The 63537-nt window shown below is 31.0% G+C and overlaps 2 protein-coding genes across 4 annotated transcripts in view; both read right to left on the minus strand.

Moving 5' to 3' along the window:
• The window catches only part of LOC139516308 (leucine-rich repeat-containing protein 74A-like), a 15923-nt gene extending 9897 nt beyond the window's left edge, over window positions 1-6026 (minus strand). Inside the window, exons 1-2 of the mRNA XM_071306343.1 lie at window positions 5896-6026; window positions 630-1275 (exon numbers count right to left, since the gene is read on the minus strand). Coding sequence (XP_071162444.1) covers window positions 630-1128 — 499 coding nt within the window. The 5' untranslated portion in view covers window positions 1129-1275; window positions 5896-6026. The remainder of the gene's footprint in view (window positions 1-629; window positions 1276-5895) is intronic.
• An 8736-nt stretch (window positions 6027-14762) lies between these two features.
• LOC139516309 (uncharacterized) lies at window positions 14763-60449 on the minus strand. 3 transcript variants are annotated; one of them, XM_071306345.1, is made up of 18 exons: window positions 60255-60449; window positions 50663-50726; window positions 43714-43936; window positions 41272-41601; window positions 40811-40895; window positions 40211-40332; window positions 38822-38935; window positions 37258-37362; window positions 35437-35478; window positions 33190-33483; window positions 27109-27438; window positions 24962-25285; window positions 23672-23734; window positions 22710-22741; window positions 21443-21682; window positions 17956-18447; window positions 17070-17139; window positions 15869-16201 (listed from the first exon to the last, which is right to left on the minus strand). In XM_071306345.1, the coding sequence occupies exons 2-17, from the start codon at window positions 50708-50710 to the stop codon at window positions 17095-17097; spliced, it is 2889 nt and encodes a 962-aa protein (XP_071162446.1). In that variant the 5' UTR covers window positions 50711-50726; window positions 60255-60449; the 3' UTR covers window positions 15869-16201; window positions 17070-17094. The 3 variants fall into 3 exon arrangements, with proteins under 3 accessions (XP_071162447.1, XP_071162448.1, XP_071162446.1); XM_071306346.1 differs by lacking the exon at window positions 37258-37362 and having other exon boundaries at window positions 14763-16201; XM_071306347.1 differs by lacking the exons at window positions 17956-18447; window positions 37258-37362 and having other exon boundaries at window positions 14763-16201.
• Window positions 60450-63537: the final 3088 nt, after the last annotated feature.

Here is a 63537-nt window from a genome sequence, read left to right on the forward strand (position 1 = left end):
CAATCCACCATTTTCTACATATGGACGAATTTACAGCAAGTCAGGAATATGGTAGTTGTTTTTCTTTCAGTGGATGTGTTTCAGCAATTGATTTTGCCATTTTATAAAGGACTTTCCGTTTTGAATATCTCTTAGAGTTCTGTAATTCTGTTATTTTACTTTTTATTTGCAATGTTTGGGGTTTTATTTTGTTGAAAAACATCATTCTGATAAAGTATATTTCAGATAAAATTTTCTTGAAAATCGGAATACGTATGTTGATTCGATGCAAGTATTGTAAACAGACTTATTTAAGCGAGCGATTTGTTTAAGTCTTGTTTGGAATTAGATAAATTATATAAAATCGCTGATGTGTCCAACTATGATAAGGAATATTGTGGATTTGTTTATTTTCGTGGGTACCAATTTTCGTGGATAAAGGAAAACTTGCATATTCATGGATATTTAATTTCGTGGTTTTACCAAAGTCTGTATATAAGTCTAAACAAATTTGTCATCGTTGAACATTTGATTTAGTGGTTTACTTGTACCAACGAAATCAATGAACATTGGTAACCCACGAATAATCATGAATCCACAGTACATCACAAAAATGTGCTTTGTTAACTTGTTTTTACACATTTACTCACTATCAGCTTCTGTTGGATCAAAGTCTGTATCATATTCTTCGTTGGCTTTTTCATCGTCACTTTCTAAAGATGATATATTAGATTCATTGTCCTCGAACACGTCGGATCTGCCATCAGCAGCATCATCTTCTATATATTCATCTTGCAAGTGTCTTGTCAAATCAGCACCACTTAACCCACGTATTTCAAACTCATCTCCTTCAAATGTTCGTTCTTTAATTATTTCTTGCGTAAGATCTGGTAGTTTTTGTCTATATTCTGTAACATACAACGGGTCACCGATTCGGTCATCGCCAGTAATGGCTTTTAACCTGGTGAGGTCTGTTATAAGACCTGAAGTATCTTTCGATGATCTTCTTGATTTTGTTTCCGAGACACTGTCCTCGGGTTTAATGTTCATTAACTCATCCTCTTCATTTAATTCAAATTGTGCTGGAAGTTTTGACGGCGACGAAAGCCTCGGTGGTTGAACAGTCGGTCCGTCTGTTCCGACAGGCATTGGAACTATTGAGTATTACAATCTTAAAATTTATGTTTAGTTATATCTGTTTGAAAACTTCACTGAATCTGTAAAGGTATACACAAATGCTATGATACCAATATCAAAACTGAAGAATAACGTTTTAGCGTCATTTCAAAGTTGATTCTGCAATGAAAAAATTAATTCGCTGGTTGTTCCACATATCACAAATTTGAATTCAATTAGATAATTTTGGATACAATATATGAATATAGTGTACCGCTCAATTTAATCCCTCACCTATTCCTCACACAAATGAACCCCAAATATAAGCAATAATTAAGTCTATTAATCGAATGACATAAAATCCCATTTACGAAGTCGTGAATAATTTGCACTACATAAACATTAGTTTGTAATTTAAATTCTCATTGTATGGAATATTCACCAAAAAATGCATTGTGTAGATCTTTCTTCTCCGTTGAATTTAAATCAAATTTTGTAACATTTTAATTTGGTAATAATGTTGATGTCGTATTTGTATATTGAACAGGTCTGACAAAAGATAAATAATGGTTAATCAAATACCTACTTACATTGAAAAATATGAGGATGTAATTTACATTCGAACCGCGTAAATTGTACCTAGTATATAAAATACAACATACTCTTACCTATTATGTATGTTTTGTGAACACATTGTTGTCAGTATAATGGAATTTAATGCGGCTGTCATACATGTGTGAGGTTTAGCTAGCTATAAAACTAGGTTTACTCCACATCATGGCTTAAAGGGGAGACAGTCAACAAGACATTTCCGTATTGAATTTGAATATAAAAGAGGGACGAAAGATACCAGAGGGACATTCAAACTCATAGATCAAATATAAAATTACAACGCCATGGCTAAAAAAGAAAAAGACAAACAGACAAATAATAGCACACAAAACACGAACATAGAAAAATGTCAGGTGCTCCGGAAAGGTAAAAAGATCCTGCTCCATATGTGACAACCGTCGAGTTGGCTCATATAACAAACCCGGTAAAAGTATAATTTGGTAGGTCACATTCGTGAAAAGGGAACGGAATTGTAGTAATAACATAAGGAATATATAATATATACGTGTTATTATACAAAGGGAATATTCTACATACTTTTAATTTCACACATAATATTATTTAGGTTTTAATTTAATTAATCAATCGCCATATTGGAAAATAGCCCAGTGACAAAACATTTATAAAAAAATGGTATAATAAGTAAAGACTTGCGTCATACTTTATTCAGTTCTCGAGCCCGCCTTCCTCAAGTGTTTCAAATTTACCATTTGCATATGATCGACTAATAAATCTTTCAAGAGCTAAGCATAAAAATGTAATATTAAAATTCAAGTGCACTCGGATATATTATGCAAGTACTTAGAATTATCTACCAGACATACTCTTAGATACTTACCAGTAAATGGGCTATATCTGTTGATATTTGTGATAACGTTTGACTTATTTCACTTTTTGATTTCAATTGTAGTTTTAAAGTACTTTTGAAAAATTTATACTATAGTAATAGAAATCGATTTTTTTTTAACATTTTCAATAATAAGACTACCATTCAAAATTATGAGGAAGCAAAATAAAAACTTGACTTTAGATAAACCCCTAGATAATAAGCAGATAACATATGATATCGACCTTATTTGATGAGATACGGGACAGGATTATAATACTTGAAGCGTTAGGGTTTTATATGCTTCCCTTTTTTGTTGTATAGCTTATTATTCATTGGTAGTTATTTAGATGTATTTTTTTTGTTTTGTTTTATGTGATAAGATAATCAGTTCCATGTTATTTGGTTTATCTTGATTTCAAAGAATTATATTGTTGAATTCTATAGCCTTTTGATAATAGTAATGCCTTACGCTGCAGGCTATTTATTTATCCTGGCTTTGAAATTAATATTCTAATTTGAACAATCATGATGAAGAAAGTCCAGAAGAGCGCTCTAGATGTAGAAAATGTATTAAATGTTTATTCCATACTCAAACAAACAGTTGTTTTACCAATCTGATAAATTCTAATTTAGTTTAGAATATACCAACAACAACAAAAAAGAGACATAAAAACTCATCATATCTACCAGGATTCAAAGCTAGAGTTTATCTAGTATTATTTTAAAGTATAATGCACAGTAAATTTACAAAAATAACATACACAAAATAATTTATGTAAGCGCAGGAACATACGAACGGTTTTACCATTGGTCACGTTAATTTTGATATATTTAGTCGTGTGTGTACTATGATACATTTTTACTTTGCGAATCGACATAGTCATGTTGAATAATATGCACTAATGAGCAACCATATATTTAAAAACATGTTATATGAATTTGTACATGTGTAATAAAGACTCAAAATATACTAAATAAATTCATCATAGATACCAGGATTGAAATTTTGTATTTGCGCTAAGGTGATACCAAGTAAAATAATCCCATGAATATAACCTCATCATAGATACCAGGACTAAATTTAGTATATACGCCAGACGCGCGTTTCGTCTACTAAAGACTCATCAGTGACGATCGAATCCAAAAAAGTTTAAGATGCCAAATAAAGTACGAAGTTGAAGAGCATTGAGAACCAAAACTCCTAAAAGTTTTGCCAAATACAGCTAAGTTAATCTATGCCTGAAGTAGAAAAGCCTTAGTATTTCAAAAAATTCAAAAATTTGTAAACAGCGAATTTATAAATATAACCATATCAATGACAATTCATGTCAGCACAAAAAGTGCTAACTACTGGGCTTGTGATACCCTCGGGGAAATAAATCTCCACTAGCAGTGGCATCGACCCAGTGGTTGTAAATAAAAAGAATGCAGCATACGAAACGTAAAAACAGATGACAACAAAATAAGTTCAATCTAAAATTAAAAACCTTTGGCGGTAGTTTTCCTCCATACAAATAGTAAAAAGTTTTTGGATCTTGTTAAAATCTTATTCAAATTAAAGATTTTATGATTTTATTGTCCTTATTTATATGCAGTTTATAACTTATATTTTAATAACTTATTCATACTGATTCACAATATCCATATACATCGCTTGAGACGGTATTTGCTTTGTTTTGAATGTTATGACATCAAATGTTGCATATACGACTAAATGTAATTAAGTTTTACATTGTGATGGTGTTATTTAAAGTTCATTATAAATATAACAATAGTGCAAAATGAATGAATGAATTATTGAAATAATGATTTTGTTCTTAAATACCTATAACAATGTAAGATACATTAAATTTACTCTTTATGGAACATAATTTGAATTTCACAACCATTATTCTTTAGAAATATTTCTAGTTTCTGTATTGTCTGGATAATGTTAATATCAAAATAAATATAACAATCCAAACGTTCGATTCCTAAGTTATATAAATCATTACAGGAATTGTTCAACATATTCAGTATATACATGTACAGCTAAATTATTCTTCAGTTTAGCTGACTTTAGAGCCTTCTACACAAAACTTTGAATGCAGTAGTCATATATTTCATAAATATTTCAAAGCGTTGAGCATGTCTCGGGAGAACTTTTTATAAAGTGGAATGAACGTATGGTTTTCAAAATTAAGTTTAGAAGGAAAACTTTGGTTCATGAAACAAAAGAATGTATATGTTTACCAAATCAAAAGTATGTATTTAAATTGCTAAATGCAGTCGTCATGTATGTTCTTTTCAAACCCTAAAAACGAAATGACTTTTGAGGAACCCTTTCTAACACTCTCCAAGCAATATGCATGAGTTTGCATACTTCCATATGGAATAAAAAAAAAAGTCTTAGAAAAACCGAACTCCAAGGCAAATTCAACAAGAATGTGTCCATAATACACACATACCCTACTCGCACTATCATTTTCTATGTTTACTGGACCGTGCAGTTGAGGTAAAAACTCTTATTTGGCATCAAAATTAGAAAGATCATATCAGAGGAAACATGTGTACTAAGTTTCAAGTTGATTCAACTTTAACTTTATCAAAAACTACCTTGACCAAAACTTTAACCTGAAAAGGGACAGACGGACGAACGGACGGTCGATCGAATGACCGGCCGCACAGACCAGAGAACATAATGCCCCTTTACTATCGTAGGTGGGGCCTAAAAAGAGTAAGTGAATAAAAAGTGACAAAATAAAACGATATCAACCAACGAAACTATTGAAAACATACCATATTCCTGACTAAGTAGAGGCATTTTCCGAAGAAACTGGAGTTTTATTCTAGGTACTAGCAAGAAGTTTTAGCAATCCATCCATGCCTGCATGACTTTTTCTAACGCTCTCGTGTATAATTATTTGCACTTTCTTTACACATTAAATTGAGGAAATCATGCAATGATCTTCAGTTGTGTGATGATCGGTTATTAAACTATATAATTTGGTATATTCGATGTATCGTGCAATATTTTGCAAAGAAACTTGATAAGAAATTATCAATTACCCTTACTACTGTGAAAAAAGCAACAACAAACAAAGATAAGTTCGAATCTCGAATGCAAAATATTGAATTGATTACTTTTCTGTTTTTACCTGAATCTTTGGGCTTACCTTTGTTTCAGTTCGAATTAATGAATTCATTGTTTTTATTTTAGTGCATAAAGGTTCATGATAATAAACAAACGTTGACCAGAAAATTCAGTGCGTGTTATTTCAGATGAGAATAACAAATGCAATTGATAATCCTTGTCAACTCTTGTATGAAATGAAGACTTTCTACATGTTTTATTCTTACAAAACGAATATAAATTTTACCTTAACACTGTGGCAAATCTGTAATCTATCCTTTATCCAATTTTAAAATTGACTCCATTAATTGGCAGTAATCCCCATCAGATCCGTGGCCTGTGACACAGCGTCTCCATGACAGAACTAGACCTAAAGAGATAGTATCAGGGCCTCACGTGTGGTTGGATTTTTAAAGTTAAGCTTTATTGTTTAAGTCGAGCATCAGTGGGCTAATATTATTGTTTTATTTAAATGATGGTAATAAATGATAAATTGTCACCCATTTTGATTTTGAAGATATTTAAATACCGTTAGTTAAAACTTAGATGTATGATCTTTTATCTATACCTCTTATGACATTAATATGTAATGATTTTACTGTACTGATAACTTCACATACTCAAACAAACAGTATCTGTTGAAATAGACAGCTTCCAGGTTTAAATAAACCACTTACAATAGAAAGTATCAATACAGTCTATTTTGATTTTCAGAAATGGCTGTGATGGATAGTCTTTTCCTTTACATTATGATTTTTATGGTTCTTTCTTCAATGTGTCATAATTTTTCTAATTTGAATTAACAGCTGTATTATGAAAAAAATTAAAAAATAACAAAGATATTAATAATAATCAAACGGAAAGTCCTTAATTAAATGGCAAATTTAAAAGTTCAAAACACATCAAAGGATTGAATAACAACTGTTATATTCCTGAACTGGTATAGACATTTTCTTATGTAGAAAATGGTGGATTAAACCTGGTCTTAAAGCTAGCTAAACCACACACTTGTATGGCAGTCGCATAAAATTCCATTATATTGACAAAAATATGTGAATACAACAAACAGGTAGGGTTAAAATATCAAAAATAGGGATACATTGTAGGATTATGATGAAAAACGTTCATCGTAGGATGAAGATGTGGCACTACCATTATGTCAACTGCTGGTAGAATTTCGTTGCAGTTGCTGTTTCGACTATATCTGAGATATAGGCACTATGGGAATGGTGTATTGACAAAAGAGGTCACTAATAACATAAGCTCCAAAGGTAGCTTTCGTTAGATGAAGTCATATTTTTTATGTGTCTCAGCGGAGGGGAATGTGAACCGGTTAACTCTGAACCGCCGGATCACTATTTTGATCCACCGGTTACTATGGTTACCGAATCTATATAAATACGGTGCAAACATTAGTCCACCATTCTGTCTCTAATGAAGGTCCCTTTTGTACCGAAACCGGTCAGGCTATGAAACATCACCATGGCGGTGTTAATTATGTGTATTTGCATATACTATAAAAAAAAAATTATTTAAGATATATTTTTCTTTAGATTAAATTAAAAGACGAAAAGGAAGATAATCTTATTGGTTTTTTTTCATCTCAGATTCCCATTGGGCTGTCAACATCAAACAAAGTAACTGATTCGGCCAACAATTATTAAATTATAAGACTATTATCTTCTATAAGTTTTGTTTGATAAATATGTCTTTTTTTCACATGCACCAACATTGAATGTCATCATAGTGAATAAGCAATATTAGGAAGTATGTTAATTTGTGTTGAAATATCAGTATTTGCTTTGTTACATCTTAATAATATACTTTTTATAAAGATTAGACCGTTGGTTTTCCCGTTTGAATGGGTTTTTTTTAATTTTGGGGCCCTTTATAGCTGGTAGTTCGGTGTGAGCCAAGGCTCCGTGTTGAAGGCCGAACATTGACCTATAACGGTTTACTTGTATAAATTGTTATTTGGATGGAGAGTTGTCTCAGTGACACTCACACCACATCTTCCCATATCTATTTTGTAACCAGATCATTAGATGTACATTTTATTCTTTCATTTTTGAGTTTGTCTTAACTTTCCTCAAACAAAATCTTCAGAAGTAGCCTCGCTTAGAAGCGTGCATATCAGTTGACACTTACTCTGTCGATGTTCACTATCTCACTACTTTTGCAGTTCTAAATTAAAAGAGGGGCGAAAGATACCAGATGAACTGTCAAACTCATTAATCGAAAATAAACTAACAACGCCATGGTTTAAAATGAAAAAGACAAACAGACTTAATCGTACACAAGTAAACACATAGAAATCTAAAGACAGAGCAACACGATTCCCACCCAAAACTGGGGGTGATCTCAGGTGCCCCCGGAAGGGTAAGTAGATCTTTCGCCAAATCTGGCACCCGTCATGTTGCTCATGTTATTACAAACCCGGTAAATAGTCTAAGTCGGTAGGTCACACTCATGAAAAGGGAAGGGAATTGTAGTTACGGTGTAAGAAACATATCGGATATCATCTGTGAAACGGTAATTCCATAACGATCAACCAACTCGTGATGGCGTGCTTAAAATTTACGAAGGGATGATTTCAACTTCACCATTTGGAACTCTACGTTTCATAGCTTCTTTGTGAGCAGCAATCATCTATCAAGGAAATCATAATAGGAAATACAAGCGCGGGAATATCGTATCAATTGGGAGATATATACTCCGTATGCCGGCGCTGCTGGAATGTTGCTACATAGAAATGGAAAGTTCACAATAAGGAAGCTGAAATCATCTCGTTTGTCGTACCGTTTTGTTATCAACCGACCCTCATTTTACATCACTTTATCTCTAGTTCGATGGGAGACTTTAACTATCTCACTCATAAATCGGTAAATCCGCTCATTCTAACTTTGTGGATTCGAGCATCACCGATGAGTCTTTTGTAGACGAAATGTGCGTCTGGCGCAAATACAAAATTTAAATCCTGGTATCTATGATGAGTTTATCTATCAAAACGGTGGTCGCTGGTATCCATTTTTTGTTGAAGGTGTAAAGCATGGGAAGAACCACACTGATTCCATCAAGAAGTACACCAAAGATGATATAAAACAAGCTGGATTCTGTGATAGATGTTTTACGAGTTTAGAAGATTGATAAATCAGTTAGTATTTCAATGGGTATACTCGATGTGAATGAATGTCCTAATGACTTGGTAGTGTTCTGTCTATCAATTACATACGTTTGAGCGGGTGCATATTTAAATTAGTCCAGTGAATTTGGAAGTATGGTCTACTAGAAACTACAGGGTCTGCTTCAAATATACATTACCCCCTAGAAATGAACAGAAATACAATTTTAAACTAGGATATATGAAAAACATGACGATTTCAGTTTTCTGTTGTAAACGCTCATATTTCAGTAGTAATAACATAGAGTATGTATGTCTTTGCTCTTTGCAATACACGAATTTTAATTACAGGAATGTACTCTTTTTGAAAAACTCGAGCAGGGTTCTCGGAAGAACAACTGCAACATAAACTACAAAAGTTGTACAGTTGCCATCACGAGTTGCTTGACCGCGCGCCGACACGATGTGGCTTTTTCAAACTCAAAATAGGCATGATTTCGATGTGCAAAATCTTAATGACATCAGTATAAATGGGTTTTTAATAGTGTATTTAAATGACATCTGAATTCGCATAGCGTTTGCTGTTTCCATAAGTAGACGTTCAAGTATGTTTCAAGAGATTCCCTCAATGTTTTTTTTTCTCTTTTGGTTTATGTATTCAACATGGACTTACTAGTTTGAAGCATCGAGAAACTACTATCATCTTTTCTATCAAGGTTTGGTAAAACGTCTTAAGTCGATTTAAGTTATGTCACAATGACATGATTCAAATCTTATCATGATGTCCTGACAGACTTCATGTTTAAACTCAAAATGTTTTATGGTTGCTGTCTCAATCATGTATACCCCACATTCCTTTCATTTGTTTATCAATTTATACTGTATTTCTGTCACGTCGTGTCGTCTTTTAAGTGGTATTCTTAAGACTGCCACATAAGCAGGGGGTTTGGCTAGCCCTAAAACCAAGTTCAACTCACCATTTTTGCAAGTCAGGAATATTTCAGATTTTCTCAAATAATCCGTTTCTTGCGTTTTTCTAGTTTTAAGTTTTTGTTTTTGCTTTTGCAGTTCAGTGTTTCTGTTGTTTCCCTCTGATTGTTGATGTGTTTCCTTGGTTTAAGTAAACCAAATATTATTGCTAACAATTTACTCCAACAGGTTAATCAAAGAACAGGACATCAATGATTATTTACCATACAAAATAAAATATCTTTTAAAGGTAACTGTTGTCCTGTCCTGTTACTTTACAATAACATCCTACAAGGGTAAATTGCAACAGTACAATTATAAAAAGAAAAAAAGGACACAGTGTGTTCAATTTGTCAGCCATCCGATATTTGTAGTCATTAAAAACTCACTTTTAACTATTCCAAAATACCAAAGATCTTTCCCAAGCCCCATTTGACAGCTTTCATACAATCCTATTGTTTTAGAAATCTGCTTGTATAGGCTTCAGTGTATCAAAACGGTTTTGCTTACAGAGTTTGTCACTGTTGTTGCTGCACACGAATGTATCATTATGAGAAAGCGAAATCTGGTGTCTGGGAATATAGTTTCAGCTGATAATTTACCTGCATATATTTAACACTAAAAACATAATAGGAAATCAATTTTATTGAAACTATGGCTGATCTTTTACTATTATTCTTAAGAAAAATACATGTTTTATAAAACATTCCAGATTTCAATATGGTAAAGTGGTGTAATAAATACATGTTTACATAAAAGCAACAGAACATATTTCTTCACATCATAGGTACACATATTTAGTGAATTCATAGTTTTCAAAACAAAAATTATCTAATTTAAGATAGTCGCTCAACCTGTTATCTAAATGTACTAAATCATTACTTTGTCATAAGTGTAATCAAATAACAATATGTTCCATTGTTTAGTGGTAATCACATAGTCAATTTGATAACATGATCATCAACATATTCAAAACTTTACCAATGTCATAAAACAAAAAATATTTCGATGTGATAACAGCTTAACATGTAATAGTACATAATTCTGTAAATTTTGTGATCTGTTGAAATGAAACACTATCTTACAAGTTTTAATGTAGACCTAAAGAAAAGTAACTTAGTGAAAAATAGAATGTATAAATTGACATGTATCAATTCAATGCAATTTGAAAAACACTTACTGAATCTATTTTGTTCTTGATGGCTACATACTATAACATCAAAATTAACCAGACTAGATTGCATCTTGAACATATATATAGATAACTCAACTGTACAAAAGGTTTTCTCATACATGAAAATTTATGTTTTAAGGATAAGGTATGATAAGAAACATTATTTGTAATTTGAAATTGCAGAAATTCAAATAATGCCTAAATCAAATTATATTGGACAAATTCAAATATACAAGTCATCATAAATAAATATCAGAAGGATTTTGTTAAATTCTAAATTTAATTTGTTTAATAGAGAGAGCCAAATTATTGTCCTTTATATTATACCTTTTTCTTTTGGAAACTCATTCAGCTATACCTGCAAACAAATTACTAATGCCATCTAATATTTAAAAGGAATAAAAGATTCATACGTTTTTCTTTTCTTAAAATTTATTTGAAACTTAAAGACATCATTAATGGCATCACAAAATCAAAACTGACAAATTTCTCTGATATTAATTGTGGAAAAGAATGCAATACAGGCTTCTTACAAAAGGTTACCAATAATGTTTATACTGGTAATGTGGTGTCTCTAACTTTAGGTGAGACATCAATAAAGTATTCACAACCATTTAACCAGCAATTCATGGTGGACCTGGTCATGTTTCCAATAATGATCATGAGCACCACAGATTGAGGATTATAATTAATTAAGGAATTAAAAATAAACAAAATCATTTATAAAAACAATTGGCATTGATAATTAAACATTAATTAAATTAATTCTGAACTGAATTACAATAAAATTGCAAGAAAGTGAAAAAACAACAAAGATACAGAAACAATATAATAAAGCTAATAAACATAATTTTTCACATATTTTTGGTCTTATTCATATTATCATGATAATATTTGTGATATTTTATAATTTGTTGAGAATTTTTCTGCTTTGTGACATCAAAATTTCTGTAACTAAATTAAAAAAAAATTTAAAGCATTAAATGATTTCTAAAAATAAAAACAAAAACTCTGGCAATAGGCAAGGATTTCTTATTCATTTGGAAGACTGCACTGACCAATATATATGATATCTTTATGGGGAATTAAATATTGTTTATTCAGGATTTTCACAGGGGATATGGATCATATGGTCATTGTTTTATATTTCCTGACCCCAAGGCGAAGATGGTATACAGAAGAACACTGAGAGGGAGTATGAGCTCATATATCATCACTTATAGTATTCTAATGTGTGCTGATTTAAAAATAAATACAACTCTGATCAGTCCTTTTGTTCTCAGGGTGTTTACCCTCTCAAGGTAACCATCCAAATTGGAGGATTAGCCAGGATATTTCTATCCAGTATGGTAATTATGTATATGCTATTTCATTATCAATGGCCTTTTACTTTCAATTTATCAAATAAAAGTCTTCATAAATGTATTTCTAAGCATGATAAGAATTATAAATCTAAGTTATGTCTTGTCTTCTCATTATTATCAATGCCTCATATTATGTATTTGGATGCTTGTTTGCCTAATACCCAGTGGCAAATATTAGCAGGAATTAAATGCCTACAATCTATTAATTAATAAACCTTACAACCAGAAAACAGCTTTACTTACTCTTATTTATGAAATTATATGTTTACATCTTAATCTTATTCTTTCAACATATACATGATATAGAAGAACACATAACTGATTGCAACCTGTTTTTTTTTTTGTTTTTTTTTTTATTAATTTGCTACCTTATTTACTCTCTTTAAACATACAACTTTATATAAATAATAGCATAGTTATAATAATAAATACATCAAATTAAAATAATATATTTTAATGATGAAAGGGAATAAATAAATTAAAATGCCCTTCTTAAATCATTATAAGATATACAATTTACATGTATGCTTTTACGAAATACAGGCAACAAAGCATTAATTATAAGACTATAATTGTCAAATATTGAACTGTTTTCAATAATACCATATGTCATGTTTATATATTGTTATGAAAGTCAATATCACCTAAGGTTATATTTTTGCATAATATCTAAAATTTCATATTTAAATATATAAATCTGACATTCATATTATGCATTTATTTCCTTTAAAATTGCACTTCAGGAATTGATCCCGTTACTTCCTAGATTGTACTTTAGATTATACTTAACTTATGACTTGTTTGGATGAACATCCAACCCTTACATAAATATTATCACTTGTGATATAAAATACAAAGCAAAACTTTCATTTACTAGTGAAACATTTTGTGTGGAAAAAATATGAACTTTAAAAGACTAATAGTTAATAAAATTATGAAAATTGGGACAATTAACTTAATACTACATGGGTGAGGGTTTGGGACTTTTCTAGCAATATTATGCAGTCTGATTTCCGGATTTTTTTTATACACGTTTAGGGTATAGAAAAAAAGTCTGTTCTTGAACAGGGTTAATAAGTTCTTTCAAATTATTATTTTGAAGCTGAATGAAAGTTCTTATTGCAATACTCAGAAACCCAAATCATTTACATTACAAAAAACCTACCATTAGTTTCTGACGTGGTACTTGAACATACAAAAATAACTGAAAATCTTAACTCCACTGGTATCATAATTCTACTACAACATACAAAATACTAAAATTGTTCATCTTTGATGTGTTAATAATCTAACCTCTCTTCTGCACAAAATTATATGTTGTGTCTAATTTTAACCTTCAAACTCAAACATTTTCAAGAAAATTATATTTTCCTGCAGTGCTGCATTAATTCATCTTTACTAATATATATATATATAATATGCTGCTATGGTGAAATTCTAGGAATGAATATTCAAGAATTGAGCATAATCAGGTTTTCAACAACAGAAAAACAAATTGTTTTTACTCCAGGGCTATTAAGGAAGATCACTAAAACATTCTAACAAGGACATTTGAATTTACAATTCAAGGTTAGAAAGGCTATTAATAGCACTGGACGGAAACTTCAAATTCAACATCTAAACTATTTATGGTAAGTTGTTATTTGCAAAAAAAACAATTCTTTAAAATAAATTTTCTTATATTCATTGTTTCTTTTTTAACATAATTTTTTATCAATTTATATATAATATTTCATTCTAGCTATCTTTTTTTTCTGAATTGATTTATTTATTTACTTTTTTATTGCTCATTATTTCCTTTGTTGTTATAATTACATTTTCTTTTTTTAAGCATTTCAAGTATCTAAATTTCAAAAGTTTTCCTATTTTTAGAAATTTTGTCCTTAATGCATATGAGAATGCCACATTGTTAAATATGATTAAAAACAATGTAAAAAACAAAAGATAGACTCACTTTCTATATTCTACACCTTTTTTCTTAAGGTCTTTTTTTTTTAATTTTAACTAAAGTCCAACTTTTCTAATCTGTCATCTAATCTAAACAATTACTTTCCACATTGATCTGTGTCCACACTTAAAGAAAAAAACTGAAACTGTGTACAAACTTCTTTTTTTTAAATGAAAAAACCCTAAAAATCTATAAATTGTAAATTTCATACTGAAGTAAAAAAAAAAGTAAATACTACTGACTTGGTGGGACATTTCACAGTACTGTTACATTTACTATAAGGAAATGCAAAAATATACTATATGCAATACTGTTAAAATAACTATATCACGTTAGGGACTAAGTAATAGTAAACTCTAGTCATGATGAACCAATAGTCCAAAATGATTGCATTTTTTCCATTTAAGGTGGGACAATATATTTTCACCTATTTTTTTCTACATCAAAACTGTGTACTTATAATTGTGTGTTTACACACTTACAAACAGCAATTATATTTGCATAGACTACTATATTGGCACATGAATCTGTATAAATATTTTTCTCTACTGTACATAACATAGATAAATTTAATATTATTATAATATTTAAGCACTTTGAGCAATCAAGAGATCAAAATATGTTGCCTTTTAACACAAAAATTAAAAAAAAATATCATATTCATTCTTCATAAAAAAATATTAAAAAAAATATTAATCATATATTTTATCATAAGATTTTGGTGTTAAAAAGAACTGCTGAGCAATAAGAATGCACCAATATTAATAATATAATCTACAAAATTCACAAAACAATTCTAATAAGGCAATTGGATAAAAATAAAGAGATGGAGTTTCATGGCACCAATCTTATCCAAGGGCTATAGCCCTCAGATGAAATGTGGCTGAGAAATATCCTTGAATTGGAAAGACCATTCACTGATAAAGACACTTGGAAGATACAAAGGAATATTCAAACTCATAATTCAGAGAAATCATGGCAAGGGCCACATTCTGTTAATAGATTATTTTTCCTTGTCATCCCAACTATTTTTTATCAACTCATATCATATCACTTTGTGAAGAGTGAGATGGAAAATAATCATGAAAAAAATCAAAGAAAAATTAAGATAATAGCGATTATGTACATTTTACAAAATACTAGTCTAAATATAATATACAAATACACTGTACAAATGATATACTAAAGCATGATATGTGTATTTATAAGGCAACATCTAAATATTTTACTAACTATCTCTTAAACAATATTTCACATAATATTTACAAGTAACTTCATTCACATGCATTCATTTTTTTCATTTGGTGTTCTTCAGATGTGCAACCAGTAGACGTAAAAACAAAAGTATATACCAAAAGCACAGATGCATTGAGGTATTCCGTTACAATAACACAAAACCAAAATATTTCTAAATTAGAAATTTGTTTTACCTGAGTGCTAAAGTTAATGGATCAAATACAAAATAACATCATGTGAATATATACCCATATTTAAAAAAACGTTGAACTTGCATGAACACAAAAAATTTGACAAAAAATTTACATTGCCTTTTCCCATTCAATCAATTTCAATTAAGATCTTTCATATTGGGTAATTTTTTGTCCATTCTCATTAAAAGTTATATGCAATATCCTTCAGATAAACACTGCTATCAAATGAAACATTACCATTACATTTTCACATTCCATTACACAAGGTCTTGCATAAAGTGCAATTATGAATTTTGTTCTTATTTTAGTAAAATGCCAAGTCCTCACCAAGAACACTAAAAATCAGAAGTAAAATATAGATATGTGTTACATTTTACAATCCTTTCATCAAAATCTCATATAGAGTGCATTTCTATTATCAATTCTACTAACAGGAAGAAATCTAATGATGCATCTAAACAAACACACTTGAGATCTGTTATCTTTGGCAGTACCTAATCCCCAAAACAAACTAGCATTGTATCAGTCTGACATTGTACCCTGAATTCTGAAAAATAGGTGAAACAAAAGCATACTGTCAAATACATATGATTTACTGAAACAATAAAATGATTGAGATTAACTACAGATGGGTGCAGTCCTAACCTGTACATCAAGTTAACTTAATCCAGTCATTTTGGACTGGTCAAAGGTAACTTGTGACAGGATTTAGGACTGCTCTGACCAGTCCTACACTGTATGCAATATTGTTTTGTTTGTTTGTTATTTGTTGACATTTAATAAAACTTTCAGCAACCTTGACTTCATTAAAGTATAGCATAAAGCATAAAAGATTTATTTAAAGTCGATTATACATATAACAATACAACATAAGCTCTGTAGAGCTCTTATCCGACATAAGGTAGCAAGTTTTTACTGACCAAAGAAGCTGGATGATCCAAAAAATACCCCTAATACCTAGTTCCAAAGCAATTACCCCTTGCCAGTTCAGATACTGAGATGACATTATTAATCTTGGCATACCAATTTCAAGGATTTCGTGGGTAAATGTAAACCATGAATTTAAATTGTCAATAAAGTATACGTTTCTAATAGGCTGGTATGCAGACTTCAGCAAAATCACAAAATTAAATAAATATCCACAAAAATACAAATTTCCTTCTGACATCCCACGAAAAAATTGGTACAGACGAAAAATAAATGAATCCACAGTATCAGTAAAATTTAACACATCAAGTTTTAACTTACAACCTTTAAGTTGACAAGATAATGATATTCATTGATGAACTTCTTAGATGACCATTTAACCACTTCTGTGTCTAACCTCATATTCTTGGAAGATTATAATGTGGACATTGTCATAAATGTAACTTAACATCAATATATGACACATTTAAATAGATATTTGCACTTACATTTTTTCTATTAAGTAGATTACTGTCAAACTGATGATTCATTCTTTGAGGGTTGTTGATGCAATGTCCCCTGAAAAAAAATCTAATTTCTTATCAACCTTATATCAAAATGACATTGGCAAGACTGTATTGGTTGTTGTTTTAGGAGTTATCTGATTCGCAGTAATAAGTATAAAATACAAATACCTTACACAGAGTAACTTACTGATTGCGGTATTAATTGGCATACAAAAATAATACATATGTATTTGTTTTGTTATCAAAATAGAATTTAATGGTAAGAAAATCGTTTCAAGCATTGGACAAAGAGTTAAAAGAAGACCGAAATACAGAGGTGTTTTGGTAGATGTGACCAGCTTTGCTAGTGAAAAGCCCTGAAATCCTGAGAAATAATTGGCCTCAGATCCTATGACAAAGCTCGGAGAATATGCAGAGAAATCCAGGTAGAGGATTTCTAGATTTGCTTACAATAGCCAATACTGTCAATTTATACTTTTCCTAAAAATGTAAACCCTGAAGAAAATTATCATGCTGTTTACAGCTTTGTACAACAAAATCAATCAAACTGATTCCTTATAATGGGATAGCATTTTGTTAATACGGACTTCATTTTATAAGACCATGTTTAGGAAAACAAGACTTTTAAATGTTTAGCCATGTTCTATTTTTTATCCTATTAAGGACAGTATACCTTGAGCACCCAACTGATATTATAATGCTATGATGTTCCAATATTTCCAAATGTGATCTACCTACCGGTATTTAGACTTGTGAATGGGTATTTTTGAAACCATTTCCTTTAAAAAAAAAAGTTTTAGTTTTTAAAAAATTATGAAAACACTACTCTATTCTCAATTATAATAAGAAATCAAAATTACAAAATTACCTTATTTTCAAGTCTGACGTAGTGACGATTTGTATGCATGAAACCAAGGTGAATAATTTTTGTTTGTTCATTTAGTTGAAGTGGATTATATTTGGAAAAACGTTCTGGGGATTCAGTAGATAAAACTGAAATGTGCACACTAAAATGGTGACTAATGGCCCTCAATATAAGTTCATCCCCATATGTTCCTTGCTGTTTCATAGAGTTTAAATATTGTGACCATTTGTCACCATTTTTATCATTTGTTTGATCCTCTAAAAAAGATGCATATTTCTCTCCATTTGGCGTTGTGTCATTTTTCTCTAAATACTGTACAGTTTGTAATCTGAGTTCTTTTGCTTTTTGTTCTCCTATCAGAGGGTGTTCACTAATCTGATCTCCAATGTAATGGGATATTGCGTGGAATAAACAATTTCCATCTGCACGAACATTCTTAACAACATATCCATGTAAACCAGCTATTCGCTCCATTTCACTGAAACAAGAATCTTCCTACAAAAGGAAAAAGTTTTCCTTATCTTATAGCTTAACAAAATTTTTTTTAAAGTTTTATCAAATAATTTGTGTCAGATATTGAAATAAGGAATTGGTCGAAAGGGATAAAGTTTATAAGGAAAAAACTATCAAAAAGATTTTTCGTAATGACAAACGATAAAATTGAGAATGGAAATTGGAAATGTGTCAAAGAGACAACAACCCGACCAAAGAGCAGAAAACAAAATAAAAACATTGCTACAAATACACACCATATAATTTCTAGAAATTATAGCTAATACACATGCAATGTTAAAATAAACAACTAGAGGCTCCAAGGAGCCTGTAACGCTCACCTGTCAATTTTGCTCCCAAAAAATTGAAACAATGCAATGACAAAAATATCAAATATAAACCAGCTAAATGGCCAGTAATGGTTGTAATTTGCCCAGAAGTTACAAAGGAGACAATTTCTAAGGGAGAATGACAGACAACACCAGATTATGGACCAACACAGACTTTGGACAATGACAGATGACAAATGCCAGTGATGGCGAAAACTCATACTGACCCATTGTGCTAGGTGAGCTAAAATAATAATAAAATCAGGTATATGTTTGTTAATTGCATAAGATTATTAATAATAACATAATGATATAACATATTATGGTGTATAAATATCTAAAAGAATAATTTAATATACAGTAAATTCCATAATTTTTTGCAAAATTTAATTACAATGTATTATGCAACAAGAAACATGTTGCAAAAAATTTAAAAAAAACATTTTAAATTTTGATAGTTAATTTGTATTAAAAAAGTCCAACAGTTTCAATGGTAACTATACACAATAGTTTCTGAAACTTACTGTATATTAATAATGCATAATCATGCACCCAATTAAAACTAAATTATGAGCAGAGCTCTCATCATTATACCGTGCAACTTGTAAAGTCCATGAATTGGTAAAGTAAAACCCCAAAATAAATTGGATTGAAATAAATAAAAGAACAAAGTTTTAACACCCCCCAAACTATCCAAGGTCAATAAATATTTTACAAATCTTAGATTAATATAGGCTTTAGAGTGCTTTTCCATATAAATAATGCATAACTGTTTTAAAATATATGATCGGCACTGATTTAAAAACTCGTTCAAATCATTGTTGACACGAGCCAATGATGCAAATTTAATATATTTTTATATATATCTTGCAAAAATTGTACACATGAGAAACACTTTCATTGCATTTTTCCATATAATCAATATAACAAAGGGCCATGACTCTTTTGAAAAAAAATTTCCAGCCTGTAAGAGATTGCTGGTATGATACTTTGATAAAAGTTTTTAAATTATCCAGAAAAATGTATAAAGGGGAGCATCTTTAAGGACAAAGTGACAGATGCCCAATATTTTTGTGTTCCTTCAACATGTCCTACCAGGGACAAAAATAAGAGGGGAACAATCGCATTATATAATTAAGAGGGACAATTTTAATTTCAATAAATTGTTATAGGGGATAAGGAGGAGTTGCAGGTATAAAATAAAATAATAATTAAGGAATGGCCAAGTCCATTCTTTGGTAAGAAGAAAAACAAAGAAGAAGAAAAGGAAGTGCACAAAAGCATTATAGGGTAAAGATGGTGTGAAAGTTTCAACAAATTGTAATAAGGAGTTCAGGGAGTGGATGCCACCACTCCCCCTTTAAAAAAAATCTAGTAATTTTTAATATTAATTCATAAATTCATGATAATACATGTAATAAGAAGCAATAATATATAGTCAAAAATGTTTCAACAGTGCTCTAATGTAGAGATTTCTCCCCCTTACAGTTCAGCATAAACCAAAAGTGTATGTGAAAATGTCCTAAATTCTCAATCTCAAAAAGCTTAATTTAAAATGCTCTTGGAGTTTTTCACCAGATATAGAAATGATACTAAGATCAAATGAAATTACACAGGTATTTAACCTTAACTTTAAACACTGTTGAGTTATAATTTACAAATGTAACAGTACTTAAAAAGGAGAAGGTGAGCACATCACATAAAATTGTCCTAAAATATCAACTCATAAATCTTATTTCAGATGTTTTGGATTTTATTAACAGAAGATTGAAGTGAGTACATCTTTGATTTAAACTGACTATGTTTTATATAAAGATACGTTTAGAATCAAAACACTTCCAGAGTTAAAATCAGAACTAGAAAACAAGACAGAAAACTGTTTAAATAGCTAAAAAAATAGAAAATAAACATTTTTACAGTGAGAAATAGGCATTGTCAATATTTCAACCTCATCCAAATTTAAAATAAATGGCTATGTTGAGCAAGCATTATCTAAAATACTTTAAATCGGTATAAGTCAAAATACCAAGAAAAATCATGTTAGTCAAGTAAAACAAAATCCTGCATATTCACACAAATGGAGCATTTGAGCATTCTGGGAAAACAACTTTGAGCTTAAACTGGGACTGTAAAGACACTTCAACTGTTTGGTTCTAATTTCAGGACATTATTTTAAAACTGCTTAATAGTGTGAATTAATATCGACAAACTTTTGAGACACTAATCTATCTTACAAAGGTGTACCTTGTTTTAGGAGTCTTCTATTTCATTGTAATAATTTTTATCTTTAGATGTCTTTTTTACAAATGAAATCTTTTATGAAGTACAGCAACTGATATCAATAAACAGGACCACATAATTGCATATTGGCTTGTAAAATACTATGAGCTCGCTTTCAGGACCTAGGCGCTTCCTTTGATACAATATATTATTGTTACTAATTTGATTTTTTTTTGTACCCATGTTTTTTTTATTTAACTACAATTAAGATTTATGGGAATTTGTTATTCATTTCAACAATTTACCAAGGTAATCAAAACGCTTTGATGAATTATTTTGGTCAAACATTTGAAAGACTTAATCACGTTCAGACTTCTGTTGAAACATTCTTTTTTGTAATAGTTTATTAACCTACACCAAGCAGATTTATAATCAAATATGAAACATACCTCTGGATTTAGATTTTGTAGTTTTATTTTCTTTTCTTTACCCACATCAATAATATCTCTTGGTGTCTGTCTAGCATGTTGATCTTCACTACCTGAAGCATTTGATGAAGATGCCTCATTTCCAGAAGCAGAGTTTTCCGTTCTGTCGTCACCATTTTGATCTTTGTTTGATTCTGAATCATTTTCATCTGATGTACTTTCACCACTGCTAGAGTCTTTTTTAATTTCTGTGTTTTTATCCTTAAATTCAAGAAAAGAGATGAATACTACATGAACACCTTCCATTTTTCTACCAAGAGAACAAACTGAGGGGAAGGTTGAACCAACTAACACTATAGATACACAGTCATGATGTTCATCTAAGAAATGCTAAATTTTGTCCTTCCATCAATAATTACACCAGAAAATATTGTATGTCAAATCTAATAATTGAACCCAATTGTCTATTTGCAAATTACATAATTGACCATGTAGTTAGAGTAGGTTTTTCTACGGAGGGATATTAACAAAGAGTAAGCGGAAAGATCAAATTTATATGTGTGTTATGTGAGAAATCTAAAAGAATGTGTCCATGGGAAATTCAGGGAACATGACCCTTTTTTATTAAATTTAAAGCAAATTCTGCAATTTTCCAGTTTAAAAAGACTCATAAATCAAGAGCAGTGAAATTGACAATAAACAAAGAACTTGGTCCCTGTTTGGTGGTACATGTAATAAAAATTGTGAAAAAGTTCAATAATATTTGATTGAGGCAGGCAAACTAAAGTTAGAATGCAGAAAAGGCAAATTTTGGAGTCTGAAAATTTTACATGAATAAACAATATGTAGAGTTCAATATTCTGAACATGATTGCCCTGTCAGATTTTCACATTTTGTATTGGTTTTCATAATGATGACAAAACTTTCATTTTACTCCCTAAATTCTATTTTAAGTCATGTTAGCCATCTTTGTTGGCTGACTGGACCAACAGACACTTTCTTAAACAAGCAGTTTAGCCCAGTAGTTTGAGTGTGGTGAGATTGTTAAGGTAAAGGAATCAGAATGAGGGATGATGAACACAGTGATGAGAAAAAATCCCTTATGGCCTGGTTGGCTGAAAATCAAATGAAAATTGTCATAATGTAAAAATATTCATAGAAAACTTGATAGCCTGCTGTCCCTTTATAAGGTTTTACATATGCAATTGCAATGTCAAGCTTCCTTGATTGGTTGAAATGCTTTACATTAAGCTCTTTTTGTTATATTTTTCATTGTTTTATTACTTACATTTACCAGGGTCACATGTTTAGCTTCCTTAACTGCAAAAAAAGAAAAAAAAACATGATCAATATTATCCCCATCATCTCCCTAAAATCCATTTATTTAAGGAAATATACGAAAAAACAATGCGGAAGATTAATCAAATTTATTGAATGTCTATCTTTATGACAATCAATATAAATGAGAAGATGCGGTATGAGTGCCGATAAGAAAACTCTCCATCCATGTCACAATCATCAAAATTTATGTTTTGTTTCTGCTTTTCCCAGATAAAAGGGGAACATTCAATAGGGCTTCTTTTTTCTATAATAAATTTTAAATAAGGATAAAGATAAATGGTTTTTTTCTTTTTTCTTTTCTGTTTGCTTTGATTAAAATACCGCCCTATACATGGATATCTTATGGCATACATACTTTTACTAATGTTTTAAGAAGGGCTTAAGTTGAGATATGAAACTCTTGAACTGCAAGTATTAATGTGATCATATTTTTTGGTAAGTATAAAAAGCAGGTCTTACTGCCCTTTTGTACATGTAAGGTTTTGGCAAAAAAGGTAAAAAATAAAATAGATATTAAAAAAAAAAACTTTCTCATCTAAAAATAGTAGACATTTAAACAGAGACAAACAACACAAGATCTAAATTAAGAATTAGCACAAACTTGGTATCAAAGCAGGTTTTAATGCATGTAAAAGTATCTTTTTTATCAAATATAATCACATTTTGTAAAAAAAAAAAAAACCCACAGTAAAAACCCTGCACTGTTTAGCTACTAACAGATTTACATGCATAAAATGTAAGGTTTTTTTGCACACTGTCACTGGTTTCCTCCACAAGAGCCAATGTCAATCAAAACCACATTCCAGTTCTACATGCAACTCAGCCAAAAAGATGGGTTTTTTTAAATCTGCATTTTCCAAGAAGTAATAGGACTTCAAACAAACATATTTGGAAGTCATTTTTACTTACAATACACATTTTTCTGCACCATCTGCCCTATATGAGTGTCCCCACTTTTCGTAGTTTCATTTGCTAAAAATGTAAATAATGAGGCATATTAAACAAAATAGTTTAGTTTAATAAAAGTTTTTGTTATAATACTCTGATTCATTTTTGGTAATGGAATGACATATGAGTGCTTCATAAAAGAGATCTCTAATAAGAGGATCAACTATAAGAATTGGCATACAGACTATTAAACCCCACCACATTATTTAAGTATGTGCTTGTCCCAAGTCAGGAGCCTGAAATTCAATGGTTGTCGTTTGTTTATGTGTTACATATTGGTTTTTCGTCCTTTTTTATATATCAGTAAGGCCGTTAGTTTTCTCGTTTGAATTGTTTTATATTGTCATATCGGAGCCTTTTATAGTTGACTATGTGGTATGGGCTTTGCTCATTACTGAAGGCCGTATTATGACCTATAGTTGTTAATGTCTGTGTCATTTTGGTCTCTTGTGGACAGTTGTCTCATTGGCAATCATACCACATTATCTTTTTAATATATTCACATTTTCAACAAGATGTCATTGTTCGAGTCAGTCCATGAGAAAAAGATGTCAATGAATTAGGATAAAGGAAGACTATTATTCATCAACTGTACCTTTCTGATGATTTTGATAAAAAAAATGGGATTTAGTTTAAAAAAGAGATGTGTACACATATTTTATTGGTAACTCATATAATTTAATATCAATGAGAAATGTACAATAAATTTAAATAATGTGTATGTCAGATAGCAAGAAAAAATGAAAAATGAACATGTTGAACCAATTTAATATATTTTATCATTACCTTTTGTTCTAAATTTGGTCGTTTTTCTAACGATCTAAATTTAAATTCATAATAATTCTTTTTCACTGTATTAACCTTACAAAATGTGTTAATTCTAAACTACCTTTACCATGTTTACCTTAAAAGTAAGGCTGGTGATCTTTAATTTTTATAATGTTTTTTAAAATGTATATATATAAACAGCATTTTGGCAAAGTATGGAAAAAATCTGTTATTTTGGTGTATATCCTTTTCTGCTCCATCAAGCTTATTCTTATACATTGAGTAACTTGGTGGGGTTTGTGTTGGATAGTTTTAGTTTTCTATGTTGTGTTTTGTGTACTATTATTTGACTGTTGGTCTTTTTCATTTCTAACCACATGGCACTGTTTGTTTATTTTCAACTTATGTCCTTTTGGGTATCTTTTGCTGTTTCACTGACATTCATTCCATATTTCATTCAATACATACACTAAATTTACCTACCTTTATTAACATTCAGATGAAATTTTTCACTAGAAACAAGCTGTTCACCGACAGAAGATGAATATTTTATACAACAGCGGTAATATGCATCATCAGATTTTTCTGCATTTTTAATAGTTAAATGTGGATTAGCCTCATTATAGGTCTCATACTTCTCCTTGTTTTTTTCATAAAAAATTATGATTTCTGGTTCTACAGTGTCTTTTTGGATCTTTTCCCAAATAACTTCAAATTTCTTTGGTTTATGATTGATAGTACATCCAAAAGAAATGTCTTTACCAATTTCTACAGATTCTTTATGTGTATTCCAAACAATAGATGGCTCTGTAATGATAGTTTTGAAATGAAATATCAATCTACTCTGAACTGCACAATTGTCAAAATTTAACTAAGTGAGAAAAACGGGAGGTTCAAAAGGACCAGATATTAGAATCAAAGCAAAACATTTTGAAGAATGTTTAGAGAATGCCATTCTCTGCATATACCAAGGCAGGAACCTCTTAAGACATGTAAGACAAAGTGGTTACCTAATGTCATATCATAAATGTTTTATTTGGTGCTACAAATGATTTTTGAGAATTTTGTTGTTGACTTTTTTTTTAAGTTGTATATTTTTCATAAACAGAGGACATGATGGATAGGAACTCAATAAACACTTATCTTTAAGAGGGTCATATATATATCAAGTTTCTTCTTAGACATGATTTTTAAGCAATTCTAATTAGATTTTGTCATTTTCTTTTTATTTTAAGTGCCCATGGAGACTATCATTTAAGGCAGTTGGGGTTGAAGACTCCATTTCTTGAACATGTCGAAGGGAATCTGAAATGTATCACTGAAATAAACCTTACTCATTGTTGAAGGCTAAACAGTGACCTATAGTTGTTAACTTCTATGTCTTTTGAACTCTGGTGGAGAGATGTCTCATTGGCAATTATACCACATCTTCTAATTTCTATATTTGGTAACAATTGAACTTTTACATAAATGATGATTAAAAAAGAAGAGAAAAATGCTGGTAAACCAAGTTTTGGAACCATCAGTCTTAGAGGGGTCATAATGAATATTACATGTGATCTGTAAATCATCTTTTTACATTTTTTTTAATCAAACATAAACTAAATGTCTACACCAAATGCTGAAAAAATTTAAAAAAACTTAAGTTTATAATTATGAAATTTTGGAAGGGCCATAACCAGACCAAGTAAGCTAACTAATAAAAATGACAGTTTATGACTGTACATTCTGTATATTAATCCCCTATGTTCTATATTCTGCTCTCAATGTTTTACATCAAAACTTATGAAAATTAGGTACAGTCGACTCTCGTTATCTGGAAGTCAGTCGGACAGGAGAAATATTTCGAGATACACATAGTTCGACTCAAACGAAAACCCATTCCGCAATCCTCGGTAGAATCCGCTACTCTCCTTCTATCTATCTATGTCAGATGAGGGTACGGAATCGGCCGAGTTGAGACGAATGATGAAAACTGGAAGTTTGACAGAACAAGGGACAAAACTCTTGCTTAGCATGGTAAAGCTAAAATAAATCTGGGTGAATATGGGAAGGGGATAGATATTCTTGTAACAGATTGATGTATTTGTATGTCATAGTTTTTCATTATTATAATAAAATTGTTTTTAATTATTCAATTGTTTTAGTTACAATTGCTTCCTATGGCTTTTGTCAGAGAGAGTAATTTCGAATCCATAGTTTCCGTCGTTATTCAGGTTGTTTAAAGTTGACAAACGTGTTTATTCTCGGATACAAAAGACTATAAAAAATTTAGATTCCTCCTCATTTTGGTTTAACATACATTTATATGGAACAAAGTTCGGGACCATGTGAAAACTTCAACTCTTCCGAAATTTCGAGTCAGCCTAGTTCGGGACAACAAGAGTTCGTTCAGGCAACCTTAGATCATCCTGAGTGCTACCTGCTTGAGCAATTTTTATTTTTAAATTTCTTTACAAAGTTCGCTAAAAATAAGTTAACATTTGCATAAGATTGGGCAAAAATAACTTTCATTAAATACATCTTACAAATAGCAGTAAAATATGAATATGGCTAAATTATGAATGCTGTTATGCTGCCAATTCAGTATTATGCAACTTGTTTTATTTTTACCTTAAAAGAATACATACCATTTACAACTAGAAGCTGAATTTTTGTGTTGCTGCGGAATATTTCACATTCCTCTGTGGAAGATGGATACGTATACTTTATACAAAAACAATAGAGAGCATTATCACCATGGTCAGCATCTTTTATTGTCAAATGTGGGTAACCTTCTGTACAACCACTATATTTTTCTTTTGTTTCATCACTTATTTTTAGTTCTTTTATATTTCCATCAACTTCTTTTTCCCAAAAAATGACATAAAGTTTTGGAGGATTTAATATTCCACATTCCAAAGTAACTTCATGTCCATAGTCAGCTTTTTCTTTTGGTTTTGTCAAAGAAAGGACTGGTTCTGAAAAATAAATAAACTATTGAGTAAGTCAACATTATCTTCTTGTTGGATAAAAGACCCTGGTAGTTGAAAAAAATATATCCATTAGATCCTTATACAGCCAAGTAGAGCATTACTTGATTTTCTAAAAAAAGATTTCAACAACTTTCTATTCTATTTTGTGATTTTTGCTTAAGGCATAATACCTTTTCAAATAATATAGTTAATTACCTAAGCACTGTAATAAGTTAAACTTTAACTCAAACAACAATGGGCTATGACATGTACAACATATGACCTCAGCGACAGCAATTGTACAAGTTGAATTAAAATTGAAGTAAAATTAAGCATTTTATTTGATTTATCTCACAGGTTAATTTGATTTTTGACACAGTATTGTCTTGAACACAGTTATATAGGTTGTTGTAATATTTTAACCTAAAATAGACAATTCAATTTTACCTTAGGATTTACTGAATAAACTCAACATCACATGCAGTTTTTTTTTTTTTTTTTTTTTTTTTTTTTTTTTAAGACTTGAAATACATTTATTGAAAATCACCTGAATACAATTTTCCTTGTGTAACCCAGGGAAGAATACACAAAGGGCCCTGTGTTTACAATGATCCAACGTCCAGGGATAAACGGTGGACTCTTATAAAAAAAAAATCTATTTTATATTTTTTCCATACATAAGTTATACATTCATATTAATTACACAGATTGAGTTTGCGTATAAATTATTCACAATATTCTACCAGTAAATAAAATACATCAAAAGTCCCCCAAAACACACTATAATCTACACAATAATTTACCTTTACTTATATAATTGACATTTTATTTTTTGTACTTTTAACACCTGGATTACATTGTTATGTGTCGGTCAGTGATTTTATAGGTCACATGCTCGACCTTGTAAATGCGTGTATTGTATATTTCTATAGTTGGATGTATTATTATGTTCTAAAAAGAAAAGGAAAGTAAGTACAAATTATTACGTCACTTACTAATGTATAAGATTTATTATAAGTTTTATTTCAGCTGCAAAATTTTCTTTTTTAGATGATAATGATTTGTCCATAGATTCAATTAAACTGCTCAGTTCCCGTTTTGCATATGCTATCAATTGACTGGAAGTAAAACTTTTAGACTGATATTTGATTATATTCCTACATTTCCAAATAATCCATTTAACTGTATTCATAATCGTATTTGTTATGACATTGTACTTTTTGTTGTAATCGTACATTCCTAGTATGATAAGTTCTTCGCTCAATGGAATATATACAGTGTTATTAAGTACATTATATGTTTTAAACGCATCAAAAATGTGTTCCCAAACAACCATTATAATGTTACAGCTGTGAAAAAGGTGTGTGAGAGTTTCGTTTTCAGTTTTACAAAAATGGCATTTGCCATTATTTGATTTGCCGATTCTAAATAGTTTTTGCTCCGTATAGATAATGTTATGAACAATTTTCCAGCTAATTTGATTTGCTTTCCTAGAGGACATACTTTTATTTAAATTTATCCAGATCTTTTTCCACGGTAATTCCGAATTATACTGAATATTCCATTTTATTTGACAGTTTGGAACTATATCTAAATTTAACGAATATTGGATTAATTTCAAAGATATCTCACTTGGGATTACTACTTTATTCTGTTTATCGTAAAATTCAAATGTATTTTTAATGTAATAACCATTTTTGGGGGGTTCTGGATCAACGTGGACGTTTTTTAGTCTGTCCTTGAACAATTTTGGAATAGCTAATTTCAGCCTTGTCCATTCCGAGATCCAGTTTCTCTTATCTTTAAGAGTATTGTATATAAAGTTGTCGCTTTTGATGTTTTTCGTTTCTTCATCCCAAATATCTTTTATTGTATGAATTCCACTTTTTCCGAAGTTAGCGAAAAAAATAGGTTTTTTGTTGTATTGAATTTTTATGTTTCCAAAAAGTTGTTGGTTTAGGATATCGTTTTTATTTATTGGACTTTGTATACTTAAAAATTTTGACCACGTTTTAATTAACTCAAGATAGTATTTTGGAAAATTTTCCATTTGTAATCCTCGTAAGTCCGAACACTTTGCTAAAAAATTATCACAATTATATTTGATATCAAACTTCTGTAGCCACCATTTGGCTATTGTATTCCAGTTATCGGTTTTTGATCTTAAAATCTTTTGCATACTTTTGATTTGTTTGGATTTAATGAACGAGTCTATATTGATCATACCAATCCCCCCTTCCTCTACCGGTAAGCAACACACGTCCCTTTTAATTAAATTTACTTTTCCCTCCCATATAAAATTCCACATGACATTGTTTATTTCTTTTTTATATTTTCAGGTATACCTCGCATTTCGATTTCGAACCCTATTTTAGATATAATCAATGATTTTAATATTAAGACCCTGCCCTTCAATGTTAGGTCAAGAGATTTCCAAACCTCAAGACACGCCTTAATCTTCTTTATTTTTTCTAACCATATAGCTTCTATATCAACACTGTATCCATGCATGACTCCCAATGCTTTAATTGGTTCGCTTGACCACCTAATTTTTTTATATTTTGGTGTTTTATTTTTCCAACGACCCAAATATACCCCTACAGTCTTTTCATAATTTATCTTAGCACCCGATGCTTTCTCGTATATTTCTAAAACCTTGAATGTTTCCTCGATTGATTCCTCTGTTCTATTAGAAAATTGTGTATCGTCTGCAAACATGTTAATCTTAACCTCTTTCTTTTCATTTTCTATGTCAGGGTGGGGTAAATTTATTCCTTGAATTTTCGGATTAGCCCTAATTGTGGCTGCCATCGGCTCTGCTTGTAAAATGTATAGCATCGGCGATATTGGACAGCCCTGACTGATTGATCTAGAAATTGGGACGTATCTTGATTGAAAACCGTTAGTCATTAAACAAGTTTTAGCATTTTTTAGTAACATTTTAACCCATTCCCGAAAATTTTCCCCAAATTGAAATTTTTCTAAACGTGCATCTAACCATTCCCATTCTGCATAGTCAAAAGCTTTTGTTTGATCAAGAAAAAGGATTGATCCTTCTTCATCTTCCATATCTATAAAATCGAAAATATCTTGCAGCATTCTACTAGAATCAAAAATATTTCTGCCCTTAACAAACCCTTTTTGATCTGTTTCTATAATAGATGGTAGAACTATTTTCAAACGTTCAGCCAGAATTTTTGAGCAAATTTTATAGTCTACATTTAATAATGTTATAGGTCGCCAGTTTTTAATATCCTCCCTCTCCCCACTTTTATATAATAGGCTTATCATTCCAAGTCTCTGCGATTCGGAAAGTGTTTTATCAAAAAAGGTTTCTTTTAATATTTGCGTAAGCTCATCCTGTTTCAAAAACCAATATTCCTGATAAAATTCTGCAGTTATGCCATCTTCCCCTGGTGATTTATCCCTTTTCATTAATTTAATTGCTTTGAAAATTTCATCTTTTGTAATTTCACTATCACATAACCGTTTTTCTGCTTCAGATAGAGTTTTATTTACATTATATAGTAATTTTTCCCCAGCCTCTCTATTACAACCACCCGAGGTAAAAAGTTTCTCATAATATTTTAATTGTTCACCTAAGATTTCATTAATATTATTTTTGTATGTGCCATTTTCGGCTTTTATTTTTGACCATAGTTTTTCTTTTCCTCGTTTTTGTTCTAATCTGAAAAAATAATTTGTGGATTTTTCACCTTTTTCATACCAATTTATTTTTGATCTTATGCGTGCTGCTTCTGCTTTTTGTTCGTAATATTTATATATATCATTTTTTAGTTTTTCAACCTCATTCAGATTTTGTTGTGTTCCATCATTTTCTAACAGATTTTCTAATTTATCTTCCCAATTTTTAATTTCATTTTCATTTAACCTAAGTTTCTTTGAAACAGTTATTGTTATGTCCTTTATTTTAGTTTTTGTTAAATCCCAGAACTCCTTTTTATCTTTAAAATTATTTATGTTAAGTTTCCAAGATTTCCAGAATGTTTCAAAAGTATTTTTGAAAAGGTCGGTTTTAATTATACTATTGTTCATTTTCCAATAACCCAGGCCTCTTTCTGGTTCGACGATGTTCATTTTAATTGTTACATCCAAAAGGATTTTATATTTATAAGAATCATATATCATTTGAAATAATACATCATATATTCAGTAAAATATGTGTGAAATAACAATATGCTATTGATAAGTTTCCTTGTAAATATAAAATCCTTTTCAAAAGAAAAACTATAAAAAAGCTTAGTTTGGACATTTTTATAGCAATTAAAAATAAAAAGGATTTTATATTTATAAGAATCATATATCATTTAAAATAATGCATCATATATTCAGTAAAATATGTGTGAAATAACAATATTCTATTGATAAGTTTGCTTGTGGAGATAACCTAAAATACTATTCTTTTGAATAAAGATTTTTTGAAACCAAAAAAGATTATCTCCCCTTCCTACAAACATATTGCAATTTCACAAATATTTTACTGAATATGAAATGTTTTTATTCACATAATGTGTGATTCTTATGAATATAGAATACTTTTCGAAAGAAAAACTATATAAAAGCTTAGTTTGGACATTTTTATAGCAATTAAAAATAAAACAGTTCACCTTTAGTATGGTAATGGCTATAATATAACTATACAGATTGATAGACTGATTTAAAAATACCATCAATAAAGTGGAGTTAAAGTCTTATAGAATTGTAAGTATGTTTTATTTTATCACCTTGCACTTTCAGTCTTGACTGTGGTTTTCTACAGCAGTTGGTTCAAATTTCTGACCAGTTGAACAATTTGGTTTAATAAAACAAATTGCAATTTGGTCAAAATTTTGAATGAATTGCAATTGGTGGATAGCAACACTTACAGTCAAGTCACTGTAAAACCAGTTCATACTTTAAAATATTATGTATTGAAGTACTATATATATGGGCTGAGGAAAATTTACATTATTTTTTAATGGTTGACAAACTAAGCTGTAAAAACAGTTATGTATCTTTATAGAAAATATCATTATCTATTGTAAGTCATGTAAGTAGTTTCTGTCAATCTAACATAAGCAGAAAACTTAACATTGAAAGTTGATTATTTATTCAAAGACACTGGACCATGTCTTATGTGACAGGGCCTCACAATAGTTGTCAAACAAAATAATGAGATGTGTACTGATAGAAATGAAACTTTTTTAAATATCATCGATCAATCACAAGTAGTTCTTATCAAACTGGCTTCAGCAGAAAACTTAACATTGAAAATTGCTAATTAATTCAAAGTCACTGGACCATGACCTAGGGGGCAGGGCCTCAAAATAGTTGTCCAACTGATAATATGTACTGGTAATAATGCAACTTTATATTAAATACAAATGATCTATCACAAGTCATTCCTATCAAAGTAACTTACAGCAGAACGCATTGAGTGTGTAGGTAAAGGTAGAATCTTTCGTTAGCTTTCATGTTAGCTGAAGTGTGAAGTCATTATAAGGTTAGGTGTACTACTCTCCTTTTGGAGTAGTCTAGTCCTACAGACAGATTGATTGGTTATCTCTTGGACTAGTTTACTCTTAATGGAGGGTAGGGTAGTTTACCTATCATAATAATGAATTCATGGTTCAGCTAGCAAGCAAGTTAATCAAAGATTCTACCTTTACCTACACACTCAATGCATTCAGCTGTAAGCCAAATTTTTACAATGTTAACTGGCTTTATAAGACTGTGAAATTTAAAAAGAATACTTACCTATTACTTCAACTTCTATCTTTTCACTCTCAACTGTAGTTTCATCATCCATAGTTACTTTACAAAAATAACTACCAACATCTTTTTTGCATAAATGATGGATCTTTAACGATGGTTGTAATATACCAGTAACAAATTCAGAGTATTTAGAATTATTGGAAGGAATCTCTTGTTTATCATCATCATGATCTTTATACAACCATAAAGCACTCTTAAAACCAGAAAATAACTGTACTTTCAGTACAATTTCAGATCCGTAGACTTCTATGAACTTTGCTGTCAGTACTCTAATTTCTAAAAATAAAAATTAATAACTGAATAAAATCATGTCTCAGTTGCTAACTTAGGATACAGTATTTCTTAATTTGAGGAATTAAAGGTGTCCAAAAAAATATCATGATATCTGATTTATATACAGCTGCTGACAGTAGAAAATCATTATGGGATACTGATGTTTGTTAAAACAGTAAAGATCTGGAAGGTTAATGTTCCCCTCGCATCTGGCAAACAAAATGTTCACCCTGGTATCGATGATGAGTAAATTTAACGCTAGGTTATTTTGTGTTGGTCATCCTCTGGTTAGATTTAACCCTTAGTTAAATCCTTGGTTAAATGATTAAGATTTAACCCTGCTTCGGACCTCGGTTAAAATTTTAACCAAGGAATAGATTTGTCTTAAAGTTAGATTCCTGGTTTACTACTAGATTGAAAAGGTCACTAAACGTTTAATACATCATATTCTTCCTTTCTCAAACCAATTTGTATATTTAAACGAGAGATGAACAACTGGGTCCTGGTGGAGGTTTACTCCCAAAGGGTATCACTAACCCAGTAGTTAGCACTTTATTGTTGACATGAATTGTTATTTATATGGTCAAATTATAAATGAACTTTCCACAAAACTTTTTTTCAAAATACTTAGGATTTCTACCCTGTGAAGACATTACCATAGCCATATTTTGCAAAACATTTGCAAGTGCATTATGGATTTTTTGTTCCACAATGCTCTTCAACTTAGAACTTCATTTAGAGCTTCAACTTTTTCATTGGGGCATCACCTAATGACTCTTTAGTAGACGAAATGTGTGTCTGGAAACATAATTTTAATGCTGGTATCTATGATGAGTGAATTTGACACATATCAAGCATATGCCTAGGAATTTTTGTTACAAAAGGCAAGTCCAGATTTTAGACATTATTATATAATTGTTTTAGATTAAACTTGATTTCACTCTCCTTTACTCTTCTTATTTAAATTTCAATAGCTATCTGGGTACTGGTCATTGTAAATCTGAACTTTTAACATTATTGACAATATTAAATATGAGGATAATTTTGGACAGCTTTTGCAGTTTTCTTAAATGCAAGAAGATGGATGGCCTGAAAATATTATGAAAAACACACAGAATTAAAAAAAAAAAACAACATTATAAATTTGTATGATTTTAGCTTTGAAATTGTCTTTTTCAGTATTCTTTTAATCTATATTTGTGCATTATTATTTTTTTATATATAACAGATGTGATTCATAAAGACAGTCGTATAGGTATAAATCAAGCAAAGTTTGGTATGCAGTATGCCCTTACCACAATCTTTTTAGTTTTTCAACCATTTCCCTTTTTTAAGAGGCAGTATCCAGGGTTTCATAAATAAATTTTTCACATCAGATATGAATGAAAGCTTTTTGGAGCAAATTTTTAAGTTCCATTTGCGATCATTTATTTCTTATTAAGAATTTAAAGTTTTTGTCTATTAAAAAAAAGCATATTTTTTATTTGCATGATGTAATATTGTGTCATGAATTAATGTACAAACAAGGAATTATTTGAATCTGGAATAATTTTGAAATTTTGAAAATTGATTAGAAATGTATGATGAAAACTAACCCAATTTAATAGGGTTAGCCATGCGTGCATGGTTAATGTTAATTTTACTTTCACTATCATCTCAGTATGAACTAACTAACCCCCCTTAGCCATGCATGCATGGCTAACCCCATTTAGTTGGGTTAGTTTTCATCATACATTTCTAATCAATTTTCCAGAATTCATATTCTTTCTTTTCCATTTAAAACATTAGATACCTAAATAAAGAAATAGCACTATAAAAGACATCGTCCAGTAATATTTTGAATGACTGGTACTGACACATTGACATGCCATTATTTCCTACCCATGAATTCTTCTTTTGAAAACTTTTATTCCTATTTTTCTAAACATTGAAATTTGATTTCGAAAATATTTATACCTGGTACGAGACTGGATTCTTCATCTTTAACTTCAAATTTACCTACAAAGTAATATCAATAATAAGACAGTGATGAAAGTACATGTTTTCTTCTTTTAGTATCATTTGTATCCCTGCCATTTTCTGCAAATAATTAAGATTCATTTATCAGTGGAACCAGATAGCCAAGTGGTCTAAGTTGTTCTACTATTGTAATCACTAGCCAGTCAACACTGAGGTTATGAGTTCGAATCCCATCCATGCGGGTGCACTCGACTTCAATCTTAATTTCTTAATTGACTAGGATCATCAATTTTCCAATCGAAGATCAGTGGTTTTCACCAGGCACTCCGGCTTCCTCCACCAGTTAAAACTGGCTGCCATGAAATAGTTTAAAAGTTGCGCTAAAAAGTGAAGTTTAAACAACAACAATCAATCTTCATTGGAACCAATTTTCACAGATTGAGGAAATATTGAATTTTCCAGGAGAACTGTTATGACAAATTTTGCATTTCAAAGAAATTAAGAAATATTCTGTTTCTTAAGAAACTAATGTCTTTAAAAGATCTTAACCAATACCCAAAAAAAACTGCCCATTTATCCAAACAGAAGTCCATTTTGGTTAGAATTGAATACCAATTGTGCCTGTAATTTTGATACAATTAAAAACAGATGAATATTTTTTAATTTCAAATTTTATAACAATATTCCATTTTGTTTAGAATTGCATACCAATTGTGACTGTAATTTGGTACATGTACAACAATTAAAAATAGATGAATACTTTTTTTACTTCAATATTCATCATTGAATATAGGCTTCCAGGTTTGATTTTTTTTTTTTTGAGTTATCTTCCTTTGTCTAAAAAAATGTTTAATGCTGTCTGATTGAAATACAATTTATTTATTTTTTATTTATAAAACTAAGCTATGACATATTTACTAGTAGCTTGAAATATTCTTTTCATTTGCATAAGACAATCATCTTTGCAACAATTGGGTATGGCAAAATAAAGCACTGTGATGGTGAATTATATTAAAAAGCATAAACATATATGGACAGTATAAGCAACAGACACCACTGGTTGTAATTTACTATCATTTACAGCAGTTAATCTGGATAATAAATTTTTCACACTTGAAATTGCATCCTACTACAATGATAATTCTGACGCATTCTTATACAGCTTGAAATAAAACAGAAAAAGAAATGAGGTATGAAAAAAGGGGAGAGGAATAGACGGAGAGAAATAAATAATTCTATTTGTCTACCAGTAAAAGTTAATTTGAGCTGGACATCACAGCAGAACTTTTAGTGAAAATGCAAACTTGCAAACTCACTCTATTGAACCATGAGGTAAAGATCATTATACAACTTTTATTTGGGAAATCCCTAGAAAAATCCCTTATTCTCTGTTAAAGTCCTTTAACTCATCTTGTCAATTTTGTATGAGGGGCATGGGTAGTTTGAGATGATTCTAATGTCATATGACCTTTTTAGGACTTGTTGGGGTTGTGGAATGTAGAGAGTACAGCTCATTAAGAAAACATAACAATAAAGATTTAATAAATTTATAAAAGTTAAAGATTCTTGGAGTATGAGGAATAAGAAATCCAATGAAGATGGCCTTTCAACTTGAAAATAGTTCTTATACAATTTCAAGATAAAAACTTGCTGCCGGTCTAGGTAGGCTATTTCCATGTTTTATATATGGACTGTGCTTTGGCGCCTCACTGCCCAAATAATTCCTCAAAGGGGCATATGTCAGAGTAATCTATGACTAAGTCATGGGCTAATACCAAGGACAGTATAAAAAAAAAGCCCTGCAGTAACAGTACTCACATTTATTAATAATTTTGTTGTTATGCCCTGAGGTATATGTTTCTGCATCTATATTACTTTGATGAATATTTCCAAAAGTGCAACAGAAATGAGGTCCATTACCACCTGCAAGAAAAAATGGGGTCAAACGCTAAAAGGGTTAGTCTTCATCACATGTGTGTTTTTCTGGGTTATAGGATCAAGTTTTGACATGTGATCTTATCTGATTCTGAAAGAACCATTTATTCTGAAACAACCATTTATTTGAAATGAAAGCAATTTCAATTCCTAATTCAGAATGCTTGATTCTAATGAACAACTAAATGGTATGTAAATGCTTCAAGGGTTGGGAACTTGGTTAAAAAAAGTGATCTAAAAAAATTACCCAAATAAATGAGGTCAATGTGAGTGACGTTCTGTCACATTCATAAAAACAGACAAGGATATCTTAAACTGAATTTAAAGATAAGAGACATTTTTAACTCTTCAAATTATTACAACATTTTCCTTTAGTTTTGCTCTCAGAATTTTCTTCATGAATTTGCATGTAGTTTTGATCTTGAATTGGAAGGTATTTTCACATACAAGTCAGAATGAAAAACAAATCACTTTCAATGAAAGAAACACCATGATAATTGACAGTCAACATATATCTGACGACATCTAAACTTAAAAGAACAACTCAAATTGAGTCTGAGAAGCATAACATGTAGGTAAATTCCTATTTTTTGTTGGTTGCTAATATTCCCCCTTAAAAACCCTATACCAAATAACAATTGTATGTTAGTATCTATGAACTAAACTAAGACATAATGTGTAATACAAGTGAATGAAGCATTAAATGTAGGTAAGAGTGACCTACTAATTGTCAGTAATAGGCCACAATTAACAAGTTACCCCTTGCCCCAGGGTGCTGGTTTAAGAGAACACCAGACTTACAGGTTTGGTTATTTTTTCTTCTTTCGCATCTTGAAATTGAGAAGAACACACATGCCAATACACTGGCAATAGCCAAAAGGGTTCCTTAAATATTCTGAAGTGTACTCAAACCCTTCTGTTTGAGCATATATCATTGTATATATGGATTTTGATGATGCCAAACATCTAGTAACCCTCAAACAACTCCCAAATGTGTGTGGTCAGCCAAAAATTTGACAGACATTTTCAAAATATAAGATCGACTCATTACAGAAATCATGTTTTCACTCACCAATTTTGAAGTAAAAAATGGGAAAATATTTCATTTAATTAAAAATCACCATTCAATCAATCAATGATCAAATGGATTTGTTTAAAATATTCACCTAAAACACATATTAAAATTTGTAAGCATGCAATACATTCAAAGCAGAACAACACAAGATAGTGCTTGTATGGACAGCTTTTTAAGCAGATGCTGAAAACATTAAAAATCAGATAAGGATATGCAAACAAAGGTTAAAATTTATTCAGTTCTCAAGACATTAAAGTAGCATATATCCTGACAAATCACCATAGAACACAATTCAATAGTGTTTTGAAGAAAAAATGAATGTAAAACCGAATAAGGTCAATCTGATGAAATCACACAAAATAAGTGTCTTACCTTTTTTATATTTCCGCAAAACACAAACTACTATAAAGATTACAATACTGCCAATGATGATAAATAAAAATACCAGACTAACTCCAATAGCAACCAGATTATCACTATTACTTCCTGAAATAAATGCAACATATTAGAGTCTTTCTGTTCAACCCTGTAAATTACTATTACAAAATCATCAATGGTAGTAACTACACAAACAAGACCAAATCCACATTCAATTATATTTAGTCCCATCCAGACACTCATTGGTATTAGTACTTTTCATCAAGATTTTCTTCATCATTTAAAGCATTTCTTACTCTATAATTTAAGGTAGCACAATACAAAGATTTTTCATCCCCAATCAGACATCTTTAAAGTGATGTTATTCCATTCATCCGTCTTTAAATTTTATAAATGAGGTACCAAAAGAAAGAAGAATGATTAATCTTTCAAATTGTGATAATTTCATTATGACATAGTTATTACATAACTAATTGTTATGTAATTAGTTGCTATATTGTGATCTCCATACTTTAATGAATTTAGCTTCTTTGTTATTCATAGCATCCCAAAATATTTTATAGATTCTTGCACAACACAGTTTGACCTCCAAAACTGTGTCTCAGATTTTTCCTATTGTATTTCATTCTCTCATAAATCTTCAATGAAGTTTGCAACATCAATGCATAAGAGATCACTAAATTCAATTGGATATAAAATTTGTTCTATTGATGTTTTTGGAAATCTGACACAGTTTTGGAGGTCAAGCTGTGTTGTACAAGAATCTATAAAATATTTTGGGATGCTATGAAAAATAAAGACACTAAATTCATTCAAGTGTGGACATCACAATATAGCAACTAATTACATAACAATTAATTATGTAATAATTATGTCGTAATGAAATTATCCCAATTTGTAAGATTAATCTTTCTTCTATCTTTTGGTACCTCATTTATAAAATATAAAGACGGATGAAATGAACTACATCAGTTTAAAGTTATCTGATTGGGAGTGAAATAATCTTTGTATTGTGCTACCTTAAGCCAACCTTCTAATACTACAGATACAGTATAAAGTTAAAATAAAGTGCAAAAAAATAGAATTTTTTCATGAATAGAGCAATGTTTAGTTGATCCTAGAACTGTCAATCTAATCTTGTAAAATTTTGATAAAAATTGAGTAAAATTATAAAAATGTTTAGAGAAATATTTTTCCTCATATACATGTATATTTAATAGATTGTGTACATTTTGAAGCTGTGATAATTGAAAATAGGGAAAAAATTAAACTTTAACATTTTTGAGAAACAAGTGCCAGTGACTCATTTGCAAGAGTGTTTAAATACTCATTTGATAAAAAAAAAAAATGCAATGCAAAGTCTGTATAAAAATTGTCCTGTACCATGATTTTCAATTTCTGGTTTGACCATGTTATCTTTTGTTGAAGTTGATGCTGTGCTAACTTTGACTGTTGGTTTAATGTTGTCAGGGAGAGATACATCATCTGTTGGTTTACCAGCAATTCTGTATAATAGTTATTGCATGAATTTAAAGTCATATAAGATAATGCATTACAAGAAAAATTCCTCAGAAAATATCAAATGTAAACTTTTTTCAAATATGGATTTGTAGCATCACTATTTTTACTCTTGTATGGTGGGCTTATAAATATCTTTTTTCTTATTTTACAAACAGTGATTATTTATTTTTTTTGTAATTTTTTGCATGAACAATAATTTATGTGAATATAAAAAAGATGTGGTATGATTGCTAATGAGACAACTGTCCACAAGAGACCAAAATGACACAGACATTAACAACTATAGGTCACCGTACGGCCTTCAACAATGAGCAAAGCCCATACTGCATAGTCAGCTATAAAAGGCCCCTATAAGACAATGTAAAACAATTATATCAACTTGAACATACATTTTACATCCTTTAAATATGAAGACTTATTTTTGTCCAAATTTGGATGAAAAAAAAACATAAACGTACTTACGTTGTACCTTCTGGCAAAAGTCTGCATAAAATTTCATTTTCAGGTCTGAAGTAACCAGTTTTACATACATTGACACACTGGTACACTGAAATAAATATTTTTCAGAAATTTTTTTCCAATGTTTTTCTTTTCTATTTTAGTGTAGTTATTGTGTTTAATGTCAATTTAAAGTTAATTATTTAAAAAGAGGCGTTTAGCCAAAGTTTGGATTTTGCTGATTATTTTCAGACAGAATTAATATTGTTCATCATAATTTTAATTTCTACTAAAAGTAATGGCATCATTCATGTTTGATGTTGCCTTGGTTTTCAACAACAATTCTTAACAACCATAAGAGATATAAAGATACAAAAGCTAGGTAGTAACTACTTTTCTATGACTAATCAATGTTTTATTTTTAGTATTTGTGTAGTCAATGCCCTTAGTGCCAGCCAGGTTAGCTAAAAGTTATAGAAACTTACTCATATTTAGTTCTTGGTAAGTTCTATCACAGTCATTTCTAAGATTACATAAATTATCTTTCACTGAAAAGCAATGTTCTCCACGATCTAAGGGCAAATCTGGTACATACAATTCCTTATAATCACAGTAGCATGATCTATCAGTTGTTGTACTTCCGTGATTACATATTTTCATTCCTTCCATATTACAATTTGATTTCATATATTTGCAGTGCTGAACATCATGATCTCTGTATCTATTAGATGAGAACTGGGTCGGCATGTAATAGTCTTCTTGGCATTCTATCTCTTGCAGCTCGTTCTTATTTAGATTATACCTGGGCATATGTCCTAAAAGAAAAAATAATATGAATACATGTACCAGAACAAAGAAATTTCAAACTAAACAAGGCCACTACATTCAGACAATGTTCTTCCAAGAATTTTAAAATAGCACCATGGAAATCAACATACATAACACCATGGCCCTATACATTCTATAATCAATCATCCAAGATAGCATCATAGTAGAAAATATAGTATGGTACCAAGGTAGCACCTTGCTTAAACATTGTTAAAGGACCTGGGGAGAACACTGATTCAAAATCTGGATTTGTGTGTCTCCATTTAATGAGGGGCGGCAGGACCATTTTTGGGATGTCGGGATGGGGTGTTTTTAAGTTAGGGATTTCGGGATTGACCCTTTCGGTTTCTGGGAATTCTCTAATCGAAGTTAAGGATGTCCAGATTTAAATTTCCTTCATGTTTTTAAGCCTGGGATTTCATGATCAGGACCCCTCCGAACCCTCCCCCCTTTCAATTGATTTGGATAACATGCATAATGAAGCATAACTGATTGTTCTCTTTAATAATTGAAGCCAATAAAACATGGATGAAACTTTTCCTTTTACAAGGAATGCTGTGAAATTTAAAACTGTTATCACACAAGAAATAGATGCACTGCAAATGTCACCAGAGACAGAGGATCTACAGAGTGTGTGCCACTCACCTAGATCTATGTGCATATCTAACAATGGATACTCTCCAACATTGTTGACTAAAAATGATTTCATCACAAACATCTCTTTTTTGTTTATTTTGTATTGGTTATAAATTTTTCTGTTTAGTTTCTCTATCTTTAGTTTTGCCCAAAACACAAAAAAGAGGAAACAAATCATCATTCAATGATGTAATTGACACTGAATGACGTTCGGAAGCTCATTCATAATAAACAGCTGTGCCATGAGTGCATTATACACCCCTGGCAGCATAATGGCTTTATTCAAAGAATACATTTAAATAACTTCTCAATGTAATACTAGACAATCATAAAACACTAAAGGGAGGTTATCTTAGTAGATATAAACCTGCCAAGTGCCAACAAAGTTTCATGATAGCTGCTCAAAGCATTGATCGAAAACTAAAAAATACCCCTGTTTTTATAAAGAAAATCCCATAACCATGATAACTTTGAAACGTAAAATCTAAAATTTATAAAAATCCAAAGGGATCTTATGTCAATAGATATTAACAAATCACCAACGTTTCATAAAAACTGCTGCAAGCATTTTTAACTTATTGTTCGGAAACTGGAAAATCTCCCTTTTTCAATGAATAAAACCCAATAAGTGGGAAATGTAAAACTAAAATTTGTAAACAATCCAAAGGTAGCTTATGTCAATAGATATACACATTTCACATAATTTTCTTGCAATTTGGAGAAGGTGTTTTTGAATTATTGTCCCAAAACTGGATAAATCCCCCTTTTTTAATGAAAAAAAAATTTAAAACTCGAACTTTAAATCTAAAACTTATAAAACAAGAATGTGTCCTCAGTACACGAATGCCCCACTCGCACTATCATTTTCTATGTTCAGTGGACCGTGAAATTGGGGTAAAATCTCTAATTCGGCATTAAAATTAGAAAGATCATATCATAGGGAACATGTGTACCAAGTTTGAAGTCGATTGGACTTCAACTTCATCAAAAACTACCTCGACCAAAAACTTTAACCTGATGCGGGACAGACGGACGCACGGACGAACGAACAAACGAACAGACGGACGGACGGACGGACGGACGGACGCACAGACCAGAAAACATAATGCCCCTCTACTATCGTAGGTGGGGCATAAAAAAGAAACGGAGCTCACTTCAATAGATATAAACAATTCACCAAAGTTTCATGCAAATTGGTTCAAGTGTCTTTGATTTAGTGTCCAACATGTTGACAATGGACGGACAGATAGACAGACAACGGACCGTATACCATAATACATCTTATAAACAGGCATATAAAAATGCATATGACAAATGTATGATGTGGGAGTAGATTGGAACAGCTCATACAAATCATGATGTTGCGGATCACCTGGCAAACAATATATACATATCGTACCACACGATTGAAGAGCGTAATATTTGAATCCCATTTACTCCTTACCTTATATGATAATAATTACCTCTTGTGATGTTTTGTGGTTTCATGCAGCATTCAATGATACTCGGTTCGTCATCGCGATGATTTTCGGTTATAAGGCAGTGATAGTTGTCGGACACTGTACATAATACCTTTGCATGCTTTATCCAAACATAAGGCGACTCGGGACAGCTGGCCACTACCTGTGGTTTTCCTTGGCATCCTTGACCATTACTTACTACACAAAAGTGTAGAATTATCAACACCTGTTAAAATATACATGTGTATTTTAAACATGGATCTATATTCTATAACAATGACATATTCTAGACAATAATCAACAACTACAAATATATTGAAATGGCTCTAAAGGTAGCCCTATACATAGGCTAGCTTACTTGTAATATAAATTTACAGAAAGCTGAAACAATTCCTACACAGGAACTTTTGGTCCTCAATGCTCTTCAACTTCATACTTTTTGGGTCTTTTTTCACATTTTTTTATTCAAGCGTCACTGCATGATGAGTCTTTTGTAGACAAAACGCGCTTCTGGCGCAAATATAAATTTCAATCCTGGTATCTATGATGAGTTTATTTCTTAATGTTGTAACTACATTCCCATCTCCCTTTTATGGAATTTCACCTACTGAATTAGACTTATTAACAGGTTTGTACTAACAAGAGCAACACAACAGGTGCCACATATGGAGAAGGATATGCTTACCCTTCCGCAACACCTGAGATCACCCCTATTTTTTTTACAGGGGTTCATGTTGCTCAGTCTTCAGTTTACTATGTTTGTCTGTTGGTCTTTTTCTTTTTGAATCTGGCAGTTATTTTTTTACTAATGAGTTTGAATGTTCCTTGGGTGTATCTAGTCTCTCTTACATTTTTAACCTGGGGTGGTTCAGAGCTGTTGTCATGGCCTGTATGATGACATCTTAATGTTTTTTAGTTATATGTGTTGTTGTTGTGCTCTCTTTTTGACATTTGTTTTTTATTCATTCATACAAACATTGGTAAATCAATATCAGAATTCAAAGAAACTCAAATACCCATATCCCTCCAGGCCTCATCTTCCCTCTCCCCTCTCCCCATCCCCAATAATACCATTTTCACTTCATTGTACTTGTTCTATCATTACCATCATATATGAAAATAAAACCTGGTAGAATTCAATCATGTTAACTGCAGCTCTTCAAATACTCAGCAAACGACAATCAAATTATATCAAGACTTATCACCTATTGTAAACTAATAAACAGGTGACCGTCTGCCCAAAACAATGATCTGCTTTGTCTATATTTAAAAAGAGTCATTTAAATTTCTGGCTTTTACAGACGAATCACAGAACAGCATTGCATAGTTTTATTTTTGTTTAAACTAGGAACTATAATAGCACAATTCACTTGTTTGAACAGCAGATAGACATTCCTTAACCGATCAGAAACTAATCATGTTTTCTTAGTCTACATCAAACTAAACTAGCAACAATCTGTTAAAAAAAATTAATCTGAAAATCACCATTTTGTTTTGATATTAATAGTGTGTATGCAATAATCTAAATATAGATCTCAATCTCAAAGACTTCCTTATTCTACTTTCATTATCATTTTATATTATTTTTATAATTATGTAAGCATGGTTATATTCTGCTAAGAGAAAAAAACCTTGTATGATCCACTATTTTAGAAAGTTTTTGTACAACTGATATTCTATTATTTTACTATTCAATGTAATTAATTAATAAATTTCTGTTGCAAAAAAAGGCAAAGATAATTTATATGTTTTTAACTAGAGTGGGTTAAAAACCTGGCATTGAACATGTTCTGGGGTGAAGCTGGGTCCTTTTGAAGTGCACGCCAAGCAGGCGGGGTTAGGATTAACCCCCCCCCCCCCCCCAAAGATTATTTTTTGGCTAGACACAAAATGGTGCTTTCTGAGGACCTAAAAATGGTTTTAGTAGCAAATTATTAAGACTGTATTTGATAATTTTTTATTGAGAAAATTCTATAATTTTCAAAATCTGCCCTTTGTTTTTTAGCTGCAACAAAAACGTCAATGGCCTTGTCTAATTTGACTTCAAAATCTACTGAACCCAAAGCCTACAATCTGTCATTTCTCATTTTGGAACGGATGAATGTTTTCAAACGTTTCAGTACCCTAAACAACCTTTCAGCTGACTGTAGCACTACGGCATTGTTAGGAGAACACACAGTATTGTATCAATAGACGGATACAATGCGGGATTAACGATATCAAGTGTTTGATACAGTGTTGTCAGCAATTTGTTGTGCTTGTATACTGTTTTCTGATTTCAGAAGTTGAGAATCAAGTTCTGTGATCATATGATCCAGAAACGGGTAGTAGAGAGAAATGCGCCAGTAATCCTTAGGTATTTCGGCTGGGTGGTATTAAGCTCTTGAGGTTTGTCTTCCATACCGCCTAAGAACAATTTCAACTATATCAAAATGCTATATCTGGAGCGGTTTGGTATAGCTCATTCCAAACATTATCATCATTTCGCTTGGAATGCAACATTTCAGACACAGACTAGTACTGCGGAATAGGATAAGTCTTAAAAGGCTATTTTATTTTATTTTTTAATGCGTTGACGCCTTATTTCGACAGGAAGGTGTCAAAAAATAACAATATGTAGTAGCCTTTCAAAATATCACAATAATTTATAGTGGGGATTCAGATTAATATTTACCGTTATCGTAATTTACTTATAAAAGAGGGGCGAAAGATACCAAAGGGACAGTCAAACTCATATAAAGTTTACTGTAATTCTTTAAATTATTCAGGGTCAGATTCAAAGTTGTGAGATAAAAATGGAACAAAAGTCAACTGGTCATATTTTGCCAAAATTTAATGTACAAATTTTACAACTCTTATCCAAACAAAAACGCAGGTTTACAACCCAACCCCTGCAGCCCTGTTAGTTTAAAGGCATATCCAACAGTTTATTTTTGACGGTGAGATTTTTTTCCCTTGAAGATATTTCATTCTTCAATTGACAGAGAATCAAATTTTGCCAAAAAAAATAATTGTCGTCGATTTCGTTTTTTCAAAAAATACTGCTGAAAATTGAACATTTTTGCAATTTTGGAGTTAAAAAAGTTTTTTATTTAAAAATATTAAATATGATTTTTTAATCAACATATACTTATATAATGGGGCTCAAATTCAAGCAAAATAATTCAAGATGGTTAGAAAAATCTAACTTTACCTTTTAAAGCATTAATTCTTACTTAAATAAAGCCAAAAAAGTTATGATGGACCCAAACAACGGCAAGAAACGAACATTTGAAATGCACATTTTTGATTTATTAAAATATTGCTAACGGTGTCGATTTGGCCAAAGTGAGATATGTTATTCTTTGAAAAAAATGGAACGTCATAACGTTTTGAAAAATATTTGTCACCGTACTCGTTTTTGAGAAAAATCGAGAAATATGATATTGTTTACTAAATCCCTTCCGTAAGCCTCACAAATTGCGCCAAAATTTAAGACGTTTCGGGAAATAACGTTATAATTCCCCGCTAATTTTTCAAAGGCAGTGCGACGGCAGACAAATGTATTTATACACTGTGACTTTGTTGGATAGTTGTCTCGATAGCACTCATATCTCATATCGCATCTTCTTATTTATTGAATTAGTATATGGACGAGATGACAATTCAGTTATATTAACAATGCAGTGTTTTTCTTACACTGATTTATAATACACCGTCTATAATTTCACATATCGAAATTAATAAAGAGCTAGTGAAATTTTGCAACCAAACACTTGTCTAAAAACTCACTGACTCTGTATTATTTATTGCAGTTTTGGGCTTTTTATTCTTTATTTAGGCTTCTAGCTTTAACAAAAATATGTATGTTGACTCTTATAATTGGGTGCGGCCGTTTAGCTGCTCGGATGTATAAATTTACAGCCTTTGTCGTTTGTTTATGTGTTACATATTTGTTTTTCGTTCATTGTTTTACATAAATAAGGCCGTTAGTTTTCTCGTTTGAATTATTTTACATTGTCTTATCGGGGCCTTTTATAGCTCACTATGCGGTATGGGCTTTGCTCATTGTTGAAGGCCGTACGGTGACCTATAGTTGTTAATGTCTGTGTCATTTTGGTCTTTTGTGGATAGTTGTCTCATTGGCAATCATACCACATCTTCTTTTTTATATTGCCGTTTAGTCGAAATAAAAGTGTAGTATATCCTATGCATAGTGTAGTGAGAGTTTCGCGCATCTATACGTTTAAAAACCATCTAAATAAATGGTTCAAGGGATATCTGAACCTTGAATAAGATCTCTTAACAACAACAAATGTCACATGAATCTTCAAATAAATCACATGGCTGATTTTAACACATCTGTTGCGCCAGTTGCAGTTGTAGATGTCATGAAAAAAACCTTTAATTTACAAAACATATCAGAAAGACAATAACTTGAGAATAAACTCCACCTAGTTTGGCTGCATACAATGTAACCACTGATGTTGACTACTATATAACTATATTACTATTGATTATTCAAACAAATAAATGCAAAGAGAAAGATGCGGAAAGAAATTCTAAAATTTTTGTTTAAAAATAAAATATAGATATATTTTTTTTTACCAAAACTGGAAAACTGTTTCAGTTGAGAACTAATGATTATGCATCACTATGTGCAACTAATAAATTGATTGCTCCCGTGCTCCAGTGGCAAATATATCACGCATATTTACAACGCGGCGAAAGTGGATCTGAATAAATAATTGATACATTATTAAGAGAAAGGGTCTGCTAGCGGTTGAACGTATGCCGTACTACTACTAGAATAAAGTTGAATAATGATCAAAATCTTGAGTAAAGCTTTTAGCCCCATCCCCCCCCCCCCCAACCAAAATTTTGGATTATGATATTTCGATGGTTGTTTTTTACCTATCCTATTATGGAACCGCTGGTTTTAAGAGGAGGTTGGTAATAAGTCAAGACTTACAACGTTTTTTTTTTTTGGTTGTTAAATTATATTTATTTCCTCAAATCGTCAGAAATATTTTACTTGTATGTCAGCGTATATATTACAATGTTTTCCTATTTCATTTTTTTTATTACGGTGTCGTTTTTCATTTAATTAAAGAGCTTCTGTATATTAGCACTTCAACGCAAAGCTAGATGCTAGATGCAATGATACATGTTAGTTTATGTCATATTTTCTTTTTCTTTAGAGACCAATTTTTTAAATCTTTCTCAAGTCAAATCAAACTTTGAGTTTTCTATCCTAAATGACAAAATCTCGGATAAGTTTGATAAAGAATTAATTACAATTTGTGTTGTATTCTAATGAAAAAATAAATTATTACGCATTTGTTCTCGTTGTTCTCTACTGTACTGTATATTGAAGATAACTTCAATAAAACGGAAACTAAGTGAGTATGGTCTATAATTATAAAGATAATTGCAGTTCTTTTAGAATGGACCAAGAGGACAACATCTTTTAAGATTTGACTTCTATTTCTGTTAATATTCTGTATGAGTTTTCTGTCGATTCCCGCCGTGCCCTTTCCTTTGGGGAAAGAAACCGCCCTTGCCCGACGGCCATAACCAATGGTGATTCCGTTATGACGTCGTTGAAACAACGTTAAATTACGGGAAACAATAGGCGACGGTTACTTTTGTTATTACCTCCCCTGAAACTGTTGGATATGCCCTTAATGCAAGCATTATATTTTTTTTAAATAGAGTTAATATTCCTTGTCGTAAATTTGAAGGTGTGAACATCTTTCCATTTGTCGGTCAAAAGTTGTAATTTTACATCTTTTCCAAAGGATTTTGAATCTTTCAACAAAGAAATATCGGGATAAGATGGTACAAGATTTTTTCTACTGGCTGTTGCATGACTATCACTGTTGGTACTGTTAGTAGGCGTTTTGGTGAAAAAATTGTCTAAGGTTTGCCATTAAGGCTTGTCACACTATGAACTGCTCATGTTTACGTTGCTTTATACGGAAGAAAATTCACGCAATTAATTAAAAACGATTTCAGTCAGGGCTGATTTTACATACAGAAATATTATTGTGACGTTATTAAAATAGTTATACTGTATTGTTTTCTAATTTTCTTGGTTAAGTTAAATTTTATATTTTTTGCTCGTTTGTATTTTTATTTTTATTTTCCAGCGTAAATTTTTTTTAAGACCCAGCGATGTGCATGCCATGGCATGACAGCGTATAGGGAGCTACGCCCCAGATGTTTGACATGTTTAATAGGTTACCTTTTGGCATTAAAATGTCATACTGGGTTTGAACTCACCACCTCAATGTTCATAGGTTGTGATAAAGGAGATGAACTACTTTGATCACTCTGCCAATGGTGACCCTTCCTCCTTTGAGGAGTTTTGCAGACTTAGTTTTTAATATCAATTTAACAAACTGCTCCAGTTAACCTTAGGTTAACAGGGGTGAAATTTGTCATAGAGCAATGTGACTAGAATATACAGTACTCATAAGGACATACTGCAAGAAATGACCGACACAGTCTTTGGCTCACATTTGGTTACTGACACAGTGCCCACCATGTCAGGTATTATCCTGGTGATATCAACTTTTTCAAGGAAAAGTCACTTATAATCCATGAAGAGTATGAATTACAGATAGCGGAGTCTAATTGCAACCTGTAAACAGCGGCCTCTAGGGAAATGAAAAAAAAACATAAATTTTACAAAACTTTTCAACCATAATATAGTTATTTAATGATGGTGGGTGGAAATTAAACCATGGAGGAGATTATTTGGTAATAGGGGAAGATAAGTTAATGATGATGCACAGTGACGGGCAGCACCATCATATAAACATGTTGACAAAGGGTCATAGAGATCAGCCTGAGGCCATCATAAAAATGCAAAAAAAAAACATATACAGTAGTGTAGACACAATATATCTCTGATTATTGCAAGTCTTCATTATAAACCAAACCAAAACTAAATTTATTTCTATCATACCCTCAGGATGTTGTATATATTTTCTTTCTTGTCATTAATGTACTTCATAACTAATCTTCATTTTCTGAAATAAAAAAAAGCATGAAATAATGCAATACATGTAATATGTTAAAGTTTAATTGTTCAAGTTAATATATTTGCTAAAATAAGCTAATGTTATCAGCTAGACTAATCAATTTAAGTTCTTTTTCTTTTTAAATTATAGCTAGATGAAAAAAATGTTAAATTTTGGAAATCCTTATGGTCAATTTTTTGGCTCAAAAAGGGTATCCCTCTTAGGTCACAAAGCCACTTTAAAAAGTGCCTTATGTCATTAGGTATCTTTGGAACAAACAATAAAAAAAAAATATTTTAAAACTGTATCAATTTTAAATATTTTAAAAAGGTCACAAGTCCTTTTAAATGAGACGTCAGATCAAAGATCACCTACCAAGCCTCTTAAGGTCACTGGTTGGCTCCCTGTTGGAAACACATGTCTGGACTTACAGTTATAGTGAATGCTCACACAGGAGCTATCTTAAATCTCCAACAACAAAAAACATATAAATAATCAATATATACATTGGCTGATTATATATACTGAACTAGCTGAAAGGTACCTATAAAAATAGTACCAATTTTAAATCATTAGTTTTGTACAAATTTCATCAACAGTTTTAAGACTTCAGCACTATATTTCTAAAATTCTTAAAACTGATCCTTTTTTCCTAGTCTTTACTTTTATCAAAAGTTTGCAATATGTTTATATATATATATATATATATATATATGTACAGAATCATGACATACAGTTCTACATGTACTTTATAAATATATATTAGTTCCTTATCTACCGTATGACTGACAGTGGTAATATTTATACTAGTGTTTACTATTTATTAATACATGTACAGGTAAATAATTTTTGAGGAAGTGTTATATCTTTTGTCATCATGGTCATTTCGATATTTTGTTTAATTAAATAACTCATGATAACACTTACAAAGAATTATTTAAATCTGCAAAAAAATGAACTTTGGAAAATTGATAAGAAATGTATAATTCATTGATTTAGGTTATCAAGATTCTTTGAAGTGCTTCTTTTGTGGTGGCCACTTTAAGATTTGAGTTGAGTACACCAGAATGAGGGGGGTTCAAACTCACAACATCAGAGTTGACTGGCTAGTGATAACAGTACTTAGTAGAACTACTTAGAACACATGGCCACCGTGGCCCCCCAAAATGTATGATGAAAACTACTAATATTATGGTAGGTTAGTCATGTTATGATATATGAACGACCAAGTGGTTTAGTTAATAGTTCATACTAAAATATCAGTGAAAGTAACTTGAATCATAGCCATGAATGCATAGCTAACCCTTATTAGTTGGTATAGTTTTCTTCATAAATTTCATATTGATTTTCCAGAATTCAAAACTATTCTTGATTCAAATAATTCCTTGTTAAACTTTAAATTCAGATATTACAGTGAGGTATTTAGTACTGTGAATAATGTGACTGGGAGAATGATCCATTCATAAAAACGCTCATTCTTTTTTCTAATACATATACTTCTATGTAGATTCTCCTGAAATCACAATATTAATCTCTTCATTGTCCATCCATCAAAAATTGCATTTATATATCTTACCAGTAGCCAAGGGGGTTCGAGGGGTACATTCAAACACCCCCTTCCCAAACCCAATCCGACCCGCCCAACACCCCCTTCCCCAACCCAATCCCACTCGCCCAACACCCCTGAAAACATATAAGCACTGTTAAAGTCAACCATCTGTTTGAATTGTGACTGTTAAAGATGATTTCATGAGTCCAAATACCCCCCCCCCCCCGCCAGGCCATTCATTAGGAGGCAGTACCAGGTACTTATACCCTCCTATGCTATTGACAAGTACCGCCTAAATGTAGGAATTTTTATATAAGATATTCATGGAATAAATTGAAAAGTACCACCTAGAAATGTGGAAAGTACCAGTCAACATGAAAGATAATAACCCCTGGCCTTTGAAGTTCCTGGCAACGGGCCTGTAAATGCAATTGATTCTTTTTGAACTAACAGTATTTGACAATTTTTCAAAAACTTGACACACGTTTAAATCAAATTTTAACCATTAAAAAAATAATAAAACTTGATTTTTAAAACATGGTTAACCAGTTAATACCTTTCTGGCCTTGAAACAGTCTGCGCACAAAAACCTTTTCTTCTACTAGTCTGGACACTAAATATCAAAATATGTCCCTATATGAGTTGACTATATAAATTTTTTTAAATTTTGAAGAGTCCAAATCAATATTTACTAGTCTGGGGCATAGGACTTAAGTGGCTAATGGTGCAGACTGCTAACCATTTACAGGGTTATTACATTGTAGATAGTAAGGTACTCTAAAAGCATTTATAAATCAGTAGAGGTCACATAACATCTATTTAAAGTACCCTAGCTACCGTAGTTATAATCAGATTTAAAAAGTTTGAGGAAACATCAAAAATACGAAAATGTCAAAAAGTAGATTTATGATAATTTTAGCTCAATTTTTCCTTCTGTCTTAAAACATGAAAATTCAAAAAAAAATAATATTTACATTTTTTGTGAATCAATATTTGCAATATCCAAATTAACCTGCAGTGTGTGTGCAATGTTTCAATGTATATAGTAACTTTCCTTCATGTTTTTATTTTAAGAACATGTCAAAACAATATTTACGACAACTCTTGGTAATAGTACTTTTTATAACCAGTGCGTAAAATTGGCCAATGAATCATGAAATGTTTGTCTTATGTTTAAAAAAGCTAAGTCATTATCTATACAATGCGAAATATGAACTTTGATCTATGTAATAAATTGAAGAAATATGATATAGATCTTTTTTTAACTGTCTACCCAGTGTAGTATTATTTCACTTGGAAAATTAACTTAACAACTTTGTACAAATTTATTTATCTTATTTACTTAAGTTTTATAAATATTCATTTCAAAATAAATCCATTGAAACTATTTAAAATATATTTTCAAATACAACTCATACATGTATGTACTATATTCTGACCATGCTGACACTAGGAAAATGGAAAACCCCTAGGTAAATGGAAAAACCCTAAAACATCAAGATTTCAAAGATAATATGAATGTTTTGCCATATCATATTCTATCGACAAATATTGCATAAGGTCTAAAAATAGATCTACCCTTAAACGATTACATGATATAAATAGACATATTAAAAGACTCATTCAATTCAATAATACATGGATAATCCATTGTATTACAAAAGTTCTATAATTGAATGTCTGCACTATGACTCTGAATAAAGGAAGTTCATAATCATATTAACCTGTTATTTAAAAAAAAGTACAGCACTTGTAGATTTCTATAATTAGCATCATATATATGATATATAAATCTATTCAGGTTTTTTTTTATCTATTTCGGCTACTTGGGATTTTTCATAGCCACAAATAAAAATAATTATTCTAGTCCTTGTATTTGGTATACTAGTATTTACATCACAAAGCCAACAACCTGTGCACTACTGGATCAAAGAGAAGATTTCTAGTGTACTAATTCATTAGTACCGGTATTTAATTAAGGTGGTCATATTGTTACTCAACATACATGATGTGAATATGAAAGACCACCTTCAGAACCTCTTTCTTACAGGTTCCTGGCTTAGGTAAGAAGCATAAAAAAACATGGCTGGGTTTGACATGTTTGTAAGTGCTTAACCTTCCTCGCAAGCTATTAAAAGTAAAATCTAGGGAGTAATATACATGTACATACCAATCGTTTAAAGATTTCTATGGGTAATAACTCCTACTCATAGAATGACAGTTATGCCATAAATATACCATGCCAGCTGACATTTTTATTCTCCACCCCAAAATACACAATCTTATATAAAAGTGGTCAATCAAGAGCAATAATTCTTATTACATGTATAAGGAGTAGTCTGAAGACCATTAAGCTTGTTTGTAACTTTGGCCTGTTGATCAGTTTTGCTTATTTACAACTCCTCTCCACTGTACAGTTTCATCAAGGAACCATGAAAATAGAAAAACAAATTTATAAAGGATAAATCCTAGTTTAATGACCATTGAACCATTATACTTCATAGATCTTAAACCTGTTGATCAATATATAGCTATTAGAAGTTTCTCTTTCTAGCCTTTTCAATAGATGGTACCATTAGACACTTTTATATACATTCAGATACCCCAATGATTATTATCATCAAGATTCTAATAGGCACTGTGGTTTCAGGCTAGAGACTTTCTAGTTAACTAGTAACAACAGCCAAATAATATTAAAGAAAGCTCACTTTAGGCCAGGTCAGCTAAACATTAAATTACATGTAAGATCAGCTCTTGAGTTGCAATTTTTTTAAAGAGTTTCCTGTGTGAAACCGATCTAGAAATATTCAAATCATGGAAAGGTCTACTGGTACATGTTTCAATATTCAAATGATATTAACTATTTCCTTCAGATAAAATTTCCTTATAAAATTAGAAAACCTGGTTATTTAAGGCACAAATGTCATGAAGGTAGGTGTAATAAAGTATTATAAAGCATCATGTTGAATGTTATTTAGACAGATCTTTACTGAGTTTGTCCACTCATTGTCGTTCATACTAATTCAGGAATAAGTCTGTGATTGAAGGGGTTTGATCTGTGCCAATAGAAATTTTATCAGTGAAGCATTTTCATCAGGGAAAAGAAGTACCGGTACATATCTGATCTATGTAGATAAACTTATCACAGATACCAAGATTAAAATTTCATACGCAAGACACATTTTTCCTTCTATTTATAGACTCACCAGTGAGGTTTAAATCAAATAAATGGGGAATGCATGTGTGTCCATGGGACAAAGAAGATTCTCCAGCTTCAAATCAAAAGTATCATCAAAAACATAATGTAATTTATCTAAGGCATTAAACCCACCAGTCTGAGGTGTATACCTTACAATTAATTTACAAGTTCACAAAATACAGTTGACCTTAGCTTAAAGTCTCCTAGAAAAAGATCAAACCACAAAAACTACACCATTGTAATGATTGTTAAGTTTTTAGTTTGATCTGTTTACCATGTTTACATTTACCAATGAACTGTAAAAATGAGGATCTGTTTACATTGACCAATGAGCCATAAAAATGAGGCCATGGTAAAATGAAAACTGTCAGTTGGGTATGTGCACATTGCAATCATACCACACACCAAAAATAGATGACCTAATGGATATAGTATATATGATATATGGACTTGAGTCACTTGAGTTGACCATGAAAACTTAACCTTGATTACTGATCCATGAAAGGGGGTTGAGGTCTAGTTGGTCCTGTTTGACAGACATGTAAATCCTGTAAGGATCTCTTATATATTTTGTACTAAACATAGATATCCTATTACTCAGAATATCAAAATTTCACATTCATGACAAAAAACTCTACTTCTTTTAACATTGTCTAAGCAGTTGCTAAACCATAAAAACGAGATCAAAGGACAATTAACAATAGTCGGGCATCAAATTTAAAACAAGTCACTTGGCTTTACACTGAGGTGTATACCTTACAATTAATTTACAAGTTCACAAAATACAGTTGACCTTAGCTTAAAGTCTCCTAGAAAAAGATCAAACCACAAAAACTACACCATTGTAATGATTGTTAAGTTTTTAGTTTGATCTGTTTACCATGTTTACATTTACCAATGAACTGTAAAAATGAGGATCTGTTTACATTGACCAATGAGCCATAAAAATGAGGCCATGGTAAAATGAAAACTGTCAGTTGGGCATGTGCACATTGCAATCATTCCACACACCAAAAATAGATGACCTAATGGATATAGTATATGATATATGGATTTGAGTCACTTGAGTTGACCATGAAAACTTAACCTTGATTTCTGATCCATGAAAGGGGGTTGAGGTCTAGTTGACCCTGTTTGACAGGCATGTAGATCCTGTAAGGATTTCTTATATAATTTGTACTAAACATAGATATATCCTATTACTCAGAATATCAAAATTTCACATTCATGACAAAAAACTCTACTTCTTTTAACATTGTCTAAGCAGTTGCTAAACCATAAAAACGAGATCAAAGGACAATTAACAATAGTCGGACATCAAATTTAAAACATAAGCTATCTGCATACATGGTATGAAGCACCCTTGTCGTCTACCTTCTGTCCTTCAGAAATAAAATGCTTAATACAAAAAGTTCACACTCATGCATGCCATGTATACAGTCATCCCAAATTTAGAGTTTTCTTTAGAGACAAAAATACTAGAATACATTTTTACATTTGTGTACTTGAAGTTTATTTCTTATCCTAGAATATTTAAGAATATCCACATATATATTAACCCTTCAAAATGTTTTGAAAATGTACTACAAGAATATCTGCCAAGCCAATATTTCAAAATTTATTAAAATAAGCATATATACATGTAAGATAAATTAACTTTTATAACAATTCTATTAGAACAAATTTTCACTATCATTTGACATTAGGAAACATGTGTATTATTTAAGAAATAATTCATGGAAGCCATAGATTTGTTGGAAATTTACACATGGCCTGGGCCGTGATATTCGAATTTTATCCTGAGCGTTAGCGAGGGATAAAATTAACGAATATCACGGCCCAGGCCATGTGTAAATTTACAACAAATCTATGGCTTCCATGAATTATTTCGATTCTAATAGGACAAATACGATCTTTAAAAAACTGAAGCGATGATGGGTATACCGTGTGTGTGGCTGTTCTATTTTACCCACTGTTCGATAAATGTAAAACAAATTTAATAAACCTGCATGGATGATTTCTTAACTAACCGCTAGAAAAAACATGTGATTCCTTTTGTTACTTCTCAGTAAACCCAACATTTGCAATTTTAAATTTACATTTTTTATCGTAAGCTACCGTCAAATTCACTGTTGACATGTTGTAACCAAGGAGCCGCCATGTTGACTTGCTGAAATCAGTAAATGTGCGAATAATGCAATAGAACAGAAAACAAGCAACACCTACCTCAATAATTTATTTTAATGCAATTGTATCCGAGTTTAGAAGGTAAACGCAATAGAAAAACATTCAGCTTTGACGTTTTCATACGTATGACGTCATGTTTTGAAATGACGTTAATGCGCCAAAATCATTACTGGAATTTCGCGGAATTTTAATTTATTTTGTTTTTGTCCATTTTTCCGTTCTCTAATGTGTAAATTCTTTTTGATATATGCATCAGAATCAGAATAAATGTTCTGTAGGGTTTTATTCAATTGTAATTGTTAACACAGCGAAATCCACAACCGTTTACACATAGGTTACGATACATGTGGATTTACGTGGGAGGCATATTTAAACAGCCATTTGTGTACATCTTGGAGTCTGCGCCAAGTATAGATATATCGAGAATTTTATCACGGTGTTGTTTACAAAGCGAAAGAAGCACGTCATATTAGAATTGAGTACATCTTTAAACAATTTCACTGTTTGTTTCAGTTTGGCTCTTTTTGGTTGATATTTCAATTTTGGATAAGTAAAGTCTTTGCAAGCATTATTCAATTTTTATACAGCTCAAACTACAATGTAGCAGGAGCTTGGGTCAATCAAGATGCTTTCCTGTCCATCACTTGGCTTTACCTGACTGTCATTTAAGCAATACAATACTTGCTTTTAGTCTCTTTTAAATAAATTTTTTGAGACATCTGAAGAATCACAATAAGGATATTTTGATCAATAGTTTAACCAATTTGATGCTAATTGTAGCATAAAATGATCAGTAAAGGGCATTCCTACTCTCATGGGCCTACTTTGATTTGTCCAAATCAGGCTGACTTGAGATAAATTATCAGTTCTTATGGACATGTGCACATCCTTTCTGAATCTAAGTCAAAACTCTTCCATCAAGTTGACTATCATGAGGGAAGTGATTTTTTTTTTACTGAGCCAAAAAAAAATACATTATGTTTCAGAAAGAAAAGTCTTGATCCTACATGCTTTCGAATAATAGTTTGTTAGTGTGCTAAAAAGGATTGAGAAAGAAAAAAAAACCGAACAGGATTTTAATTTATATAATATGTGTTTTATTTATAAACATCACTGACAGTTGATACATGCATTTATAACAATGTTTGTTGCAGGGATGGGCACAATAACTGATAAATATAATCAATTAATAATCCATTACATGAAGGAGTTTTGTGCAATCGATTAATAATCGATTACTCAAATTATAGTATGTAATCGATTACAATTGATTACTTTTTTTAACCTACCCTGAGGGCCTCAAGGTAGATTAGCGAAAGCTAATTGAGTCACCCTCTGTAAATAAAGTCATTACTTACTTACTTACTTTATCAAAAGTAATAACATTACTTTTCTATAACTTTCAATTACATACTTCAACATTTCAACAAAAAATTACATGAGTAAAACACAATTATATTGCTCAACATTTGTATAGTGGAAATTAAGATCTTTACCAAATGCATCATTCAAAGCATTGTTTCTAAATTATAAGTTAATAGCTGTTTTTTAGATCTAATCTCTTGATGAAGATTAGAAATATTTTTAAAATCTTGAAATTTTTACTTTCAACATAAATGAAAGATGTCATCGCATTGCAATAATCACTTATTCATAACTAACTGTTTTTAATTTTGTTGATTCCAAAATACAGGCAAAAATAAATTTCCCTCTTCCATGTCGTCAGGTTTATTCTTAATCAGTAATGTCAAATACCAGTTTATTTGTATCAATTACTTGACGCCATCTTGAAACATGACTTAACTTACCCCGACCCAGGGTTGATGTCAAGTTACCCTCGGGTAGGTTCAAAAGGTCAAACTCTGGGGATTTGGTTGTCAGTCGAATAAACTCAACAAACTCTTCTTACCCAAGATGAATGAATAGAAATAGGCCATGTTTTACTGATCTCTTATTTCATCATCATGATCATGTGCACAGTGACTTCTTGATTGTAAAATGAAGTTGGGCACGGTAAAAGTTTAAACAGACTACAATGTATCTTGAAACTTATTTAAGTATTAATATAATAGATACCTATATAGTCTAAATATTTGTTTACAGTAAATGTTCTAGACTCAGTAGAGCAGAGTAAGTCAAATGTTTTGATATTTCAAAGGACTGACATAATTTTGGTATTTCCCAATAGAAAAAATATCGAGGACCAGCAGGTTGTTTTTCCAAGACCTAAACTAAAAGGGGGGAAAAGATAGTTAATTTTTTTTTTACATACATGACATAAGTCTTTCATAGCAGTACATGGAATTCAACATAGTATTTCAAGTTAAAACAAGTACAATTTTTAGTTGAAGGATATTTTGGATAAAATTCATCAACCGTGAACATTTGTAAATTTACAGATACTCCCTAAACTATGTTATGATATCCAGCCACACCCTGAAAGTCGTAAGCCAACAACATTAGGAATGCAAATCAGTATATTACCCAATAAAAACATCAAAACACCCAACATTCAATTAGTTGTTTTTTCTAACTATAGAATATGCAATGTATTCTTATTTTTCGTATCACAAATTTTAGAATGACATTGTCAATTTTATACCTGTTTAGAGACACTCCATGTATCTCATCACTATATTCTACTATTTTTCATTAGAATACACAAACAGCACTGTCTTTTAGTTGAAAATCAAATAAAATAACGCATTTAATGGTTTTATACTGACTGTTACATCTCTTTTGGATTCTCGTCAAAAATATTTCTACTTTCGTTTTTCGTCGTTCCGGAAATGGGAATGAGGTGATCTCGGACCAAAAGCAACTCGGACCAATGGTAACTCGGACCAAACTGAACTTCGACAAACACAAATTGTGCCAATTTAAAAAAAAAATACCCAACACTTTTAAAAAACAAATCAGTTTGAAAACATTTAAAAAAAAAAATTTCATCAGTGAAATGATTTGCTATGGAGATAATATGGTTTAATGTATTCAGAATACCGGAGGAGGACAAATCGCCCCACTTTTTCACCAACTCGCCCAACTATCAAAAAAACACCCCAAACTGGTTAACCAACTCACCCCACTTTTAAAAAATCGCCTCACTTGTGAAAAGGGTTAAATCCAGTTAATTTTTCTCCTGTAAACTCGCCCCACTTATTATAAAAACCTGTTTACTTTAAAAACCTTTTCAACATTCTTAAAATATAATTGCAAATAAATTTTCGTATCATTATTGGAGAATAACTTTATACTTGTAAACTTAGTTATTTGTATAACAATTAAAAAGAAACCTGTTAATTGTATTATAAATTCATAATCATACAATTTAAGGATTTCAATTAATTAACATTTATATAAAAAAACAGACTTTTTAACAGCAATTTGATTTATAGAACTTCACTAAGGTTTTCATGGGTATTGACGTGGGGCAGGGACATAGATATATAACGGGATTGCATCTTTTTTTTATAAGTGGGGCGAGTTGGCACTAATAAATTCCTGGTGGTTAATCTATTTGTCATGAGAGACATGAATGGGGCGAGTTGACAGACCGTATTTCAGCAGGATTTAAACCCTTTTCATAAGTGGGGCATGTTATCCAACCTATTTGCAATGGGAGTTTACCCTATTTCATAAGTGGAGTGAGTTGGTAAACAAGAATGGGGTGAATTTTTAGAAAGTGGGGCGATTTGCCAGTGGGGCAATTTGTCATGGATTCCAGAATACCTTTGTTTGAAAATTGTAGTGAATCCAAATAATAAATAAATACTAAATTAAATTTCTGAGTGTAATTATTCTATCAGTCTATAAATGCGCAATAACATAGATTTGAGTTTGGACTTTTATTCATTCACAGCATTTTAACATACAATATACAATAATATTGATCTATATAGTATCGTTTAATTGCTGCATCATTACTATGTGTATACTAGTTGTATGGGTCGTTGCCAATTATTGTAATTGAGTTTGTGCCAATAAATAAAATATTTGTATTTGTACAAGTTTACAGTAACGGATAAAATCTGTGCAAATGTTCTTCCATGTACCTCTAAATGTTCGCTTTGCCTGACTTCAAAAATTTCTTATATGTTAAAATGCAGTGAATGAATAAAAGTCCCAAGTCAAATCTGTTTTATTGCCCAAATTTGGGTCATTATCCAAATATTTGCATACTTGCTTGGTTCGTCAAACTCTTTCACAGTAATGTTTTCTGTGTATTACAACATGTTTGGTCTCTCATCCATCAGTTATTTTTATTAAATCAATACAAAACATCCAAGTTATCTTCCAGGCTCAGTATGGGATACCCATCATAAATGGTATTTTCATTTAAGTTCCGGTAATCTACACAAAACCGTCATTCATATTATTTTTTTTGATTGAAAACAATGGACCATGAAATTTCATGATTTTTGTCGAGCCTTCAAGATTTGTTGAAAAAGAGAGACATTGCGATCTACATTTGTCATCCGTGTAGTCGGCGTTGTCAGTGTCCACAAATATTCACTATGTGGTTAAAGTTATTAAAATTTTAATAACTTACTGAAACTATCCTGGATTTGTACCAAACTTGGACAGAAGCCTGTTTATGACCATAAGATTGTATCCAGAAGTAAATTTGGTAAAAAAAAAAAGGAGATGTTTTTCAGTATTTTTCTTATAAATGAACTTAGTTTTTCTGCAAGGAAACATTAAATTCACTCTGTGGTTAACGTTTTTAAAGTTTTAACAGATTGTTTAAACTATCCTGGATTTGTACCAAACGTGGACAGAAGCTTGTTTCTGTTCATAAGACAGTATCCAGAAGTAATTTTTTTAGAAAAAATCTCTTTTTTCCGTATTTTACTTATGAATGAACTTAGTTTTTCTGCCAGGAAACAATACATTCACTCTGTGGTTAAAGTTTAAAAAAAATTAATAACTTTCCTAAAACTATCCCGGTTTTTCTGCAAGGAAACATTAAATTCACTCTGTGGTTAACGTTTTTAAAGTTTTAACAGATTGTTTAAACTATCCTGGATTTGTACCAAACGTGGACAGAAGCTTGTTTCTGTTCATAAGACAGTATCCAGAAGTAATTTTTTTAGAAAAAATCTCTTTTTTCCGTATTTTACTTATGAATGGACTTAGTTTTTCTGCCAGGAAACAATACATTCACTCTGTGGTTAAAGTTTAAAAAAAATTAATAACTTTCCTAAAACTATCCCGGATTTGTACCAAACTTGGACAGAAGCTTGTTTCTGATCACAAGATAGTATCCAGAAGTAAATTTGGTAAAAATAAAAAATCCATCTGTATTTCACTTATAAATGAACATAGTTTTCCTTATAGTAAACATTACATACAGTCTGCAGTTAATGTTTTTAAATCATTTATTAGATTAAGTTATAAATTTTAAAAACTTTAACCACAGAGTGAATGTAATGTTTCCTGGCAGAAAAACTTAGTTGTTTATAAGTAAAAAACGGAAAAACCTACCAAGATGGCCATCATGGCTAAAAAAAGAACATAGAGAAAATGTAGATTTTGGCTTATATCTCTGAAAACATTTTAGCATTTAGAGCAAATCTTACAAGGGGTAAAATTGTTATCAGGTCAAGATCTATCTACCTGAAATTTTCAGATGAATCAGACAACCAGTTGTTAGGTTGCTGCCCCTTAATTGGTAATCTTCAGAAAATTTTGCAGTTTTAAGTTATTATCTTGAATATTATTATAGATACAGATAAACTGTAAACTGTAAACAGCAATAATGTTCAGCAAAGTAAGACCGAAAAATAAGTCAACATGACCACAATCTCTTAAGGAGTTATTGCCCTTTATAGTCGATTTTCAACTATTTTCATAAATTTTGTAAATTTTTACAAAATATTTTCTAT

Source organism: Mytilus edulis, chromosome 3 (assembly GCF_963676685.1).
Source record: "Mytilus edulis chromosome 3, xbMytEdul2.2, whole genome shotgun sequence".
In the NCBI taxonomy this organism is placed as follows: domain Eukaryota; kingdom Metazoa; phylum Mollusca; class Bivalvia; order Mytilida; family Mytilidae; genus Mytilus; species Mytilus edulis.

Bases quoted from the DNA above. Each gene is read 5' to 3' on its own strand.
- LOC139516309 (XM_071306345.1), bottom strand. From the start codon at position 50,710: ATGAAGTACATTAATGACAAGAAAGAAAATATATACAACATCCTGAGG. The intron at 23,735-24,961 runs GTAGGTAAATTT...TTACATTTTTAG, and splicing joins TCATCTGAATGTTAATAAAG to CAAATGAAACTACGAAAAGT. The intron at 17,140-17,955 runs GTAATTTTGTAA...ATTTTTTTTCAG, and splicing joins ACGTCAGACTTGAAAATAAG to GGGACATTGCATCAACAACC.